This window comes from Gopherus evgoodei, chromosome 1 (genome assembly GCF_007399415.2).
Source record: "Gopherus evgoodei ecotype Sinaloan lineage chromosome 1, rGopEvg1_v1.p, whole genome shotgun sequence".
Lineage (NCBI taxonomy): Eukaryota > Metazoa > Chordata > Testudines > Testudinidae > Gopherus > Gopherus evgoodei.
The window spans coordinates 70,039,560-70,111,648 of NC_044322.1; positions in this window are offsets into that span (position 1 = coordinate 70,039,560).

The window sequence follows — 72,089 nt, forward strand, 5'->3', positions numbered from 1 at the left end:
TTTCTGATGGACATAGGGGGATACATCTTATCTGCATCAAATTCCATATTCAACATGTTACAAAACCTGGATTTTGTGTTTCCCTGCCTCAGGTTTCTCACCACTGCCAAGTATTTTTGGGCTGGTGTTAGAGTTGAGGGAAACCAGGGTTCCTCTGCTTCAATACATGGCTTGTGTTCAGAAATATGGAACTTTCTTTCCCAGCTCACTTTCTCTGACCTTGCTGGTCCATCCCTTCTTGTCTCCAGCTGTGTAGCTCAGTCTTCCCCTTTGAGTCTATGGTAAACAAGCAGGGTCTGAGTAGCTGTCCCCTGACAGCTAGCTGAAGAGAGGGAAAGACTTCAGGAGCAAACTGTATTTACCTGAACACACCTACTCCGCCTCCATATCCAGCAGATAGAACTGTTTTGTTCAAAGTGATCAATTTTGGCTGGTGTTGGGTTACAAATAACTTTAGTACTGAATGCAGGAGTAGTGAAATCTTGTTATCAAGGTTGTTGATTAAAGGGTAAAGGGGAGCAGAACTGTGTTGAGCCTGTCCTGACTGAGGGGGTCATACTCAACTGAAAGGAACTCACTAAACCATGGGCTTGAATGCCAGATCCCTGTGAAAGTAAGAGGGGGTGGGGACAGGTGTGCCTGCCAGGAGGTGTGGACTCTGCCTAAAGTTTCCCAGTTTGGTTTAACCTGTTCCTCCCCTCTGTTCAAAGATAAAGCTAAATAGGCTCTATTAGGAGACTTTTCTTTTGTTGAGAGATGAAATCACTTGTGGTGGTACAACGTTTCTGCCTAGCCTGCTTCAGGTTCCCCCATTAAGAGCTGAAAATCACTAAGAATTGGGTGGAACGTCAAGTGACTGGCTAGAAGAGAGGCAGGTGGCAGCAGAAGGTGATTGGTAGGAGTGGAGAGCCAGAGGGAACAGTAACTAGTGAGATGGCCAGGCAGACCAAGCATTAAAATAGCAGAGCAAGCAAGATGCCCTCTACTCTCACACAGTTGCACCTCTGAACCCTGGGCCCTCACTGACCAAGGACAACCACAGTAAGTGGGGTGGGGTGAGGGAGTAGAGAGGGGCATAGTAAAGGAACTTTTAGTTGTAGAACTCAAGAACATGAGGCAGAAGGCACAATCTGGGGTGGATGTCCTGCTCACATTTTTATGATTATGAATACTGTTTGTGGCATTTTTCCTAATTAATGTCAGATGACTTCCTTCCTTTCACTGAAAGTTTATTTTCTACACCCAGACTCTGTGCTTGTGAGTGGTGAACTATTATTACCTCTTAGAGGCACACAAGAATGGTGTTTAATTTTCCCAGGTTTACTAGCTGAGGACCTATGAGCCAGTTCTGTGTGGCATTGTTGAAAAGAAATCCTGAGATATTAAATCCAGCCCAGGTTGCTGCAGATTCCATCTGGCAGAAAGGTTACACTTTAAATAACCTTATCTGCTTGGTCAAGTGACTCCCAGATCAGCCTCTTCAGTGATCCCAGGCTCTATAGGTAGGGGTCGTCTTCCCTGATAAACCAGTTCTCCTACATAAAAGCCAGTCCACTGTTAAGAGTGATTCCATTTCAAAAGGAGAGCCCTTACGTTAATGACTCTCTCTATTAACAATTTGCCACCACCTTTTGAAATTCCAGTCCGACATAGAATTGGATTTTATTGACTATATTTGACTCTTTCCTTTCTCTTAATTTATTCACCAGGAGATTATTAGCCTCATTTTCTCTCTGCTCATAATATATCTGTTTCAAGCAGCTGGGGACCTTATCAGTTTTCTCAGTAGTTATAGCATATAGTTGCCTTCTCAGGAAGGAGAAGTTTTTATTATATGTCTAGAACCAGTGACCGTTCTCCACCAATGAACATCACAAACATTCCAGTGTTTTTTACTGTAGAATTAAGCTTATTTCTCTAAGGGAGGCTTGGTCCTCTGCTAAATCATTAATAACTTTGTTTACTTAATGAATTGAACTATAACATTAATTATAATTTCATAATCACTTAGAGGACTGTATCCATATGATGTTTCTTGGGTGCTATACAGCCCAGTTCCCATTTAACTATAGCTTTTTATCATTATAACTACCCAGAGTAATATCTATTACTTAGAAAAGTGCCTTAATCCATCATCAAACTGTTCTTCTGTCTCCGGACTAGTTCTTTTACTCTCATATCTGTCCTCTTGTAGAGACGGTGCATTTTTGTAGTTGTCTTTGGTCTCACTGATTTTTTTTGGGGGGGTAGGGGGAGGGCGGGGAGGCTGATCTGTAGATCAAATGTATTTTTTTCCGGGGCAAATTTGCCTAGTCCCATATCCTTACATCTTTCTTTCCTTTGATTTTGATATGAAATAGACACATCTGCCTTTTTATTTAAAGGATATTCTAAAAGGGAGCCCCCATTTCAATTTTTGCATTTTTTCCCCAAGTATTGTCATTACCTGGTGCAGTTCTCTTTGTTTCCTAAAGACTGAGGTTGCCAGACCTGGGAATATTTGTATGGGTTTGTTGAAAATAATCAGTAGTTCAAATCTCTCCCTCATTCTTCTCAGTATTTTCCCCCCACTGCCACATCTCTGGTCTGAAGTCTGCTAGACGCTTTGGAAAAAGGAATCTATGAGGCTTTGGAAAAAGGAATCTGTAGGAGTGCATGCCTATCTGCCCAATTTTAATACATCTTTGAAAGTGCCATTCAGCATTTCCAAAATATTTCTGCCTTCATTTTCCTTGGGAATACCTTTAGTTTTTTTAGTTTTTTTTCTGCATTTTCCATTTCTTCCAATTTTAATTTCTCTCTTTTTTCTTATGTCATTTATTTGGGATTTTTGTATCTAGTTTGGTAATATTTGATTACTGATTTTATCCTGTTCTCATTCTTATTTTCTTAATAATCTCGTTTCACTTTTTGATGTTATTAATATTGGTCTATCACCTTATTCATCTTAGTTTTTACTAGCAGGTTCTTTGGGTCAAATTCAGTTACTTCTCTTTGTGGTGCAGGTGGGTTTACCCTTTTTTATGGCAGTGGTCTTTCTTATGGAAGATTTTCTTCCATTTCCAAGCATCTAGTTTTGGTTATATTTTATTTCCTCAATGCTGTCAGATTGTGTCCTCCTTGCTTTTTGGTCCCCTCTCCAGATGGCCACTACTACTTTGCACCAGCTTCTCTGACTCCTCTAAAGATGACTGTAAATATACTGCTTTATGGCCCCTCAATCTGCCAGCTCTGCTTGTGCTTTCTTTTTCCTCTTTTATGCTTTTCAAAGTCACCTCCACTGGCTGATACTCACATTTAGGGATTTGTTCCATGAAATAAAGTTCCATATGTAAATTAATGCATTTCCGCTATCAGATCAAAGCCTAATTCTAATTTGCTTAGCTTCATTGAGTTTAAGGCCAGAAGAGACCATCAAATCATCTAGTCTGACTTTTTCTATATCACAGGCCATTAAATTTCACCCAGACACTCCTATATTAAGCCCAAGACTTTAGCAGGGCCAAAATATTTCAGTCATTAGGAAACTAAACTGTAGCATGACACAGGCAGAGAGTAGCTGAAACTGAGGTGCCACAAGTTCCCAAAGCCCCTGCAATATCAGGGAACTGCTTAGGTGAGATATGCCCAGATGATCTTAACTGGCAATCTATCAGCATGCTGCAGAGAAAGGTCCCTACCTATTTAACCTGGAGGAAAATTCATTCTCAACCTCAAATCATCTAGCAATCAGCATGACCCTGATCATGTGAGCAAAACATACCAGTCAGGCATTATAGAAGTGATTCTCTTTACTAGCATGTAGTACTGGTCCCCGCATGCAGTGTCTGATCTCCAGCTGTGACCAATCTCTGATTCTTCAAAGGAAACCAGTTTTCTCCTGCTGCAAGAATATATGAAGCCAATTGTGTGTTTGTGCACATGTGTGTGTGTGGAGGGGGTGGGAAATTCCTCCCTGACTCCTTCAGGTGAGGACCCTGAAGCATAAAATTTGATAATAAATATTATCATAGTGTTCAGGGAATCCTATTTTTCCCATCATGGAAAGGGATAAAGAGGAGTACCCATAAATATAAACTCCCCAAGCCTGAAGGCACCACTACAGCCATCCAGTGCCCCTGCGGCATACACATAGGCAATAGATTTTCCTCTCTGATGCTTGAATCAAGCATATCTTTTAGAAAGATATCTAAATATTCTTAGGGCATGTCTACATTGCACTTAAACACTTGTAGTTGGCCCATTTCAAGGGGCACTGGCTGCTGCGCTATAAAACTGCAGTGTAGATGTCCACATATGAACTTGAGCCTGGGCTCTGGAGCCCTTCCCTGTCATGGGATCCAAGAACCCAGTCTCCCACTCAAGCCTGGACATCTGCTCTGCAGTTCTGTAGCCCAGCAGCCTGAGTCATCTGACACGGGCCAGTCATTAGTGTTTAATTGCTGTGTAGACAAACCCTTAAAGACTCCAAGCAAAGGTGAATCTACCACCATCTCCTGTGGTAAACTGTTCCAATGTTTAACCCTCACAGTTAGGAAATTGCATCTTATTTGAAGGGTGATTATATCCAATTTCACCTTCCAGCCATTGGATCTTGTAAAGCCTTTGATAGCAAGATTGAAAAGCCTCCCTCTACCAGATCCTTCTTCCGTGTAGAAGTATCTACACACTGATCAAGTCATTTCTCAACTTTTTTGTTTCTGATAAGCTGAATAATTTGAGCTCCTTAAGCCTCACATCATAAACTTTGTTTTCCAGCCTCTGGATCATTTTTGTGGCCATCCTTTCAACTATCTCCAGTATTTCCACATTCTCCCTGAACTGTGGACACAGTATTCTAGTAATGATCTTATCAGTGTGTAGTGGGGCAACGACTCACCAGTTAGGCATCTCCTGCTGGTTGTCCAAGGAATTAGCTCTTTTCAGCAAGGAGCACCCTCTGCCAGCTCCCATCTTGCCTGTTGCTGGCCCCATGTCCCTCCCAGACCTTGGTGCCCTTCTACATTAGGCTTATGCCCCCTGGCAGTACACCCTTAGTCTGGGTTTCCCCTCCCCAGGGAACCCCCACCCCCTATCCCTCTCTTTCCTCAGTGGCAACTGTCTGTCATCATCTAGCCCCCACTCCTTAGGAAGACTGCAGTCTGTACCACTCATCATCTGCAAGGGAGGTCAGACCAGCTGCCTCTGCCTAGGTCTGGGCTGCCCATCTGCAGCCCTAATACCCTTTCATGGGCCCTCACCTTGGCCTGCGGATCTGTTAGGCTGGAGCTCCCCGGCTCCCTCTACCCTTGCCTAGCTCAGCTCAGCTCAGCTCTGCTCTGCTCTGCTCTGCGCTGCCCTGCCCTGCCCTGCCCTGCTTATCTTCCCAGGCACCCAGGTCCTCCTCTTTCCATGTAGCTAGAGAGAGTATGTCTTAGCTTCTGGCCCCAGCCCTCTTATAAGAGCCAGCTTGGCCCCCATTAAGCCAGCCACAGCTGTGGCTGTTTTCCAAGCAGCCCAGCCTTTCCCCTGCCACAGACCACTCCCGGGGCTGTTTTAAGCCCTTCAGGGCAGGAGCGGGGCAATAACCCTGCTACACAGTGCTAGGTACAGAAGCAAGATAACTTCCTTCCTTTTACTTGATATTCCCCTTTTCATACGTCCAAAGATTGCATTAAGCCCATTTTGCCACTGGATTGCATTGAAAGCTCGTGTTGAGGAACTTTTCTACAAGGACCTCTACTTCCTTCTTTGAGTCATTGCTTTCCAAGACAGAATCTCCCATCTCATAGGTATAACCTGTTTTTGTGGTTCCAAAACAAGTTATACAACATTTGGCTAGGTTTGCTGGATGGTGACAATTTAAACACGTGATTCAGATAACTCTGTAACTGTTTTGATGCATCTAGTGCTTCCTACAAGATCCTACCATTTTTACGAAGTATAACTGAAATTATGAATTATTTAATATATGCAAGTTCTGGTATAGCTGAGTTATATTATTTCATGGAATGTAACTCAGACCAATCTCTGAGCAGGAATCAACACATTTTGTATATCAACACCAATACATGCTTTTCCCCCTTCTGAATATTTCCGTTAGTCTATGGACTCTGGCCTTGTACTGCAATTTAATGTGATCATATTTTATGTTCTTTTTACATGGCATTCACAAGGAAGAAAGAACCATTAATCACTCTAAGCACTATTTTACAGTATCCTTCCTAACAAACTCTCTTTGCGTTTGCACAACATGGCTTTTGAAATGCAAATAAACTGCCACAGTTTCCTAAGAAGTCTTCTCAAGCAATAGAAGTGATTAGATGTTGGCATTCTCAGCGGCAGGCTCTTGACAAGCTGATTATCCCCTCTGTGCTTGCAGCAGTCACAGCCTGTAATAAGTAAGAGGCTGTAAATTGTAGGGACCACTCATTTTCCCATTTCACTGTCTGTAGGAGCTAGTGAAAGTGAGAACCCTTCAATTCTACCCTTTTATGTCAGTTAAAATAATAGCCAAATTCATTTAATCCCAGCAGAATATAATTGAGATTTAGGCAATGATGCCAGGAAAGGAAGAGCATTTGATCAAATGTCAGATTAGCTTCTTACTCCATACACTCATATAATCAAAAGTTCTCCTTTTTGTTACCTGCATGGGAAATTCTAAGCTAACCCTGCCATCTACTAGTGTTGATCAGACCTTTCCCAGTAGTGTTCTGTCACAACATTTCCATTTGCAGCAGTTTCCATGACACTTTTGCTTTATTGTTCTTTGCTCAAGGACACGGACTGTAGAAAGAATCAGAAATACAAACATTTTTCTCACCAATGTTTGATCACTCCATATTGCTAAAGTATTTCAGAAGAGCTGGTCTTTCAAGAGAAAGACAAATGGAAAAAGGAAAATATTTTCATGTAACAGTTGACTTTTCATGTTTATATTTTGTTCTCTACTTTGGCTAATGTACAAAAAAGTCAATCTTGGACCACTTAAATGAAGGTGAAATTGAGTGTGAAAGGTGCATTAGAATAAGCACCAATAAAGGCCAGAGCTCATACTTGATAGGCTCAGACATGCTGTATGTTGGCATCTTGCTCAGTGTTGCTTATCTTGGGACAAAATTCCGTAATCTTTACTCTGGCAAATTTACTATTGCTGTCAAGGGAATTTATGCTTGAATAAACATTTCAGATTTTGATCTTCATTGTTTCATTTAACATTTTTGGCCAAATGTTGCTGTCAGTAAGAGGTGTAAATCTGGAATAAATTCATTGACCATAATTACTGATGTTGCATGGCTGTCCTCTTAGAGGATCTTTTTTTAAAATGCTTTAGAGAAGAAAGAATTGATATAAACTATACAGGCTTGACAATATAGAATTCAGGCTGTGATGGCATATCCTTCTGATCAACTGAAATGATGGATCACCAAATGAAACAAATCCACAAAACGTCTGTTAGTCTATAAGGTGCCACAGGATTCTTTGCTGCTTTTACAGATCCAGACTAACACGGCTACCCTCTGATACTTAAATCCACATGGAGAACATATTGGGAAATTAAAAGTTACATTGGACCACAGGGGGATTAACACGATAATCAAAAGATGGGTAAGGTACTGGTTAAAGCATAGACTATAATGGGTCATACTGAAAGGTGAACTGTCAGGCTGCTAGTGGAGTTCCTCACGGATAGGGCTTGAGACAAAGCTTATTTAACATTTTCTTTAATCATCTTAGTACAAAAAGTGGGAGTGTGCTAATAAAATTTGACGATGACACAAAGTTTTGATGTGTTGCCAGTGTGGGAGAGGCCCGGAATATCATATAGGAAGATTTGGATCATCTTGAAAACTGGATTAATGGAAGTTGGATGATATTTAATTGTGAAAAGTGTAAAGTTCTGCACTTAGGGACTAACAACAAGAAGTTTTGCTATAAATTGGGAACTTGTCAGATGGAAGCAACAGAGGAGGAGAAAGATCTGGGTGTACTGGTTGAACACAGGATGACCGTGAGCCACCAATGTGATATAGACATGAAAAATACTAATTCAATCCTAGGGTGCATCAGGAGAGGTATTTCCAGTAGACATAGAGAAGTGTTATCACCATTATACCAAGCACTGGTGAAACCTCATCTAGAATACCGTGTACAATTCTGAACTCCCATGTTTAAGAAAGATTAATTCAAACTGGAACAAGTACAAAGAAGTGTTACCTGCTCAATTTAAGGCACTCCACCTATACCCTTCCAAGGGCTCAAGGTGATCTGGTCAATTTAAGGCACCCCTCCTATAACCTACAGAGGGCTCAAGGTGTGACACAATCAATTTAGGCACCCCCATTCTTTCCCTTCTGAGGGCTCAGGAGGTGACCCACCTATCCTCACCCACGGGGCTCAGTAAGAAATCTAATTTTAAGTACCTGCCCTTTCCCTTGGGGCTGAGGGCTCTGCTGGTCTGCGAAACTTTTCCCAGTGAAAGAGCCTTACACAGCTGTGCTCTAGACATATATTTATTAGCAACACACACAGAATACATATACCAAGCAAATCTCTTATGCTTGTCACTCCCAATATATGGACAAATTTCACCTGATGGCCAATCAGGATTCATTCATCTGGGGGTTCCTAGCTATGCCTCTGCATGTCACAGTTATGCAGAGGGGTCAGAGTTCCAGCAGCTTCCCAAAGAGCATTGCTTTTTATTTACATTATATAGCTAAAATTAGCTCCCTCCTTCAAATTTACTAAACCTGTCACATTATCCCACAGTCCTAAATAACAAATTTTGTAACTAATTACGCACTGGCACCTATGTGTCCTCCTTGCTGCTCAAGTTCTTTACATTTATCTTTCATGCCCAAACTGTAATTTAATTTTGACCTTCTCTATTTACCCAGATGGTCAGTATAAAATGCTGGTCAGAGCTTATCTTACCATTTGTTTAGTCTCTTTCTGTATCCTCCCTCATTTCCCAGCATCTTTACAACCTATGAGTCTATGAATTTAGACATAGATTTCTAACCATCTAAGGAGCAAGGTTTGGGAAGAGCCTTCCAATTGGAATTGGGGTGAGGGGACCTAATTTGTTTCAGGACTGAGTTTGATATGTTTATGGAGGGGATGGTATGATGAGATTGCAACAATGGTAATGGGCCATTTGTGACTGCTATTAGCAAATATTCCCAGTGGCCAGAGATGAGACACTAGATGATCCGGGCTCTGCATTACTACAGAGGTGTCTGGCTGATAGGTCTCACCTATATGCTCAGGGTCTAACTGATTGCAATATTTGGGGTCAGGAAAGAGTTTTGCCAGACTCTGCAAGTTTTTCATCTTCCGCTGCAGGCTGGGGCATGGGTCACTTGCTGATTTGAAGTAGTGTAAATGGTGGATTGTCTGTAACTTGAAGTCTTTAAATCCTGATTTGAGGACTTCAGTAACTCAGCCAGAAATTATGGTCTATTACAATAGTGGCTTGCAATGTGCACGAAGTTAGATTAGATAATCATGATGGTTCCTTCTGTCCTTAAAGTCTGTAAGTCTAAGAAGCTGTCCATGAAATATTTCATGATCAGTTATTTGCTCAGAATGTAGAGGAATTATACAATGATAAATCTAACCTTAGAAAAGGAAACAGTGAGTAGAATGAATATACTACAAAGCAACACATTGATAAATCACAAATTTATATATTTTAAGCAGATTGGAACCAAAATTAGTCAATTTATAAACAAGATAGAGAAATCAGATAATCCTTCAAAGAAAACTGGCTGAATCATTGGCCAAAGAACAAGGATTTTTCAGGGAAAATATGCCAACCCTTTCTACAGGCTATTCTTCTAACACCCCACATTGTTGACATGAAGATATCTTTGTAGAAGAATGATCACATAGGGTATGTCTACACAACAGCTGGGAGGTGTAATTTCCAGCTCAGGTAGACAGATATGCGCTATCTTTGCTCAAGCTATTGCCTAAAAATAGGAGTGCGGCCCTGGCACCACAGGCAGAAGCTGGGCAAGCCAAGTGAGTATGTACAAAGGGGCTCAGACAGGCTTGCAGGGAGGGATAGCTCAGTGGTTTGAGCATTGCCCTCCTAAACCCAAGATTGTGAGTTCAATCTTTGAGAGGGCTACTTAAGAATCTGGGGAAAAAACAGTACTTGGCCCTGTTAGGGAAGGCAGGGGGCTGGACTCAATAACCTTCTGGGGTGTCCCTTCCAGCTCTATGAGATAGGTGTATATCTCCATATATTGATTGCACTCAGGAAGTTAGCCTGAGTCAAACATGATGCCATGGTCACACTGCTATTTATTGTGCACTAGCTCAAGCAGAGCTAGTGCATGTCTGTTTGATATCGTGCTGGGAATTTCATCACTGGGAATGACCCTAGATGGCTGATAAGAGTTACACTTTTTGGTATGTCTTATTGCAGCTGGAAACATGCCTTCCAACCCTACTAGACAGACACCCACTAGCTCTGCTCAAGCTAATGGGCTAAAAACAGCTGTGTGGATGTTGCAGCATGGACTAGCCACTTGCATTGAAGTCCACCTGATCTCCTAGATCCATACTTGGGTGGCTAGCCTATGCTATCACTCATGTGTCTATTTCTATTGGGAGCCATGATCCCAGTTGAAGTGGTGACATAGCCTAAGGCACTGAGGAATTAAATGTCAGAGTTGTATGGGTTTTTAGTAACAGAACTCCTGCTAGGGTCATATTCTGAAGCCCTTACTCATAAATTTGATGGGAGTTTTTCTTATTGAAGGCTAAAAACAAAAAGAGTAAGGACATCAGGATTTGGCCTAATGACTTTAAAGGGAGCATGTTGCTGTGTTCAAAAAATTGCATTTAAGTTTATGAAGAGTTACCCCAAGCTTACGGTTACCAGACAGCAAATGTGAAAAATCGAGACAGAGGATGGGGGTAATAGGAGCCTATATAAGAAAAAGATCCAAAAATCAGGACTGTCCCTATAAAATCGGGACATCTGGTCACTCTACCCGAGCTCCATCCAGTCACTGTGGGAAAAAGCAATTCAGACTCTTTCTGACATGGTCCCGCCCCAAAACAGCATTACATCCAATAAACCTGAGATCTTGACCACCTCATTTTCCTAAAAGGCAATTTAAAAAAACAAAAACAAAACAAAACACAGTTTTAGTTTGTCTCACCAACAGCAGTTGGTTCAATAAAAGATATTACCTCACTCATCTTGTCTCTCTAATATCCTAGGACTGACATGGCTACAACTTCACATCATTAAACACAGTTAGGGTCTTTATAGATACCACTGATTTTAATTCAGCTAAATAAAGAGAACTAACTAATGCCTACAAAGTGCAGTAACTGAGAATTGGGCAGGAAAAGCCTGTATGTCTGTACAGTGCCTAGCACATTTTGTGTGCTACTTTTATATAAATAATAAACAAGAAAAATATTTAGGAATTGTCTTCAGATAAGCAATTTATCTCAAACATTTTGACTTTTCCAGTGGAATCATGTCTGATACTTCTGTGGGAAAGAAGTAACAAAAAATCTGAAAAAAAAATCAGTAAGACTTTAGCTCTATTTTTGCAGGAATAACTATTATTATATTAATTCTAACAATTTCCTATATGTCCCCACTGCCTTTAGTCCTTTTGCTTATTTGCTGGATGCACTACCTGACATCAGTTATTTCAAGCATGTTATCTGGTAGATATAATAGTTTAAAGGCTGAGATATAAGGAAGATTGCTTTCCCATTTTTTTCAAAGAAAAACATTCTCTCTCTTCTAAGAGTTTTTATAATGGAGATGTGAAAGCTAGGAAAACATGTTTCTATTACAGAAAGATTTACTGAACTCTACCTATATGCATCCACTCCAGAGTTAAAATTTGGTCAAACTGTTTGTTTAAATACAATTTGACAAACATAACAAAGCTACCTAAATTATGGTATTTCACCAATTGTAAACCAGAGTGAGTAAATGGCTGGTTATTTTTCTGAATACTACAAAATTATTAAATTCACTATGATTAATTGATTGCAGAGAGGTCTTTTTGAGTAATTATGTTATTTTCAGTAAAAGTCTTCAATTCAATTCTCTGTTATCTGTCACATCATAGTACATCAAATATTTAGATGCAAAAGCAGAAAGAAATTGATTTTCATAAGAAATACTGATTACAAACTGATTGTTTATCATCTGATTTAATTTCAAGCAAATTAAGTGTGTTATAATTTGATTTATCCATTTGAAAATGAGAGATCTTTCACTGGTTCATTTATTTCTGTTTTATTGCTTATTCACTAAAAGAGAAACAGATGAGACAAATGAGATCACACCTTCTTCTCACATTTCCTAATTTATCTCACGTGCCATTATGTTTCACGCCTTATGTTCAGACAAGGCTTATGTCTTTTGTTTCTTCCTGTAAATCTCATCTATTTCTCATATATTTTTAGGTTTTTCTCACAGTTTTTCAAGAAAAGTTTTGTGGGTACATTTTCGGAGTGGTGCAGTTGTTTATATGCATATTTTATTAATGCTGAACTGCTGTGGCTGGGGAAAGTTTGACAGACAGGCCTTTAATTATAGACACCTCACCAGCATCTACTCCCAATATGTCTTCATCTCTCAAGCGTTTTTATATATCTCACTTTTCATTCTCCTCCTGCTATTACTCATTATTGCTTCTGAATTTCAAGAGGCTCAAAAGTTAGGTTGGCCCAACAGTTTGAGTATGAATCTGAATTTTTTTGGATCTGCCAAGTTGGGATACTCACAGGAGCAAGGATATTTCTTATGAGTCCTTCAGAATTCAGTAGTTGAAAATGAGTCTCTCATCTGCAAATTCTTCACTTTTGTTTCCAGTCTTGACCAGAGCATAACAGTGCACAAAAATGGGGGGGGAAAAAGGGGTGGGGGGTTTCCAAATGTGTAAAAAAAAGTTAACTTCAAGATTCATTTTAATTTTAGACAGAAGATTGGGGCTTCTTCTTGTTTTTTTCTTTACTTCCCCCCACCCCCCGCTTTTTTTTTTTCTTAACAACCAATTGGCCCTCCTCAATTTGCGACACAAAAGACAAAAACTGTGGGAAGGAAGATAAGAAAAGTTTCCAACCTACTCTGAATCTAATTGTTGTTCTTTCTTCAGTTGTGCTCCTTATGTTTGATCTTATGACCATCCTCTTTACATTCAGAACCCCAACTTATATTGCACAATTAATTTTTCAATGGAAACTCACTAAAGATATAGCATTACATATAAAAATAGTAAAAGCTATCAGTACCTCTTTAACACTTCATCCAGATATTTGATGTAGTATGAAGTCTCATTTATAACTTCTTTCCTGATACTACACAGTGAACTCTACCACTTCTCAGTGTCCAGATCCTCCTTTCTCAGGCAAAGCCTGTTTGAGGGCTGGCCCACTCACACCACAGAATTATGAACAGATCAAAGGAGGGAAGCTCCTGTCACACGCTGTTACCACTACTGCAGCTGTTGGGTCCATGGGGGGTGTATTATTACGCATGAGTTTAAAACTAGAGTTGAAAATGGAATTTCCATCCCATGGGAAATTTTGACAATTGTTTTCATGCCAAATGGAGATGAAAAATGAAAATACTGAAACTTTTTGCAGAATGCAAATGTGCACAGTTCATCATGGGAGCTAAAGTTTGGCTGGGGCCACACAGCCCATAGGAGAAAATAGGGGCATGTGGGACCCAGAACTACAACTTTCAAGAACCACTCTGGTGGCTCAGGTGGATAGAGCCATTAATGCTGACTCCACTTGAAATGAGATTTAATTCAGGTTGATCAAATGGTTCATTTTGATTTTCTCAATGGAAAACCCTGCAAAAATTGATCTAGTGTCATGGAAAACTGCAATTTCATCACAACCTGATTTTCCAAAAGAAAAATATTTTGTTTGACATTTTTTGACCAGCCTTTGTTTAAACTGATAATTTATATGACCTCATCTAAAGACAAAAGGTAAAGTTTCTAAAGTACCTAGATGACTATCCATGTTTCAGGATTTCAACCGGCCACTGGCAGGGATCAGCGAGGCTTTTTCATCCAGTGTTTTCTGGGAGCTGTTATTTATGTCCTTCCTCTGAAGCATCATGGATGACAATGGTTGGAAATGAGACATTGAATGGAGTGGGCTGCGGGTTTATTTAGTTGGATGCTTTACTTAGGTATTGGTCCTGCTTTGAGCAGGGAGTTGGACTAGATGACTTCCTGAGGTCCCTTATAACCCTGATATTCTATGATTCTATATTCTATGATTCTAGGGGGTCTGAGGTGACACCAAGCATTATCTCTCTTAGGTGCTTGGCTGGCTGGTTCTTCCTCACATGCTCAGACTCTAACTGATCACCATATCTGGGTTAGGAAGGAAATTTCTCCCAGGTCAGATTGGCAGTGACCTTGTGTTTTTGCTTTTTGCTTTCCTCTGCAGTGTGTGGATGAGGGTCACTTGCCAGGATTATCTGGGCATATTTCACTTAATAATTTCCCTGCCACTGTAGTGACCTCAAGAACAAGACTACCTCAATCCCTCCTATTTTCTATCTGTGGCACATAAGAATCTAGTCTTCTGTGGATATCATTAACTTTGGTCTCATTTCCACTGGTGGGTTTAGTGCATTGGTGCTGGGTAATATAGGTGGCCTGGGATGTACAGAAGGTCAAATTAAATGGTCTGGTGATCTCTTCTGGTCTTAAACTCCATGAGTCTAGGCTTATGAGCCTCAGGCCATGCCTACACTGCAGGCTTCTGCCAAAATAGCTACATTGGTCAGGGTGTGAAGAGCTGTGATCCCAGACTGACATAGTTGTACAGGCACTTTAGATGTATCCATGCTGTCAGAATTGCTCTTTGAGCAATATAACTCATTTTGCTCAAGGGTGGTGGTTTGTAGAATGCACAGCTTTGCTGGTATAGCTGCATCCACACTAGAAGTGTACTCTACCAGTATTCCTACACTTCCTACACAGGTAAAAGACCTCTAATGCAGATATGCCCTTAGTTTCCTTTTCAAAAGTGACTAAGGAAATTGGAACTGATCCATAAAAATACTTGGGCTCCTAACTGCCTCTTTAGGTGCCGAAGTGCAACACTTAGGCACCAATGACATTGTCAAGACCACCACTCAGCTGTTTCCTAACTCTACAGGTAACTGGTGGGTATGTGCAAAGCCACCATGTCCTGATGCTAACTGTAGTAAAGAGTTGCTTGGAGCCCTGTCTCATACCTAAGACCCCTTAGGATTCTCAAACTTGGCATTCCCCTGACTACCTCCCCAATAAGGCCTGAACCAGCATATATTTTCAGAACATTCCTACCAACTTGAGCCTCTCATAAAAGACAAATGGAAATGTTTGGTGCTTCGATGTGCATGTGTATCCCAGAATTTCTAACAGCCTGGTGAATAGGACACTCTTCTGGGAGACTAAGATTCAAATCTCTGCTCTGACTGATTTGAACCCAGAATTCCTATATAATAGCTGAGTGCCCTAACCACTGGGTTATTGGCTACAATGGGATGGGGACTTCTCTGTCCCTCTTTTTTTTTTTTTTTTTTACAAGAAAGGGCTTAGGCGCCTTACTAGGAAAGGATTTGATGACTGATAATCCCATGCAGAGACAGACACTTCCTTCTGACATGTCAATATGGTGCCTAAAGGCCAAGATCAATAGAAGCAAAGCATCTAAGTACCTTTGTGAATCTGAGCCCTAAGCCACATCCCTCTACTTCCTACTAGTTAGCTTAAGCGATGCGCCACTCAGCATGCTGGCTTCTGAGAGTCCTTCTCTTAGTCATCTAAACTCTCCACTGGACACTAATTCAGGAGTGAGGATTCCACTAGACAGCAGAGCACCTAAGAGTTAGGTATTGAAATGCCCAAGTTCTTTTGTGGATCTAACCCTTAGATTTCTAAGTGCTACTGGCTTTCAACTGACTTCCCAAATGTGTTAAGAAATCAAGCTAGAGAAAAGATCTTATTTTAAATGTACTGTATGGAGATCAAAATTTAAAAAAAGAAAAAGATAGTAGGAGGCTTAGCAAATTCGTGGCAGAGATTGGTTCTCTGAGTCTGCATACCAGAGAGCATTCTAAGATTGACTTTTTTTTTCTCTTAGCATGGGACTTTATGCAAGAAATATCTAATTATGACTTAAAAATTGTATGTGATCATGATCATGATGATTGATCATGCCCCAATGATCTTTGTATAGGAACCTGAGTCCAGCTTCTGTTTGTAAGAGATGTGAGGAAAAACTTATTTTCTGTTTTTCAGGCAGTTCAAAACATACTTTCTGACTATCATTTGACCAGTCTGACACATCTAACATGTATACAGCTCAAATCCATTTTCCAACATATTTTCTTTTTTAAGTTCAACAGCCTATTGTATAGCCAGGTACCAAAATTCAGCCAAAGCTTTTGCTAGGGAAGTGTTCCTTTTCTTTTTATATCTTTATTTTATTGCTTGTCTCAAAACATCTTTTTACTCTGTGGAGAGTTTCTGTTATATCTTCAACCACAGACTCACATTTTCCCGCAGGCTGTAAACTCCTTGAATGTCTTACAGACAGTCAGGAACAATGATATGATAATCCTCCATTTTACAGGGCGTACGTATCATAAGACAATGCATTTTTTTTATTTTTACTTTTTAGGAGTTAAATACTCATGAAAACAATTGATCAATAATACTGGCTGGAGCTCAGTGTAATGCAACACTTGTGCTGTGCAAATCTAAACAACTCTATTTTTCCAAAATAGCACCTCAGTCCTCACTATTGGGGCCTCTAACTCTCTTTTATCCATTTGACAATCGTTTGGGGGCAGAACCTTAGCTGGTGTAAAATGGCATAGCTCCATTGACAGAGGATCAGGTTATTTTAATTCCCTGTACTTGTCATTTACGTTGTTTGGCATTTCTAGACGTTTTCATCAAAAGTGTTTTACAGAAGTGGTAAGTTTTATATTAGCCCAATTTTACCTATGGGGAAAGCAAGGCAGAGAAATTTAGATGATTTGCTCAAGATCCAGGTGTCCTGACTCCCATTTTTACTCCTCATCAAGAGCATGGCACTGATATTGTTCTAAGACTTTGCACTGGTTGCTCATGCACAGATCTCAGTCACTATGTAAATTAACAATTCCAGCAATATTGTAAGCTCTTTGGGGGCCAGGATCATGTTTTTATGTGTGTGTATCATTTCTAAAATAATTGAACTCTTGTTCATGGATGGAGCTCCTAGGCACTAACACAATACTACAACTACTAATATTATAATAAAATTTCCCTCTACTACTAAAAAAAAAAAATAGCCCTGACATTACCCTGCCCTTTTTTCCCCCAACAACAGATATCAGATTTCCAAATCTGAGCTATGTTGTGGGAGAGGGCACAGGCCAAGTGGCCTTTTACTCTCTTCTGATTAACATTAGAGTATATCTGGCTGTCCTACACCACCCATCCTTTCTCTTCAGTCGACAGAAGAGCTCAGCTGTGATCTTCAAGAGAGCACGTGACTTGCTCTCCACCTCATTCTGCAATAGCATAATGGAATTTCTGGGTCCCACTGTTACTACTGATATTTATACCGGTAAGGGCCCCAGAGTGCAGCACCATACCATAGTGTTTAGAGAATGGGTCAGTGGTGGTGCTAGGTATAAGCAGACTGAGGAACTGCTTAGGGGGCCAAGCAGCTGAAGGGGCTTCTCATTTAGTATTATCTCAAAATAACTTTCACCTTATTTAACATGAACTTTTTAATAAATATATTTGTCTATGTTGTGTTGGTATATTTTGTTGTGGAAATGATGCAATATTTATAGGGGCTGGGTAAAAATATTCTAGATTAGGGCCCTCAATATGTGCTATCATCACTTCAGGTAAGATAAAGGCAATTTTGATACATTTCCACTCCCTAATGACCTATTACAGGGGTCGGCAACCTCTGGCATGCCAATGGGGGCAGTGGGAAGCAGCAGCCAGTACGTTCCTCAGCTCGCGGCACTTCCCACCGCCCCCATTGGCGTGGGACAGTGAACTACAGCCAGTGGGAGCTGTGATCAGTTGAACCTGCCGATGCGGCAGGTAAACAAACTGGCCTGGCCCTCCAGGGTGCTTACCCTGGCAAGCCGCGTGCCAGAGGTTGCCGACCCCTGACCTATTAGATAATCTTCCTTCAAATTACATAGGAAAAAACCTAATGGTGACCCGTTCCTGCTAGGAAGGAAATATTTCAAAGACACAGCCTAGATAACCAAGACACTGACCTCACCATTTACTGAAGGAATTTGTACTCTCTCTTTCAAAGTAATATGTTACCTCAGGGTTTTATTGAAGTCAACTCTTCTCCTAGATAGCAATATCGGCAACATGCTTTTTACCACCTTCAGTTTGTCAGTAAATTGTGCCCCTCCCTCTCACAGTAAAACCTAGTCACAGGAATTTGTCATCTCTACTGAGGACTAGATGCCATTTACTTCAGAATGCAGGAAAACCACCAAGATATATAAAATTATAAATATCAATGTATCACATCCCTGTACATTTCCAGAACTAATTCAAGGGAGAGTGGGCCTTATACTTAATGCTACCTCCAAGTTTCTTATCACAATAAATCCTATCTTGACTGATTTCAGAGAATGCTGAAAAATTTCCCTCATTTCCAAAACATTAATGTAATGTCTTTCCCATGAGATCAATGAGGTTTGGATGTGGCTCCAATTAAAGAACTTGAACTGTGAACTTCAGTCTAAACCTAATCTGGATGTAGATATAAATACTGTCTCTCTAACTAATCTCTGTTTACCATTTCCATTGACTTTGAAGTATGTATATGTAACCCTTCTGCCCCTCTGAGTTGGCAGCAACAAGGGCCGGGTTCAGTATCCAGGGGTTCCGTTTCAGTAACACAATGCATAACCGGCTCGAGCCCCCACCCAGTGACCTGGGACACTCACATACCACACCCCCCGGGCGCCTCTAGGAGGCAATACTTCCCCTCTCGCAAGCACGGAGTCTGAGTGTAGCAAAATCTTTTTAATAAAGGAAGGAATTAATGCGGCATTCCATTGGAGAAACACCACAAACAGGGTTATAACACAAACCATAAACAAAAACCCACCTCCAAGTACTTTTGGCACTGTCCTTTTTCCCCTTAGGGTTTTAAGTCCAATCACCCCAAAGTCCAACAACCCAAAAGTCTCTGGTCAATGCCACCCCAGAGTTCGAGAGTTTATCTGTAGAAGTCCCTCCCCCCCAGCCTGGATAGAAAGGGGCACCTTACGTGGTCCTGGGCCAACTGCCCTGCCTCTCCGTGGATTCTGCTTCCGCCTTCTCCACGAACTGCTCCGCTTTACCAGCCACTGCACGCTGCTCCTCCAGCCGTCCTCAGAAACTGCTCCGCTCCACCAGCTGCTCTGCTCCATGAGCTGCTCCGGTTCTCTCTGCAACTGCTCGGCTCCGCTCGCTCTGTGGGCCGTTCCACCCGTCCCACAGCTACTCCGCTCTGTCAGCCGCTCTGCTGCTGACAGCCGCTCTGTCAGCCGCTCTGCTCAGCTGGCCCGTGATCCGCTCCAGCCGTCCCCACAAACTGCTCCACTCCGCCAGCAGCTCTGTTCCACAGTATAGCTTTGGGCTCCCCACTAGTTAGCACCATACTCAGTGCTCTCAGCTCAGTGATTTTAGCGATTTTCAGCTCTTATTGATTCCAGCTCATAGTAGGGGAGCCCCAGTGCTAGTGCACCATTAGCCCAAAGTGATTTCAGCTCAGTAACCTGTATTTAAATTCTTGAGGGAATAAAAAAATCATCTCTGACATTCCACAGTGGAGAGAGGAGGGGGTGCTTCTGGCTCCACAAGAAGACTGCACCACCAGGCACAAATACCTGTCCCCAGCCTTTCTCAATTCTCTGGGTTTTGGAACCCATGTCCCATGTCTAGCCAGTACCGCCCAACTGAGGGTGAGCAATTTGTCACCAAGCAGTCCCACAGCTTGGGAGTCTGGGATAGGGTAGGCGTGCCTATGCAAATACACTCTCTGAAATTCTTTCCACCAGATGTCAGTGTAGAGCTTATCCTGACTCTGCTTACATATATGGCTAAATAACTCAGCAAATGACCAATAATCTGATACTGGTGCACTCTCTCTGAATTTTTACAGTACTGTACCTTACATTAGCGAAGCATATTGTACATTGACCTACAGATACCCTGAAACAGGAGTAAGGAGAATGTGCAAAAGTTGGAATACACATACTGCTATTTCATCCAGTGTATAAATATCACCATAAAGAAAGAAGAGAGTGTAAAGGAAACATTAATAGTGAACATAGACAAAATCGATAGAACAGATGCTAAAGTAATGTAAATTATGAGAAAAGCAAAACTAGGATGATAACAAACACTGGCCTAAGGGAAAAAACAACACTGAAATTATGCATTTTAAAAGGATAGTAAAAAATAAGACAAAATGAAGACAAATTCATGTGAAAGCTGAACTGTTCATTGTGGCTATCCAGCCCTATATTTTGACATATTCTGCAAACGCAACAATTACTGTAGGCTTTTTATGAATAGGAATTTAACAATGAATGCAAAGATTTCAATTAAAACTGGATACATTAATACACACATTTCTTCTCATTAAGAAGACCACATGAGTCAATGGTTTACAGCTCAGCTTGACAACGAAAAAAGATAGGTTAGGGAATGTATAAATAAACTTCACTAGAGGGAGAAGATATGTTGCGGTAAAACATCTGTTAAGTGCATCAAAAAGGTAGTTGGAGGAGCCTGTTCAGCGTGATCCCAAGTGTATGATTTTGTTCACTCCCAATGTATGGGTGGGATTACACAAATATTTCTTTAAATTAATTTCCCTTTCTCTTCATATTCCCACATTAATCTCCCTAGCAAAGCAGAGGAAGAGAGACTTCTCTTGGTTTCAAGAGTACACATGATAAGCCAGATGTTGAATTTTAGAAGGAAAAAAAATGTTTTCCAGTTAAAATATTGATGAATCTCAGAGCATGGAGAGAAAACACTGTGTTTTCCTCCACTGGAAAGATGGATGCCCTTGCAAGGTAAATTGTGCATTTCTCATTGCACACTGTAGAAAGAAACCAAAATGTGACTGACTACAGAAAGGCTGAAGCCAAGCTCTGCAAAGGGCATGCTTGGAGGAGGTAATGGACGTTGGTCAGAAGATCTGCCTCAAAACAAACATAGAATCACAGAATATTAGGGTTGGAAGAGACCTCAGGACGTCATCTAGTCCAATCCACTGTTCAAAGCAGGACCAACACAGGGTTGCCCAAAGGATTCAGGGGGCTCGGGGCAAAGCAGGGGAGCTGCAGCGCTTGTACTCACCCTGCGGTGCTCCGGGTCTTCGGCGGCATTTTGGTGATGGGGGGTCCTTCAGTCACTCCGTGTCTTTGGCAGCACTGAAGGGCCCCCAACCACCAAAATGCTGCCGAAGACCCGGACTGCTGCCAGGCCAGGGCTCGCGGGGCCCCTGTGGGGCCCAAGGCCTGGGGCAAATTGCCCCACTTGCGCCTCCCGGGCGGCCCTGGACCAACATCAACTAAATCATCCCAGCCACGGATTTATCAAGCCAGGCCTTAAAAACCTCTAAGGATGGAGATTCTACCACCTCCCTAGGTAACCCATGCGAATACTTCACCATATTCCTACTGACATAGTGTTTCCTAATGTCTGTTACAGCTGTCCTCCTGCTGCATTCCTTTTTCCCCTCTCCTTTCTGTTTGTCCTGTGGGGCCACCCCTCCCGGCCATTGTGCTAACTAAAGTCACAGCCCTATTCATAGGAATGGCTTGTACAAACTAACTGAAGCCATTGCTCTGCCTAGGGAGGGGGCTTCTTGCTTCTTTGTTTGGCTCCTTTGTTCAGACCCAGGCTCGGTGTAGGGGGCGCTGCCCAGAAATACAAGACCTGAAGTGGCCAACTAATTAAGCATATGAGTCATACCTGTGGCTCAGAACATGTCCAGGCATGCCTATGCTTACCTGCAGCCTTTCCCTGCCTTCTCTCCTCCCCTGTATCAAGAGGAGCCAATCAAAAGTACTGGTGGGAAACTGCCTGAGTTTGCCTTTAAAGCCGAACATTTTCTGATCAGACGTCGGAGAAGGTCCTTGCTTTGTCACCTGGTCTGATCAGCTAGGGGTCTTTGGGGGGCTCTGTCCCCACTCTCGTTTGTTTTTGAGCGTACCCCTGTTTTTAAACTCTCCTCCCACGAACAACGAATTTGTGCCTGGAGATCTCCTGATTATTGTAAGCGAATCAAGTCCTCACTCCATCCTCCGATGCTACTGCTGTTCCTGCCTCTGTGCTTGCTGCTGTCCTGGGGATTGGTAAGAACTCCCTCTTGCAGACTCTCCCTGTCCTAGCTGCTGGCCTTGTTTCCCCAGCAGACAGACCCAAGCTAACTCCTTGGTCTGTATCTGTAATCTGTTTCTTGCTCCGCAGCGCCTTTGCTGCTAAAAATAAGCCTATGCCGCTGCTGAAATGTGCCTTCCTGGACTGTATCCTGGGCCGCCGGCTTGCAGCAGCCCCACTGCTGCAGCCACCACCTCCCCCCCCCCCGGGGGGCTGTACCCTGGGCACACACCACTCTGCCCTCTGGAACTGCTCCCCCTCCTGATCAAAGAATCTGCATAGTGTAAGGTGCACCTGTTAGAATCAGGTTCTTAGTCTAGATAAGTTGTAATTTCATTTTGCATAACTGTGGTTGAGTTAGGTTTAAAGAATTGTTTGTATTGCGCTTTGTAAGTTAGGTTTAAAAAAGAATTGTTCCATTGTGTTCTGTTACTTGCTAATTTGTGTAGTCTTGGTTAAGTTAGATCATAAATAAGATTTTGCTGTGTTCTGTATAATTGTGGTTAAGTTTGTCTTCCCGCTGCCCTAACCCCCCCCAAGCTTGCCCGTGTCTCCCCCCGAGCTCTCCAGTCACTCGTTGCAGTCTCTCTGCTGTTTAAACTTGCAGCCTGTCTGCTCTCTGTGTCTCCCTGAGTTTAAATCTCTCTCCGGAGCGCCTCTGCCTTTGGTCTCTGCTCCACCACGTGCTCCTCTTCCCCCATCCCCCAACCTCATTCCTCTACCACTGCCTTTCTCTCTCTTTCTCTCTCTCTCTTTTAATCCCTTCCCCCATGTATTCACCCCGCTCCTACTGCTGCCAAACCTCAATTGTATTACTGAAGTCTAGCATAAAACCTCATTGGTTACCCTTTTTCTCTCTGACACACCTCACATTTTACATTTACACCACTGACACATTTTTACCTAGAGTTGTTGGTTATTTAATACATTTTACCCATAACTGTTAGTTGGTTATATGCTGCTGTGACACACCCTTTACATAGAAATTGTTAGCTACCTGTTACATTTATACTTCAGTGTTAATTGGTTACCAACTGTATTGCACCCCACTGTATCGTACCCCACTATTGAAACCCCCTATACTATTTACTAAAAGAAACCCCTCCCCAATTGTCTACCTTAACAAACCCCATACCCCTCACTATTGAATTTCCCCTGTTGCATTTTCTTAATAAAGTTTATTTTGCACCCCACCAGTGCAGTAGTTGTCCCCCAAGATCCCCTACCTGCTGGCAGGGTCACCTAATACCCAACCTAGACCTCCCCCACTGCAACTTGAGACATTTGCTTCTTGTTCTGTCATCTGCCACTACTGAGAACAGCTTAGCTTCATCCTCTTTGGAATGCCCTTTCAGATAGTTGAAGGCTGTTATGAAATCCCCCCTCACTCTTCTCTTCTGCAGACTAAATAACCCCAGTTCTCTCAGCCTCTCCTCATAAATCACGTGTCCCAGCCCCCTAATCATTTTTGTTGCTCTCCACTGGACTCTCTCCAATTTGTTCACATCCCTTCTGTAGTGGGGGGGAACCAAAACTGGATGCAATACTCCAGATGTGGCCTCACCAATGCTGAATAGAGGAGAATAATCACTTCCCTTAATCTGCTGGCAGTGTTCCTACTAATACAGCCCAATATGTCATTGGCCTTCTTGGCAACAAGGGCACACTGCTGAGTCATATCCAGCTTCTCATCCACTGTAATCGCCAGGTCTTTTTCTGCAGAACTACTGCTTAGCCAGTCGGTCTCCAGCCTGCAACAGTGTATGGGATTCTTCCTTTCTAAGTGCAGAACTCTGCACTTGTCCTTGTTGAACTTCATCAGATTTCTTTTGGCCCAATCCTCCAATTTGTCTAGGTCAATCTGGACCCTATCCATGCCCTCCAGCATATCTACCTCTCCCACTAAACTTGCTGAGGGTGCAATTAATCCCATTATCCAGATCATTAACAGAGATGTTGAACAAAACCAGCCCCAGGACCAACCCCAGGGCATTCCGCTTGATACTGGCTGCCAACTAGACATTGAGCCATTGATCACTACCCATTGAGCTCGACAATCTAGCCAGCTTTTTATCTACCTTATAGTCCATTCATCCAATCCATACTTCTTTAACTTGATGGCAATAATACTGTGGGAGACCGTAACAAAAACTTTGCTAAAGTCAAGATAGAGCACATCCACTACCTGCCTCCATTCCATGACTGCCATAACAACATGACTGCCTCCATTCCTTTCTCTCTCAAGAGTGGATATTTGAGGACTGCACATGCTATTTTAGCCAATGGGTTGGAGTAACATACGCAGAATGTTCAGCTGTGCATTGTGGACTTGGCAGAAGAGGTCAAGAACAACACCAAGAGCTGTATATGGCCTCTATCAATATGACCAAAGCCTTCGACTCTGTCAGCCATGAGCATCTGTGGAAAATTATATCAAAGTTTGACTGTCCAAGCAAATTATCACCATTGTAAAACTTCTCCATGACCAAATGACTGCCTCCATCCTGTGCAATGGCTCTACCTCTGAGCCCTTTGTCTTCTGAACTGGTGTAAAACAAATTTGTGCTCTTGCACCCACCCTTTTCTCCATTTCCTTAGCAGTTATGAAAACATTAATCCAAGACTGTTTACCACAGGGCATTGGCATCCAATACTGGATTGACAGCAACCTCTTCAACCTTTCTTGTCTCCATGCCAGAACTAAAGTAATATCGGCAACAATAACCAAACTTCAGTATATAGGTGATTGTGCTATAGTTGCACACTCAAAGGAGGATCTACAAACAGTCCTTAATTGCTTCTCTGAAGCTTGCAAAAGCCTAGGGCTAACTCTGAACATTGGCAAAACAAAACTTCTCCACGAGCCCAGTCAATCATCAGACCCAGCAAGGAAGATCTACAGTGACAAAGAATAATTGGAAAATGTAGACTACTTTGCCTATCTTGGCAGCCATCTCTCGCAGAGGGCAAACATAGATGTTGAACTTCAGCACAGAATTTGCTGTGCCAGCCTTTCCTTTGCAGACTGTCTCACAGGGTGGTCAATGATCACAACATCAGAACACACACTAGACTTTTAGTTTATAAAGTAGTGGTAATCCCAACTCTCCTATATGGCTGTGAGACTTGAGTGAAAGCACCTGAAAAATCTGGAATGCCAGCACCAGCACTTTCTTTGGAAACTCCTAAACATAAAGTGGGAGGATCATCGCACTAATGTCAGTGTCCTCACAGAGCCCAACATCTGCAGTGTTGAGGCCCTGATTATCCAGTACCAGCTGAGGTGGAATGGGCACTGTGTGCACATGGCTGATGTATGCTTACCAATGTAACTGCTGTATGCCCAACTCACCAAAGGATAAAAGAAACAGGGAGGCCCATAGAAATGTTTTAAAGACATCCACAAGATAAATATCAAGAGATGTTGCATCAACACCACACATTTGGAGGCAGCACCCCAGGATAAGGATAACTGGTGAAGACTTGTCAGAGAGGGAACACCCACATTTGAGGAAATTGCCTTGCCATGGTCACAGAAAAATGCTAGAAAATAATGTAGCAAGCATGGCCCAACCTTGTCTTGCAACACCACCAGCAATATCTGCCAATGAGACTGTGGCTCAAGGATTGGACTCCTCAATCACCAAAGGACTCATGAAAAATAAAACGTGTGAAGGTGATCATCCTAAACCTCAAGGGATTGCTAACGAGAAGAGGTCACCCTCTTCCCATTGAAATACCTGGTGGCCAGCTGAGGTACTCAAGTTGATTACTGGAGACAATATTAGTCCCTAAATGTACTAGTGAATGGCAGTGTGAAGGGAAGATATGTTTTTGGTTGACATAAGTTAGCCTTGCCTGTGCCAAAGGACAACTCTCCTATGCAGGGCCAGATTAAGACCTTTAGAGGCCCTAAGCACTGAAAAGATTACCTCCACCCACCCAATGTAATTCAAAATAAAAACAATACTATACCATAAAATAAAATTTTAGTTTTCAAAACGACACAAAACTTACGTGTATGCTGAAATTAAAATAGCTTCTTTCTAGATTTTCTGATTGCAAAATTCTGGATAAGTTCATCGAAGCTGACTCGATGAAGGATGTCTGCTTCCATACACAATAGGGAAAGTGAATCAAGTCTGTCCTGACACATTGTTGTTCTTTGAGGTTTTTTATTCTTTTCAAGTCAGAAAAAGAGCGTTCTGAAGAGCAGTTAGTAATCATTGTATTCTGTCTTTCAGTATTGCGTTATGAAGATCAATGTGACTGAATTTCATTTTTCCTGTTTCATTAAACCTTGTGCGCATATAACAGTGGAACTGCTGTACTTTTCCACAGAGATTCATGTTCAAGTCAACAGGGTATGAGTGAACTAGCTTTTGGGAACCTTGTGAATATTATTCGGCAGATAAGTCTATATTGTTTAGAAAAGAAAATCTACTTGATACTTCTTTGTACACTTCCCCTCTCCTCTTCATATGACCTTCACGTGTATCAATTATAGCGTAGTAAGTAGATACACAAAATTTGTCTCTAGGATTCAATGCTGTTTCTGTTGCACTGCTATCATTTGCTTGTTTTTTCCTGATTTGCTTGCGGGACTGGGCTCCTTTATAGTTAGTATCAGGCAAGATATCTTTTGATATGTCTTCAAATCTTTTGAAATCATTCTTCAAAGTGTGTAAGTGATGTGCTAATGATCGACAGAGGTCTGCACACGTTTTCAAATCCAATTATTTTTCTTGGAGAGCTTGACTTGTGTGGAAAAAGTGTTGTAAAATTTCATTCCACATGGTCAACATGAATACAAACTCTAGTTCTTGCATCTTGTTTGCAATGTTTTCTGCCTTTTGTATAGTTTCTCCCTTTTGTGATTGGTTTTCAGCTATACTTTCTAACGCATCCACAATCTTTGAGTAGGACTCCAGAATTGCACTTGTTGCCACTGCATGTGCCTCCCAGTGAGTACTAGAAAGAGATTTCAACACATGATCATTGCCCAAATATGTTTTAAGAACTGCCCATCGATGTGTTGAGGCAGAGAAAAATGTATAAAGTAGCTAGACTGTTGAGAAAAACCTTACTGCCATCGGACAACAATCAACAGCACTGCAGCCAACAAGATTGAGAGAGTGTGCAGCGCATGACATGAATATGGCATATTTGTTCTGTTCTAAAAGCTTCTTCTGCATTTCTTGATAATGCCCAGACATGTTGGCAACGTTGTCATAAGATTGACCTCTCCACTTTGAGAAATCTATTTTGCAAACTTGCCACAGATAATGCTGTACTTGATTTGCCATTTCTTCACCCAGGTGGCTTTTCAGATTGAGGAACATTATAAATTGTTCAACTGGTTTTCCATCTGTGGGAGACACATATCTTAGTACAGTATACTATTTTTATCTTATATATATAAGAAAGAAAAAAAACAAATCAAGTATGTATAACTCAGAAGAATATATCAATAATAAAACATAAATATATTGCAATAAATGACAGGATCTGATTTCCTCGCATTATTTTGATCTATGTTAGTAGGACCCTCCCCCCTCAGTTTAGGTGGGGATAAGTAATAAAAACAGAACAGAAAAACAGGGGAAGAGTGTGGAGTGGAGTGTAAGAAAGTCTAACAAAGTTCTGATTTTTTCCATGATGACTACTTCAATGCTTTTTGTAAAATATCAAATATCAATTTAAAAAAAATCTCCTTTTTTTGGTGCCCATTGTTTTGCTGGTGCCCTAAGCACATGCTTAGTCTGCTTATTGAATATTCCAGCCCTGTTCCTATGGCATTCCAAAGCCTGGTTTTAACATCCGTGTGATGATCAGTGAAAGTGGAGTCAGACGGCCAATGTCTGGCTGGAACTTTTAAACTGCGTTCAACTTCACCACTTTGTGAATGAAACGTAGTGGCAGCATCTGAGTCCTCTGCAGCACAGCAGCTGTCAGTATAAACCATATAATTCAGTCTGAAGCACCCCAGAGACCTGGGATTTTGCAGACACAAACCTAGCCCCGTGATGGACTTAGTGGAAGCAGGAGCGTGAGCTTTTCAGAAACCTGACCATGAAGGAGGACAACACCAGCAGAAAAGTAAAACTGTCATTTTAACTCACTGGGGAATAAAGCAGAGAGGTCTGCAGCATGCTGAATCTCACCATTGTCCCAGACCTCATGAATCAAGGGAAATATTGCTCCCCAAAGCAGAATGAAACTGGTATGACACAGGTTTTGCATTATAGATCACTGTGATGATTTGCCCCCCCTTTGGATGCCACCCAATGTGCTGAGACACCACTCAACCTATTGTGCCAGACAGGGTCCCCTTTGCATGTCCTTGGTGGGCTAGGTTCATAAGCCTCTTCCAGTCAAGGACACAGGCAAAGCCACACCCAGCTGCACAGAGAAACAGAGATCCACTCTGGAACGATTCAGTCCTAGGGGCTCACCTCAACATCCTGGTGCCCACTATGTTTATGGGGTACAAACCCAAAAGTTTTTTGAAATTCTCCCACTTTCTCAATATGGAGGGAGGTATGCACAACTTCTCCCCCCCCTCCTCCAATTAGAAAATACAGAAACTGGGCTATATTATACACAAGAAATAAGTTTATTAACTACAAAAGGTGAATTTTAAGTGAATATAAAAGATAGCAGACAGAACAACACAGATTAATGACCAAATAAAACAAAATGTGCAAGCAAATCTCAATATACTTAAGAAACAGGTTACAAAATGTAAATTCTCAACCTAAAATTTATTTTAGGCAAGTTGAAAAGTTTATGTGGTTCAGAGTTCCGAGTATATTTCTCTTCAGACTGGACCCCTGTCTCAATTTGGACTCCCCTCTTGTCTTCCCTTCAGGCAGCTTTAGCAGTCTTTCTTCTTGGGCAGACAGGCCATGGAGAGGAGGAGTCCTGTTTGCCTTCCTCCCCACCCTTAAATAGAATTTACATAAGATGGGAATCCTTTGTTTCCCAAATTTGACCCCCCCCCTTCCCTTTCAGCAGAAAGTTATAAGAAGTCCTAGGTAATGTTTACTATCAGGTGACAAGACCACCTGACTCTGAAGTATCACAGCATCCATGAGTCAGTGGCAGTATGGAGGGTGCACAGGAAGGACACGCTTTTTCACAGTCCATTGTCCTCACTGATGGGCCATCACCCCTGTCTGGCTTTTCCATTGTTGTACCTGAAGTGTTAGCAGTGGGTGTGACCCAAAGTAGCACAGTTGAAATACAGATACATAGTCAATATTCCTAACTTCAGATACAGAAGTGATACCGGCATAAAAATAGGATAATTACATTGAATAAATTATAACCTTTCCAATAATATCTTACAAGACCCATCCTGAATAAAGTACATCTCAGTTATGTCATATTTATATGATTAGCATATTTTCATAATGAATATGGAGTGAAACGTCACAATCGCTCCAAAGGGAGCGGGGGGATAGGTCCCTATGTTACAGCCTTGTGAACACTGGTTGCTATATGCAGTTGTAGGGACTGATTTGGGTCAGGATACTCTGCAACACTGGGCATCACCATGTGTAGGCTGAGCTGCTCCAGGAAGACAATTTCATATTAGATACATACTTAGACATGGGGCATGCAATTGAAGCCTCAAGAGAAAGAATGAAAGCCCTAAGAGACAAAACATCTCAAGGAGAGTAGGTGACCAGGATTCTATACCAATAATCAGATGCATTTTGTGCATCTGCAGGAGACACTATGAACAGGTAAAGGAGAAGTGCCCTGCATTAGGACAGCATTGCATGGATTGTGGCAAATTGAACAATTTTAGCAGTGCAGGAAAACAGAGGAAGATCTCAGGAAGATAAAGTCAGACTTCTTCAAGAGGGTTATGACACATCAGACAGCAGTGATGACATCTTGACACTGTCCTAGAGTTTGAGAGCATAGCAAGCTGTCATGGCAGGAAAGAAACAAGGAACAATAACAACCTCCGTTCATGTAACAATGTTCTTAGGGAAATGCTTTGTGTGATTTCAGCTGGATAGTGGGGCCTCCTGCAGTGTGATTCCTTTAGGTGAATTGGATTCAAACACACTCATAAGAAAGAGTAGTAGCAATCTAATAATGTACAATGAGAGCATAATGCAACCTGTACCAAATGTGACCTCATAATAAGTAATCAAAAAAATAACAAACAGTACCAACTGTGGCAGTGGATGGTAAGGATGACAGACACTTCTTGGGAAATACAATCATGCATCTGATCAGAGTGGAGCACTAGAAATTTGTAACTGCAGTGCAAGGAGCAAAAAGGGGAGTCTGTTGGACAATGGAGAAAATTGTACAAGAATATGGAGATATTTTCGAAGGTGATTGGTTCCTTGAAGGAAAGCTGCAACTGGAAGAAGACCCCACATTGGAACCTGCGTACTTAGCAAACTGGAAAATTCCAGTGGCACTCTATAATTCGCTATGCAAGGAGCTAGAGCAGGGACCGGCAACCTCTGGCACGCGACTTGCCAGGGTAAGCACTCTGGCTGGCCGGGCATGTTTGTTTACCTGCCGCGTCCGCAGGTTCAGCCGACCGCGGCTCCCACTGGCCGCGGTTTGCCGTCATAAGCCAATGGGGGCTGAGGGAAGCGACATGGGTGAGGGATGTGCTGGCCGCGGCTTCCCACCGCCCCCATTGGCCTAGGACGGCTAACCATGGCCAGTGGGAGCCGCGATTGGCTAAACCTGTCGACACGGCAGGTAAACAAACTGGCTCAGCCCACCAAGGTGCTTACCCAGGCGAGCCATGTGCCAGAGGTTGCCGACCCCTGAGTTAGAGAGTCTGCAGAGCAGAGCTATCACAGCAGTTATAGCAGGGCTTCTCAAACAGGGGTCGCTGCTTGTATAGGGAAAGCCCCTGTTTGAGAAACCCTAACTTATAGAAACCAGTACAGCCTGGTAAGCATCGCTGTGGTGGTAAAGAAGCCACCAGGCAAATTATGCATCTTGATAGAATCAAAACCACTGAACTAGACATTGAAAAGGTGCCAGTATCCACTGCCCATAACTGTTGACATATTGCCAGAACTTTCCAAAGTCACAATCTTTAAAGCCTATGATGTAAAGAACATGTTTTGGCACATATGAGGCTTGTGAATACAGATGGGCATAAGCCTAGTACCTGAGGTGTTCCAGAGAAGACTCACTCATGCACTAAAAGGAGTGCCTGGGGTGATATCTTTATTGTAAGTGAATGGAGCAATGATACAGAAGCTGAAGTAGACCATAAGAAAATCTGACAAGCTTTTCAACAGCAATTCAGGGACAAGAACATATAACTCAGCTCAGAAAAAAATGGACTTATACAGCATGAGGTGACCTACATTGGACATCTGTTCACAGCAGAGGGACTGAAAGCAGATCCCAACAAGATCAAACTGATAAGAGAGAGAAGCCAGGTCCAGTGAATGTAAGAGGGATAGAGCGCTTCATAGAAATGATTGTTTTTCTGTCCAAGTTCTCTTCACACTTGGCTGCAATAGCAGAAACCATAAGTCAGCTCACAAGGCAGGATGTTGAGTGGGACTGGGCAAGTCCCCAAGAGCAAATATTCGACACACTGAAATAAATGGTTGTTCATGCCCTGAAGTAGTCTCAGTCAGGAGAGTGACTGGCAGTCCAGTGTAATCTATTGGAAGAAGGACTGGAAGTAGCTTTTTTGCAGAAGCAGCTGGTTGCTTATGCATAAAGTATATCTGATCTCTACCTGGTGGCACTGGAGGATCATTAACATGAACTGCAATCTGGAACATTCAGAAAGGGATTTGCCCTTGTTGTCTCTAGGAGATTGTGGTCTGATTGCGCTGCTATTAGGTGGGCAAAGGTGAATTAATGGAATTGCTCCACTCCAACAAACACAACCAGAAGTTCTTTTCAATTTGGCAGTACCACAGTTCAGTGTCAGATAAGGCTTTGCTGTTGTATGCTGATACCTTGAGCAAGATATATATATTTCACAATAGAAAATTCAAGGAAAAGGATCAGGACATTGAATCCATTAATATTCTGTACTATCTCCCAGTTTCAACAGCAAAACTGATGGAAATTGAAGAGGCTATGGAAAAGGACATCCAAATACAATCAAAATAGTGATACTAGCAGGGTGGCCAGAAGACAAAAGTCAAGTACCAGTCAGAGCAAAATTATATTTTTCAAATACAATATGAGCTGAGTTTGAAGTATGGAATCATATTTTGAAGACAAAGAGCTGTTGTCCCTACTTCATTATGTAAGGTTTTCATGCAACACATATATGCCTTACACGTGGGCATTGACAGCTGCTTTAGATGATCCTAAAAATGCATTTATTGGATGAGAATGAATACACATCTCTGCCTCTTGCTACAAGTGTGTGAAACCTGTTGGTCATGTGATAACTTCCAGCAGAAAAAGACTGTTAACACATGAGCTGTCCACTGTACCATGGGAAAGGGAGGGACTGGCTTATTTACCTTCAAAGAAAAAAGCAATACTTTATTGCTTCGAACTTCTATTAAAATCATTTGAAGAGTGATACTCTGCCTGATACAAGAAGCAAGTGAATGACTGGCAAGTTGCAGACCTACTTTACTAGATATAGCATTTGGGACACAGTATTCACCATCAATGGACCCCAGATTGTCTCAAAAGAATTTAAGGAATTTGCATGCAAATGGAAGTTTGTCCATCACTGTTTTTACTCATCATACCCACAGAGTAATAGTAAGGTGCAATCAGCTGTACAAAACAGCTAAGAAAGTGTTATACAAGGCTGATTCTTTCTGTTCAGATCCCTTGTTAGCATTTTGAGCACACTTGAATACCTCATTACAGGGATGCCCAAAAAGTCAAGAGCAAGCACTGGCGGAAAAAGGAACAAAATCCTGCTATTAATGAGGAGAGAGACCTGCTGGACCCATAAGGATGGAGATGCTGCCAAGAGATAGCCAACAATCAGTAAAATTAGGTATTAGGGTACAACAGGTCAGCCACAGATCTACCATCTCTGGAGACAGGGACTCCTATGAGGAGCCAGTCATTAGAGAGATACCAGAAAGTATGGACTAAAGAAGTTGCGAGTTGTGCAGTGGCACCCACATCATACTAGGTGACTATACAAGAAGGACAAGTGACCTAAAGGAACAGGAGACACAAGCCAGCAGACAATGGGGAGGCCAACCCCACAGGGCAGGAGGAGACTCCATGGAGAGGGAATTTGTTAGAATCTGAGATAGCTGACAGGGAGACAGAAATCACTCACTCCCACTATAGAAGTCTGATCATGTCAACAGACAATCTCAAGGACTTTGTAAACAGTTGAATCTGTGGTGAAGATGAGACTCAAGCTCAGCTATGTGCTGGCAACCCCTGACCAAAAGGACATGGTGTGGTCATCTGGGCATCAATTATTTGGTTTTAATGTTTATATTAAGATGTTTGTAAAACAGAGAAGATATATCATCATCATTGGCACTGGAGTCAGAAGGCCAAAGTTCCCTGAAGGACTGTTACTCAGGGAACACCAGCAAAATGCGGAATGTGGTGAGTTAGACTGGAAGCAACCCAGCCATGTGGACAGAGCAGTCAACATGTTTTAATAAAGTTTAATAAAGTTTCAGTTGTTCAACTTAAACTACATTCAGCTTCACACTTTGTGACTGAAACAATACCATAGCTTAGAAAAAATGTGACACATTTCTTCCTCCACTTATATGCATTCAACAAGATGCTGCAAACTCTTCTTCTCACCATAAGTGTTTGATTATATCTTATCCATAAAATAAAACTAACTTATTTTTGCTCATCCCACACATCTGGAATTTCATAAGATGACAAACTGTCATATACAATTCTCAGTTAATAGACCCATAGAATTATTTCTTTTCACAGTTTAGATGGCTGGTCTGAGGGAAAAAATGTCACAGCTTTTATACTGAAGTGTAAATCACACTTTGACTTAGTGTTCCCACAGCTGATAAAAAAAATCAAAGAAAAAAATGAAAAAAGGAAAGAAAGGTTTTTTTAAAAGGAAAAGAGAAGAATAAGGAGTACTAGAAGAGAAAAAAGAGGATGTGAGTAAACAAACATAAAAATATTAGCTTCAGCTGTTTCAAGGAAGGAATATTAAGCCATTGACTTTTCATGATTTGGGGATTCTCCTCTATGGAGGCACTCAAATTATAGTTATATATGCCATTGTAAGAACCTAGCTGGAATATACTGACTGTAAACACATAGTTTAAAGATGTACAGAAGTTATTCCAGTTAAGGTGATGAGATGCAGAGACAGTTTCTTGACACCATACATGGTTGTTTCTAGGACCAGATAAACCTGAAACCCACAAGAGGAGAGGTAATTCCTAATTTAGTCCTAAGTGGAACACAGGATCTGGTCCAAGAGGTGAATATCATTGAAATACTTGGTAATAGCAACCATAATATAATTAAATTTAATATTATTGTTGGGTGGGAAATACCAAAAAAGTCTATCACATTAGAAGGGGAACTACACAAAAATGAAGAAGCTAGATAAATAGAATTAAAAGACAGAGTCACAAAAGTGAAATGCCTGCAAAGTGTATGGAAACTTTTTTAAAACACTACAACAGAGGCTCAAATTAAATATATACCTCAAATTAAAAAAAAACATAGTAAGAGGGAAAAAAGCCCCTGCCCCCCAATGGCTAAGTAACAAAGTAAAAGAAGCAGTTAGAGGCAAGAATGCATCCTTTAGAAACTGGACGTTAAATCCTACTGAGGAAATAGAAAGAAGCGTAAACTCTGGCATATCAAGTATAAATGTATAATTAGGCAGCCAAAACAGAATTTGTGGAAAAACTATCCAAAGACTCAAAAGCTAACAGCACTTTTTTTATCTACCTCAGAAGCAGAAAGCCTGCCAAATAATCAGTAGGGGCGCTGGACGATTGAGATGCTAACAGAGCTCTCAAGGAAGAAAGGCCATTGCAGAGAAGTTGAATGTATTCTTTGCATCAGTCTTCGCTGCAGAGGATACTGGGAAGATTCCCACATATATATATGTGACAAATATTCTGTTCATTCCCTCTGAAGCAGCTGGCATTGGCCACTGTCCGAAGATAGGTTATTGGCCTAGATGGACCATTGGTCTGACACAGTATGGTGGTTCTTATGTTTTTGTTAGCATTTGCTCCACAGTTTTCCTTCAGAACTCCTTTTTTTCAGATGGCCTAATATATTGTGCTCATTCCAACTAAGTTTGCCCATACTCTCCTTTTTTTAAGGGGATTTTCTGCACAAGTGTGCAGACATATGAAACTGAAGAGGCGTTAGGATGGCATGGTGCCCATGGACATTAAAGGCCAGTTTTGGCATGCTATCCACCTGTGAAATGCTTGTTCACCTCAGTGAGAGTTCTGAGTGTGGGCAGTTTCCAACTGAGCCCTCAAACTTATAAGCTGCTGTTTGCCCTTTAAATGTAATTAGAAGGCCAAAGGTTCAGAGATCCACAGCTAATGCTCTAATATGACTTGCCATGGATATTATCCTATTTTCTTTCATTTTATTCTAAAAATCATATTTTACACTCCAAAATATCTCACCTGAGCTTCTTTGATCGTTTGGCAGCCTTTGATACAAATTTGATAGCCTTGTTGTGAATAGAATTAAGTAACATATACTTAACTATTAAATATAATTCCAATGTGTTCTATTTGTTTCCTTCTTTCCTCTCTTTCATCCTTGGAAAAATGTACACGTACTATTTCACAATCCAAACCAATAAAATTTGGGTCTAATTATATTTCCATGTGATTGATAAAGTGGTAAAACCTCCTGACAACTTTGACAAAGCTTAGCTAATATGAAATCACCATAAGGAAAAAAAATGAAAGTATTTTTATATTTGGACAATTGTTTCCCTGAAATTAAGTAGAAAATCAGAAAAATTGTTACTAGAGAAATAAAATGAAAGAGTCTTTGGTTCTCAAATTTAAAAGACCCTCTAATTTTTTTTTTATTCTGTGTCTCTTACAGGATCCAGTGAAAATGTAGATGGAGGACATGTCAATTACATCTGTTATTAGATTTGTAGTAAAGTAATCTCTCTCTACATTCTCATATTAATATTTTTATCAGAATCTTTTAAACTTGATTTTAAATTATAGTAATTGAAATAAAAATTCCATTGTTTAAGTCAATTCATTTTTCTCCCTATGGTGATCCTCAATGTTTTCAAGGAGAAGTGGGCTTATTTTGGACTCTCAGCAAACTCTATTCTGGGATGTCATTCAGAGCAAAGAAGAATAATGAGACTGATTACTCTAGGAAAGTATTCATTTTCCTTTCACTGGTAGAAGCTGTGCAATCTTTGATGTACACAGCTCAGCTGTGGTTCAGAATTCTTAACCAGTCCCTCTCATATTTAAAGGTTTCTCTGCTCCCAGAAATCTGTGTGAGAGATACCCTGAACACTGCACAAAGCCCAGTTCCCATTTGAGCTGGAAGAAGTGGGCAAGTGCACAATCTATCAGGAGATCCTGGAGATATTGTGCTTGTGGCTCACATAATTACCTTTGGAATGCAGGGAAATGCAACCACTGATCCATCTTTTGACTAGGAGCAGATTGTATTTCTTTCACCATGGGACCAGCTCACACCTGTGATTGTACTGTCTACTCTGTGGCATCAAGTATGTCCCTCGGCCCTCACAGCTTCCAGCAACTCCCATTGGCCTGGAGCAGCGAACCGCGGGCAGGTAAACAAACCAGCCCAGCCCACCTGGGACTTTCTCTACACAAGCAGCATCCCAAGTTTGGGAAACACTGCTCTAAAGAATAGTAACAAGAGTAAAAAAGCTAGAATTTTGCAATTAATGTCTATGGCAGTAAGATGGCTAAAACAGCATGCCATCTTACTGGCTAGATAGGTAATGGAGAAAACCGGGGAAGTAGATGAGGTAACTAAAGCTTTGGAGGTAGCAACCCAGGCAGTCGAGCACTGGAAAGCCCAAGCTCTCTTGACAGGGCAACAGGCAGTCCAAACTCATGATATGCTCAAACAGATAAAGCAGGAAAATAAAAATTTGGAGACAGCTGTGGAAAACCTGCAAAAGAAAAATGTGCCATCCTCTGTTATAAATATTGATGGTAAAAAGCAGGCTTCAGGTAGCTACCCTGTGCCTGAAGAATAGGGACAGAAATGGATAAAGGTCACCCTAGCAAAATTAAAAGATGAAAGGGGGTCCACTGCATTGCAACCAATGCCTTATAATAAAAGCCAGGTTCCAATTAATCTTAAATTGAGACCTAGACTGGTGCCTGTCAAAATGGGAGAAGTAAGTTCACAGAAGGAAAGAGTAGCAAACAATAGTTTCACTGAACCGGTAAATAAGGTGAAGGAAAAAACGGAACAGTTCACAGAGCACATTAGGAGACAGGAGCTGCAACTCGATCTCAAAGGAGTGAATAAAAAAGAATTTCAAAGAAAAAAACAAAATTAAGCAGGTTAACACTTAGAATTGATGCATTAACACACGGAGTTGCCCAAGAATAGTTAACTGCAGCAAAAAAGGGTACTCCCACCATCCATTTGGCATTGCAGACAAAAGCAAGAAACACTGAGGGAATAAATTCAGCTTTTACAATAGCAGGTAACTGTCCGTCCCTAATGCAGGTTCGGTGAATTTTTTAATTGAGGGAGGAAAATTAAGACCAGACAAATGTAAACTTCAAAACACCACGCGGCCGTTTATTAACAGAGAGAAAATCACAACTTGGGCTGGGGAGGAGCACTCTTACTGACTAACAATACTATTGGAACAAGAAACCTTTACACAGCCTGAAGCAATCTATTTACATTCATCAACAAGAAACCAAATGATTCAAAATTAACTGCTCTTTAAAAAAGGTAAACGAATACACCAAATAAAATAAACTGTGTGCACACTAACCAAATACTACTATCAAATACACCAATTAACTTCAATAGAAGTTATTACAACAACTCAGTTCTTACACACTATATACACAACTTTACATCAGATAACAATATATGCAGTTCTGTACCAAATAAGGGAGGGGAAAAGAGAAGAGGCTAAGTAAAGCACAGAAAGAAAAGTTAGAAAGCAAGTAGTGTATTCCAGGCGCAGCTGACCAGCAGAACAGACACCAGAAGCATACCGAATCCGTAGAAGATAAAGTTGAAAAAGCAATAAAACGACACGTCCCGAGCCGGCTATATCCAGAGGAGACCCCTGGCCAAAGGGTTGATCAGGTCCTTCAGTTAGTACGTGGATACTCCTGCAGATCCTGGCACGAGGCATGGTTTTATTTAAAGGCCCCTTTACACTTGCCAAAATCTGATTGGTCCCTAGCTCCTACGCCCTCCAGGTTCCGAGCTGTTGCCCCCTCATAGATAGAATTTGCACACGGCACACTAGAAGCTGCTAGAAGCTGCACCCAGCATACTAGCATGGTTTTGCACACAACCCTAATCTAACCATTTGAACTGAACTACAATTGGTCAGGTTGGATCCCTTTGCCTACAGCACGCTGGTGTTATGCACACAGCACTAACCTGACCCCTGGGTTACTAGGAAGAAGAGCAGGAGACTGCACATGGCACTAGCCTGATCCCTAGGTGACCAGGAAAAAGAGCGGGAAAATGCACACGGCACTCTAATGTTGCACACCGCACCACGGTGTTGCACACAGTACCAGTGTGACCTTTAGATGACTGACAATTGGCCATACAGACTCCATGTTGGAATAAAGACTTTAGGGCTGCGACAGTAACTACCCCCCACTCTCCTCTCAAAGCCAGGATAAAAACCAGGGATGCGGTTCCCAGCTGTGCAGGTTCCCAACTGCTTTGACCCACAGAACCACACTCTGGGCTCATATCTAAAAATATAACCTTCTTTCTCAAATATTTTTACATACCAGTTAAGTTTTTTCCTTTATATGCTTTCTCAGTTTGTGAAACTCGCTGCTGCTGCCCGTACTTTGAAATATTTTTATGGAGTTAATCTCTCTTGGCTCAGGTCTCCCTACCTTCCTAGGTTGCTCCCTTTCCCCCTCCACCTCCCGTTTCCCCCGCCTCTCCTCACTTTGGCTCTCTCTCTTTGTTTTAAAAGTTAGAAGTTATAGTTTTTACAGAAACCTCCAAAAGATAAAGCAATTGAAAACAGAATAAAACAAGAAACAAAAATAAAACAAGGTAAAAACTTTACTTTAAATAAATCCAGTAAATTAATTATTTTAACCCTTCAGGAATGCAACAGCTGGAATTATTCCTAACTTTCTCGAAGATATGGTTGCCGAGCAACTGAAATGCACACTCTGCTTTTAATCTTAAACACTCACTAGTATTTGAAACATGGACTTTTCTTATTTCCATAGAGCAGAGTTTTAAAATAATATTAAATATAAAGTAATGCAAAATTCCTTGTTATCAAATTAATACAGTAAATTTGGCAAATATTAATATATTTTTATCAATTGTTGTTAAAAGTTTTAAATAAGGTAATAACGTGTTTATTCAAATGTTTAACCCTTTCAATTTTTTTGTTTTTGTTTGCCTTATTTTGTATAGTTATGAATAGAATTCTGGTGCCATTTGTTTTTAATTGTATGTTTGTCCTGTATGTCAGTTGTGTTGTCCTGTGTTGTATGTTGTGTGTGTCATGTGACTGTTTTTTATTATTTTTATTTTGTTGCAACAAAAGTCAATTTTATATCCTTTTCAAAATATATGTATATGTAGTACCACATTATTTTAAGATAATGGTTGGGGTATAATCATAATATTATTAACAACAATTTTTTTGTTCAAAGTTCAAAAAGGTTTCAGTTACAAATGTAGCTACATATATTTCTGCCTCCACAAATAATACAATTGCAAACAAAAATAATTCTCTTTTATTAATCACAGTTTTGTTTTGATTTTTAAGGGTTTTTTTTTATTTTGTTATTCAAAGAAAAAATGTACGGAAATATCAGCATTAAGGTAACGATAACATTAACAAAATGTCAATTTCTTGTTTAGGTTTTTATAAACTTGTTTGCACTTTTAAATATAGTTACAAGAATGTGATAGCAAAAATGTTTAAAAATAACAATTTATGCATAAATCCAGCCAAACAATTTCAACAGGTTTCCACCTTTGGCTCCTAGACACAACAAAGCATCAAGTAAATGTAGTCTCTGCAGAAAGTGTTGGATTGACAACCAGGGATACTAATGTTCTTTACCCACAGAATTGGTGCAGCAAGTGAAATAGCAGTACAAGATTCCCTGTGCCAACAAAATCCTCAGCTTATCTAATGAGGCGATCAACTAAGGTGCCAGCTGGTACAAAGGTGATGTGTTTGTGATGTGGCCATGTCTCCATTAGGACTGAGACTGAAATTGCTGACTCATTTAGCACATACCATCGCACAGCCAACAGATGGTAATATCTTGCAGTCATTCTTAATCTGAGCTAGATTTGAACCAGTGACCTCAAGGCAAAAATCCCCTGAGTGATTTAGTTACCTGTAGGATTCACATTTAACAATAACAACTGTACTACTGAATAGATAAGCTAGAGAGGCTTTTTATCTGCTTCTTAAGTAGATCTGTTGCATCCAGCTTTCATATGCATGTTTTAAGGGCCTTGGGCATTGGAATTTGTGTCAGGAAAATCACATTTAGTAAAATAGATTTTTATTTATTTATTTCATGATACAAGAAGCTTTTGGTGAAAGAAAGGATTTTAAGGCATAACATAAAAACTAAAAAGACGTATATGGCCACAAGTTAAGGGTAACAGTGAACAAAGTGAAGTGCTAACAGTTGGGATGCAGCAGGCTTGAGGCTTGTATGATTGTAAATCTGTTTGTTTCCCTTCCACGTTAATTAATTTTTACTGTATAGAGTGTGTTCCTATCACATGAAAATTTTCTATATGACATAAAAGTAGGCAGAGAAATAGCAATCTCGTTGGAACAGACATATAATCTCTACATTATTTTATAGGATATGCTTATGCATAGCGAAGTGCTTCATGAAGTGTCATGTAGCAGAGTGCAAAGAGTCTCTGTTTTACCTGTTTGTATTGTTTTGTGGTACTTCATAGAAAGGATATTAAATAAAGTGCCAGATCTGCAGCAGGTCTAAATGATCACAGCTGCATTGACTTCATTGTTCGTCAGCTGAGGAGACATCTGCCCACACTGCTTTGCATAAACATCATACAGGCCTGTTTCTCCTCTTAAGCTGCTTTTATGTTGGGGGTAATTCTACCAATTTATATGATATATATAAGTGTACACGAGATCAGAATCAGACCCACTACCTAAAAGGGTAAAATTCAGATCTAGATAGCCAAAACAGAGAAGTAAAGAATGAAAGGTACAACATGACCCCCAGCTGGATTCCTTGGCTGTTTAATTCTTCTATATCCCATTATTTCTAAGGGAAAACTTTCATAGAATCATAGAACTGGAAGGGACCTCGAGAGGTCATCTAGTCCAGTCCTCTGCATTCATGGCAGGGCTAAGTATTACCTAGACCATCCCTGACAGGTGTTTATCTAACCTGTTCTTAAAAAATCTCCAGTGATAGAGACTCTACAACCTCCCTAGGCAATTTATTCCAGTGCTTGACCACCCTGACAGTTAGAAAGTTTTTCCTAATGTCCTACCTAAACCTCCCTTGCTGAAATTTAAGTCCCTTGCTTTTTGTCCTACCCTTAGAGTAGGAGTCAGCAACCTCTGACAGGCTGGGCCAGTTTGTTTACCTGCCGCGTCAGCAGGTTCAGCGGACCGCGGCTCCCACTGGCCGTGGTTTGCCATCCTAGGCCAATGGGGGCTGCAGGAAGCGGTGTGGGCCAAGGGATGCGCTGGCTGCGGCTTTCCGCCACCCCCATTGGCCTGGGATGGCGAACCGCAGCCACAGTAGGCCGAATCTGCCAACACGGCAGGTAAACAAACTGGTCCATCCCACCAGGGTGCTTACCCTGGTGAGCCACGTGCCAAAGTTTGCCAACCGGTGATTTAGACTGTTCCTAAAAAGAATATCCTTACTCTATATGGTATTATGGAATCCTACAGCATGATTTGAAATTGGGGGTGGAATTTGGGACATATTTAGAAGTGTCCCAGGGTATAATAGGTCCTTGTTTTCCACACCTTCTTTTCAAAATATGTGCCATTTGCTGTCATTTGGTCCATTCCAAAGACAAAATATTCTCTGTCCATAAACATTGTTAGGAAGCCCAGGCATAAGCCATCATTAGTAGGGATGGTTTATACGAAGCCAGAGACAGGAGAGCTGTTTAAGTGTCAATGTATTTGCTAACTGTTGGTAAAAAAAGTGTAAGCAATCATTCCCAGGCCCTGAAGATTGAGTTCATTTAAATTGAAAACAACCAGGTTTTCCCATTGCCAGATTTCTTTGCAAACCTATCGGCAAGGTTCTGATTTTAAAAGGATTTGGTCGAATCTGAAATGAAACTGGGAAATACCATGAGACTTGCCCATATGACTTCTTCAGTGAACACTATTTAAATGTGAACCTCACAGACAGTTGCAGATAACCAGAAAGAGATGCAAGAATTTAGTAAAAACTTTGGCAAATAGTTTATGGGCACAGAAAGAAATTCTAATGAATCACTGCTGAATTGTAATTCCAGACTTAACTTGAACTGAAACTGACTAAGTAATTCAGTTATTTAAGATGAACATTTCTGTGTGACTCTAGTGGGGACTTCCACCTTGTTAGGGAGAGAATGGAAAATGATGGACAGGAGTTAGCAGGGTCTGCCATAGTCTGTGGTTTGTCCAGCAGGATCAGCACTCTTGTCAATAACACGCTAGCTATATTGAAAGACAGAACGTTATTTATGGGATCTCTATACTCCTCTACTATGTCTAAAAAAGTTAGAATTCTACACTGGAACAATGTACATCAGTCCTCCCCTCGCCATAGAACAGGAAATAATTGTGGTAACTGTGGTAATGGTTTGCTTTTTAATGCCAACACAACGTAAATTTCATCTCCAGTTCTTACATTTAACTTCTGGAGGAATGATTGTTTCCTATATGAACAAGAGCTTGTCAGTCACAGATTTTTGATTTGTGGAACAGATCAAAAAGAATCACAAAGGAGCCCTGGAGTGATGAGTTAAAAAGAGAAGTAGCATTACTAGGGAACAACTAGATTACCCTAATTCAAGTCAGTTAGCAGTAGGGAAGTGAGGTTGTTGTTTGACCCAATTTGACTTGCACTTGACTAACTTATAATGCAGAATTCACATCCAGGCTATTATATTCTGTGAGAGCATATGTTAAGTATATTAAAGTTCCACAGCAAGTTCATTTACAAAAAAATAGGAATACAATATGCAGAAATCAGATAGTGCTGATGTCTGAGAAAATTTAGAAAAAGTAGTAATCTTTTATTATTGCTTTCAAATGTATGGATCACTAAAAATACTTTGAATTAGAAATAGTCTAGTATGTTTATTTTCAAATATCTATCACACTTGGACTGATATCTAGAAGTTCTAATTTTCTGGAGCAGGGACTACAGTCTTCTGCAGCTTGTACAATGTCTGCATAATGGGACTTAGGCTCCAAAGGTTTGGATCCACCAAGAGATTAAGGTGTGGTGATGCTGAACATTGCCATACCTAACTATTGGATGCCCCGAAAATCATTGGGATTTACAAAGCCTGAGGTCTGTGGCTAGATTCCCTATACAACGCCTGGGGAGAGATAGGCACCTGAGAATGGGAGTTATGAAAGCCAGCAAGCTAGCTAGGGAAGCACCTAACTTAGTTAATAGGAGATGCTGAGGAGAGGAGTTTATCCTAAACTCTGTTCTTCTTAAGAAGTTCTGTGCCTAAGTCCAGACTTCAGATGTCGCTGCTTGTGATCCATAGCCAGGATGGCAGCAGGGGCTGAGGGGAAGCCAGCCTTCTTCATAACCTTTATCACAGTGATTAGGGTACTCATCTGGGAAGTGGGAGACCCTGATTCAGTTCAAACCGTCTGCCTGAGGGGGAAAAGGGGTCTGCACAGGGGTTTCTCACATCTCAGGTAAATGCCCTAGCCAATGGATTATAGTATATTCTGATGAGAGTCTCACTCAAACTCTCTTTCTGAAGTTATTTCACTTTAATTACATTATTAAATACTAATTAGGCCAGAGACTGAGTTAGAATCACTCTATAATCCAGTATAAATATGGATAAATAGAATACATGTCCCATGAATCTTATTATAGTATTTCATTAAAGCTGTCTTCATTTGCTTAAATTCTCTTCTCACATTGACTGCTGTGTGCCTGAGTTCCAGATAATTGTCCGCAAACTGGAGAGGATCTAAAGAAGGACAGCAGAGATGATTAAGGGATTACAAGGATTCACAGCTGAGAAAGGCTACAAGACTTAAATATATTTAACTTGGTTAAAATGTGACACAGAGGTGGTATGGTAACCTTCAGAAATACCTGAAGGGTATCAACATTTCAGAGGAAAAATCAACAGTTAAAGTAGTAGAGGAAAGAATAATGAGAAGTAATGGTCTGAAACTAAGCAAGTGAAAATTTAGTTTGAACTTCATGAAAATTATTGATAGAATTAGCTGATCTAGAGCCCATTCAAGTCAGTGGAAAGACACATAGTAATTATTATTACTAACTTACTTCAGTGTTTACAAGTATTAACATATATTTTATGGTGTGTTATTAAAAGAGGCAGCATTGGCTAGAGCTCTGAGCATGGGGCTGGTAATTAAGAGCTCTGAAATTCTAACCCCGGCTATGTCACTGACTCACTGTATCAACTCAAAGCATTTCTCTATCTCAAATTACACATCTGTAAAATGGGGATAATACGATTTATTCCCTTTTTAGGATTGTTAGGAACATAAACATTTGTAAGGTCATTTGAAAATGTGAAGCAACCATATAAATGCAAAGTGTTGTTAAAGCAAATCTATAGGAAATGCTTCTTTCTGGTATTACTGGAGTCCAAAGTAAACAAGTACTGTAAATAATTATTACAATGTCAAAAACACCTCATTGTATGAAAATATCAGATCAGGCCACTGAGATAAAACATAGTTTAGGAAAGGATTATCAGAGGAAGGTCAGTTAGATGAGAGGAAAGAAGGAATGGAGTTAGGGCAATTGTCTGAAAAAGCAATATATAGTACAGCCAGTGGGAGCAGAGATTGGCTGGACCTGCGGACATGGCAGATAAGCAAACCAGCCCGGCCCGCCAAGGGCTTTCCCTGCACAAGCGGCGACCCCAGTTTGAGAAACACTGGTATAGCAGTAAAATCAAGGGAGCAGAATTAGTACAGGACTCCTGTAGAAAATGGCTGGGGCTCATGGATAAACAGAAAACCAAATTCAGAAAACAAATCACTCATTTCTTTGGTTTCCCTAGCTATACTTCTGAACACTTATAAACACTAATCTCACTTAAAGAAAATATGTGCTTTCAGAATTACATTTACAAGCCACCAAATATTTTAGCTAGAGTTTTATGTAAAATGTGTTAACTTCCTTAATACTAAAAACAGGATAAACAATTTAAACCATTAAAAATCTGCATTGTTATCAGCTTTATAACAGCTGAGTTATACATCCCTGAGGAAGAGGAAATGGATTTTCTAGTAGAAGCAACATCAGACCTTTATCTAGGATTTTTCTGCAGGTGCTACTGTAAGTTAATATATTCACCCTGTGTGCAACTTGTTAAGCCTAATAGAGACATGATTATATTTTCCACATTCAGAAGACCGACAACGCAAAAAATATGCTAAATTAAACATTCTAAATTTCTATTATGAAGTTTTCAGTTTTTGTATTGAGAGATGCGTATGTAAAGTCCTTTAAAAAGAAAAAAAACTTTCCCAAACTTTTGCCAGTTGATGACTGTTCATAGATTCATAGAGTTTAAGACCAGAAGGGACCATTAGATCAAGGGTCGGCAACCACTGGCACACGGCTTACCAGGGTAAGTATCCTGGCGGGCCCGACCAGTTTGTTTACCTGCCGCGTCAGCAGGTTTGGCTGACCGCAGCTCCCACTGGCCGGAGTTCGCCATCCCAGGCCAATGAGAGTGGCGGGAAGCGGTGTGGGCGAAGCGATGTGCTGGTCGCAGCTTCCTGCCACCCCCATTGGCCCGGGACGGTGAACCACGGCCAGTGGGAGCTGGGGTCCACTGAACCTGTCGACACGGCAGGTAAACAAACTGGCCGGGCCCTCCAAGGTGCTTACCTTGGTGAGCAGCGTGCCAGAGTTTGCCGACCCCGATCTCTTCTGACATCCTGTATATCAGAGATGATTAAATTTCACCTAGTTACCCCTGAATTGAGCCCAATAATTTATGTTTGACTAAAACATATCTTCCAGGAAGACATCTAGTCATTACATGAAGACATCCAGGGATGGAAACTACATTATTTCCCTTTGTAGTTTGTTTCAATGGTTAATTAACTTCAGCGTTAGAAATTTGAGCCTTATTTTTATGTTGAAGTTATCTGGCTTCAGTTTCCAGCCATTGGATATTGTTATGCATTTTTCTACTACATTAAAGACTGCTTTGGTACCTAGTATTTTCTCCGTGTAATGCTACTTATACTAATCAAGTCAGCTCTCAGTCTTCTTTTTTTGATAAACTGAAGAGTTTGAGCTCTTTAAGGCTCTTACTGGAAGGCATTTTCTCAAATCCTTGATAAGTTTTGTGGCTTTTTCTGCACTGCCTCCATTTTTCAACATTCTTATAAAAATGCAGATGCCAGAACTGGATGCAGTTTTCCAGCGTCGATCTCTCCAATGCCATATACAGAGGTAAAATCTCCCAGCTCCTTCTTCATATTCCCCTTTATATACATCCAAGGATATTTTTGCCAGACATGATGCGAAACTGATGTTGAGTTGCTTGTCCACTATTACCTCTAAACCCTTTACAAACTCACTGCTTTGCAGGATACAGTCCCCCATTTTGTAGATTGGCCATCATTACATGATCTTATATGCATAATTTTGCATTTGGTGGTATTTGTTGGTATTTGGAATGCATTTATTTTCAATAGGCCCAGATTACCAAGCAATCCAGGTCACTCTGTGTAATTACCTTGTCCTCATCACTGTTTACCTAATCATTTTGTTGGCTAATCTTTATGTTATCCACAAATTTTATCTGCGGTGAATGTATATTTACATCCAGATCATTAAGGAAAATGCTAAATAACATTGTATCTAGTACAAATCTCTGTGGGACCCCACTAGAAACAGCTTCACTTAGTGATGATTCCCCAATGATGATGACTTTTTTGTGATCTGTCAGGTAGACATTTTTAATCCATTTTCCATGTGCTTCCATTTTCAAGCCTGACTTCAGTACTGGGCAAACTGGTTGAAACTATAATAAAGAACAATATCATCAGACATATAGATGAACATAATTTGTTGAGGAAGAGTCAACATGGTTTTAGTAAATGGAAATCATGCCTCACCAATCTACCAGAATTCTTTGAGAGTGTCAACAAACATGTGGACCAAGGGGATCCAGTGGATATAGGGTACTTAGATTTTCAGAAAGCCTTTGACAAGATCCCTCACCAAAGGCTCTTATGCAAAGTAAGCTGCCAAGGGATAAGAGGGAAGGTGCTCTCATGGTTTGGTTACTGGTTGAAAGAAAGGAAACAAATGGTAAGTAAAAATGGTCAGTTTCAGAATGGAGAGAGGTAAATAGTGGTGTCCCCCAAATGTCTGTTTTGGGACCAGTCCTATTCAACATGTTCATAAATGGTCTGGAAAAAGGGGTAAACAGTGAGGTGGCAAAATTTGCAGATGATACAAAATTACTAAAAATAGTTAAAACCCAGGCAGATTGTGAGGAGCTACAACAGGATCTCTCAAAACTGGGTGATTGGGCAACGAAATGGCAGATGAAGTTTAATCTTGATAAATGCAAAGTAATGCAGAGTGGGAAGCATAATCCCAACTATACATATAAAATGATGGGATCTAAATTAGTTGTTACCACTCAAGAAAGAGAGCATGGAGTCATTGGGGACAGTTCTCTGAAAACATCCACTCAATGTGCAGTGGCGGACAAAAACGCGAACAGAATGCTGGGAATAATTAAGAACAGGATACACAATGGGACAGAAAATATCATGTTGCCTCTATATAAATCAATGGTGTGCCCACATCTTGAATACTCTGTGCAGATGTAGTCACCCATCTCGAAAAAGATATATTGGAATTGGAAAAGGTTTAGAAAGGGGCCTCTGGCTCACAGCTTAACTTTACTTTATATTAGCAAAGTCTTGACCATTACTTCAGTTCAGGCATCAGTCCTCATACCAGGCTTCTGATACCAAGGGTTCATGTCTCAGGGCCTCATCTTACTACATTCCCCCACTTTTTGTCTTTTTATGGAGAGGATATTTACCCATTGTCCCGGAAAAGCATAATGCTTGGATTACAGATAACCCAGTGAGCTAAACACCATTATGTGGTTACCTCATTTTACCATCCATACACTCATGTCCCATCTGTCTTTTTAGTCTGCACATTCCCTTGTACGACTGATAGACAGATTTTATTCTCCAATTATTTTTTAGTCCCTTATGGTGGGCCTAGGAATGTTAGGCCCGGGACCCTAACTGAGGAATGTAGTATTATGATTGAGCCTTAGAGGCACTTCCAAATAATATGTATGAATAATATGGATATGGAATATATATTTGTAGCGTATATGTGTATATATGTATAGTAAGTGTGTGTACATGTGACATCACCCTATATCCAAGCTTAACCATGTTTTTCCAGTCTGGTGTGTACTCTGGCCCTTTTTCTTTGATGACAGATAGAAACTCACTCCTGTTAGGGCAATTGCAGTTATTGTATCATCATTAGTAGTAGGGTGAGTGTTTTGAAATACTGGGATAGGCATTGTTATAGTATGTTCCACAGCATTATGATATGAAAAGTAAAACAGAAATTTGGAGTAGTGACGCTACAAAGGAGGCCTTTATATATAAACGTCTTGTAATTAATTACTACCGAGTACTGTGCATTCATGTTATGGGTTACCTTTACTGCTGGTTGTCACCTTCTGGTAAGCTTTGATGGGCAGGAAACAGGAATGGCTAGCTTTTCTGTTCCATGGATTGCATTGTCCTGTGATATACCAGTAGTTGATGTAGACCCAGCTGTTTTTATGAATGTTATTTTCCAGATAACTTACTGAATGGACAGTATCCAGTTTATCAAATATTGCTGTGTCAGGATGTAGTATTAGTATCCAGACACTGAGCAAGATTGTTTTGAATAACATGTGTCTTAGTTAGGATGTAGTGTCAGTAAACCAATTTATGATGGGTATTAACACAGAATTTATTTACCCAATTTGTAGTTATTGTGTAACTTTATTTCTTTACCAATTTGTTTTTTCCTTGCCTTCATGTTGTCTGCTGCCATTCATTTTGTTGATTTTTACCTATCTGTTGGTTAAACAGTTTAGCAAGGTTATGCACATTGTCAATGTTGTACAGCAATAATACAATACTGCAATAATACAACAGTACAACCACAATACAGTAGTACAGCAATAATACAGTTGTTTTTACACAATAACCAAATAGAAATTAAATGACACTTTATCCTGGTCCAGCTAGTGTTTTTTCACTGATTGTTAACTTAATTGTAGACAGAGGTGTATTTGACCAGCCTCTTATTTTTAAAGCACTTCATTTTTCTTTTCTTGATGCTTGGGGGTTTCTTCACAATATACTGATATTTTCTGGTGTCTTCAGGGTATGATATTTTATGTGGTTTTGGTATGTGGGATACAACTTAAACAACTTTTGTTAGTTAACATAGTAAAGTTTTTGTTTGTTTTCCTTTTTTGTTTTTGTTTTCAGTAACCCAAACTTAATACAAAGTGTCACTTAGTTTGTTTCCAATGTAATAGGGCAGGGGTTGGCAACCTCTGGCATGCGGCTTGCCAGGGTAAGCACCCTGGTGGGCTGGGCCAGTTTGTTTACCTGCCTCATCGTGAGGTTCCCAGGCCAATGGGGGTGGCGGGAAGTGGCACGGGTGAGAGATGTGCTGGCCGTGGCGGGAAGAGGGTTACATGTTTAGCCAGAGCTGGATGAGCATCCCAGACATTTTGGGCACCTCTTTTTGGTGCCCTCAAATCTTAGCGCCCTAGGCGGCCGCCTAGTTTGCCTAGTGGTTGCACCAGCCCTGGATCCAAGCACCCTGGCGAGCTGGGCCGGTTTGTTTACCTGCCATATCCACAAGTCTGGCCGATTGCAGCTCCCACTGGCCACAGTTTGCCATCCCAGGCCAATGAGAGCAGTGGGAAGTGGTGGCCAGCACATCCCTCAGCCCGTGCCGCTTCCCACCGGCCCCATTGGCCTGGGACAGTGAACCATGGCCAGTGGAAGCTTCGATCGGCTGAACCTGTGGACGCAGCAGGTAAACAAATCATCCTGGCCTACCAGGTTGCAAAGGTTGCTGACCCCTGGCTTAGAGGGAACACTGGTAAGGATGGGGGGGGGGTAAAAATTCAATAGAAAAAATAGTCTTCACTGAGTAAAATTAGCTTTAAAAATCTTGTTTTCATTTGGTCATTGAAAATCAATACCAGGTATGTGCAGTTCATTTTTAATGATAACACTAAGATCATATGTTGCACAGCTAACCAGCACCGTCATATATATGAGTACATACATAGGTAATATGTTTGAAGTATGTACTGTATGAAGCAAGAGTAATGAATTTAATGGATTGTGTGTGTGAGCCAATATTAGAGGTAATGTGGTTTAATGGAGAGACTAGTATACTGGGAGTTGGGAGATCTGGGTTCCTGTGGAGCAAGACAACTCCTTGTAAGATGCACACATGAACCAAGAAAAGCTCTGTATGAGTCCTTGACATGCTCATTGTGCACCATGTCTCATATACTGAACATCATCTTTGCAGTTAATGAGGCGTAGCTTTTCAGGAGCCATTTCAATATTAATTTTGGACATAGCCTAAGATAGGCCCTGACCCTGAAACCTATATGCACATAACCCATAATTATATGTATAATTTTACTCACATTAAAAATCCCATTGAACTCAGTGGACTACTTATGCAAGTAAAATTGCACAAATCCAAAAGAAAATCTTATAAAGAAGTTTTTCAGTGAATTTTGAAATAATATCTTAAATTTGCAGATAAATTCTCACATTTTCTCTTCCTTATTGCATTATTAGTAATATTAATAAATTTTTTATTCTATTATTATTGTGACATTACTAAGCAAACACATTTCTGCTTAATAATCCATGGATCATAGCAAGGTTAGGATTTCAATAAGACTTTAGAAGAGGAAGAAAATGCATTTTTCCTGAGCTTGCTGGAGCCTCTTTTACAGAAGCTCAGTGCCTCCCAAGCTTACACTATGAGACTATTGTTGATGGTGCTTGTGTAGCAGAGGTCTCAAACTCCTGCTCTGCAAGAAACTCCCCACTGTGGGTCTGCGGCCCACAAAGGAGATATACAGACAGACACGCTGTTGTAGGTGCTGCTTCCCCGCCTACCCCCATAGCTCCCATTGGTAGGGGGAGTGGGACAGAGATATAATCATTAGCTGCCAGGCAAAGTCAACTATGGAGGCAGCATCATTAGTTGCCAGGCAGAGTCAGCCACGGAGGCAGCATCACTTTTTTCCACAATGAATATAAACAAGTCAAAATACCAAACACAACTATCCGATGCACAGCTTGCTGCAATCCTGAAGGTTTAACTGCTCAGTCAAGGAGGCCAAACATCAACAAACTGATAGAACTGAAGCATTGCCAGGTGTCTGGCAAACACTAATAACTTTCTGGCAGGCAAAGAATTGTATAAAGTTGTATGGCAGTTTTATTATTTCAAAGAAATTCAAAATAAAATGTACAATATAAACATTTTCTTTTTTGAACACCATCTTCAGTGATATCATTGGCCCACTGAAGAGGTGTAGCAAGTGCCCTCCGTACCCTCCAACCGAAGGGGGTCCCGCAGGGAAGAGGGCCCCTAAAAGTGGCAAAAAAAATGTAAGGTATAACTAGGTAAGTGACATTTATTGAAGCTATTGCACAATCCATGTCGGTTTTACTGACAAAACCGTGAAGTCATTATGATACATCATAATGCTATTGGCTACATCAGTTGTCTGTCGGTCAGTTTCGAATTTTAGTTGGACCCATTCAAAGAATGTGTATTTGCGTTCATAATGGTGGTCAGTGGATAAATGTTATTAATTTAGTTGTTTAGTTTTTTATCGTTTCCAACGCAGAAGCTTGCTTTGTGATGTCTAAGAGAATGTATAAGAGTGGAGCTAGTAAACGAAAGGCAGCAAAAGATGCCGAGAAGGAACTTGAGAAAATTCCAAAGTTGTCAACGTATTTTGCACTGCAATCCAACGTACAGGTACAGGCACATGAAATGGACAGTGCTAGCAGCGACGAATCATATCCAGAAGTATCCAGAAGTGCTTCAAGTGAGGTCGAAGGTGAAGCCAGTTGTTCTACCAAACAAACTGTGGCAGATATTCCAGCTGCTGCCGGGAAAGAAGTATCTGAATCTGAACCACTGACTGATGATCCAGGAGATTGGCCGTCTATAATATCGGACAGGCAAGTGTGTGACATTGTTGCACGTGGCCCACCGCAGCAGAATGAAAGTTACGAATTTCCATTTAACGAGGAAACACGGAGGTTCACAAGTACTCATTTCTATCGAACCATGGCAAATGGCGAGAAAATAAGACGTTCATGGTTAATGTACTCAGTTCAGAAAGATGCCATTTTTTGTTTTTGTTGTAAATTATTTGGCACTGGTGACATACCGCTATGTCATGGAACATCTGCTTGGAAAGCACTGTCAAAAAGACTTCAGCAGCATGAAACAGGCAAAGGTCATCAAGACTGTAGGGTGAAATGGTTTGACCTTCGGTCAGGCATAGTAAACCATACATCTATTGACCAACTCGAATTGCAGGCTTTTCTGAAAGAAAGAGATTTCTGGAGAAATGTTGTCAAATGCATGGTTGATGTCGTTATTTTCTTGTCCGAAAGAAACTTGGCATTTCGAGGAAGTAATGAAAAACTCGGCGATCCTTCGAATGGCAACTTTTTGGGACTGTTTGAATTGCTTGCAAAATATGATACTGTCCTCAGTGAACTTTTACAGAGGATTAAGAAGGCAGAGACACATGTTCAGTACCTCAGTCCACAGATCCAAAATGAGCTGATTCAAGTTGTAACTTTCAAGAGGCCAACATAGCGCAGCTTAAAAAAGCAAAATATTATTCAGTTATTTTGGACTGTACTCCCGACGTGTCACATGAAGAACAGATGTCTGTGGTGTTACGCTTTGTTGAATGCAACGGTGAAGATGGTGTCAATATTCGTGAAGCGTTTGTTGGTTTTCTTCATGTTCATGATACAACTGGCGAGGGCTTATTGGAAGTGTTTCTTGAAAAGGCAAACAACGTAGGAATAGACTTTGCTGACATGAGAGGCCAAGCTTATGATAACGGCGCAAATATGAGAGGAAAGAATAAAGGAGTTCAAGCCCGCATGCTAGAAATAAATGACCGTGCCTTGTATGTACCATGTAGAGCTCACACTTGGAATTTTGTGATCTCAGACGCGGCAAAGTCATCAAAATATGCCATTGACTTTTTTGGTCTGATTAACAGAATATACGTTATCTTTTCTTCTTCACCTTCACGTTGGGATATACTTCAAGAACATATGCCAATATCTGTTAAAGGGTTATCGGACACTCGTTGGGAGTCGAGAATTGATGCTGTGAAGCCATTGCGTTATCACCTTGAAGAATTGTGCAATGCTTTGTCATCTTTGCGAGAATATGCACTCGAAAAGAAAGATGGCAATACAGCAACAGAAGCCGGTGCGCTTTTAGACCATGTTACTATGTGGCCTTTTGTTCTGACTGTGTACACGTGGTACGATATACTATTTCAAGTCAATAAAACCAGGAAATTAATTCAGTCACCAGATGTGTCAATTGACGTACTGTAGGCAGAAGTCAGTGCTACAATGAAGTTTTTGGAAGACTATCGAAATACAGGATATAACTCTGTGGTCACAAATGCACGTGAAATAGCAGAGCATATGGGTATTGAGCAGGTGTTTCCAGAAACCAGGGTGCGACGTAAGAAGAGAATGTTTGATTACTAATGTGCTGATGATTCGAGTAGTCTTTCTGCCGAAGAAAAATTCAAATCGCAGTTCTTTCTTGTTCTCACTGATCAAGCCATATCTTCTGTTTCATCGCGATTTGACCAACTCATGGAGTGGTATAAGTTGTTTGGATTTCTGTACAACGCTAACAGCCTGAAGCAGTGCCACAGAGAAAATGAACTGGAGAATCACAGCAAAAATTTTGAAAGAAAAATGGGAGACATTGATGCCAACGAATTCATAATGGAATTGAATCATTTTATTTATGTCATCGAGAAAGAGAGAGGACTTGTCAGGGCAAACAATTTTTTAATGTACATATACAAGAACAGCCTTCAGGAGATATATCCGAATCTTTGCATTTGCATCAGAATTCTTCTGACCACACCAATTACTGTCGCTGGTGCTGAAAGGAGCTCAGCAGAATGAAACTGATCAAGAATATCCTGCGCTCAACCATGACAGATGACAGGCTTTCTGCGCTTGCAGTTATCTCAATTGAAAAGAAGATTGCCAGATCTCTGGACTATGACGCATTGATTAATCAATTTGCGGAGAACAAGGCTCGAAAGCAGCGCTTTGCGTAAATACGGAATACATGTACACTGTAGGCCTATGTATACATAATATGAACTCTGTATATTGTATAAAATAAATACCGCATTCCAGTTTCTGCATTGTAAGGGGCCCCGGACATATGTTCGGAGGGGGCCACGTTCTTTGTTGCTACAGCCTTGGCCCACTGGGAGGGTTTGAGGACTGGCACTAGCCTTAAGGCAAATTCAGTTTGAAACCCCTGTTATGTAGTTTTCAGAGTGATCCTTTCAGCATTAAGTACAGTAAATTGTTAGGTGAGGCTTGCCAATGCTTCTTGAGGTTCAGAGCATGAGGTTATGTTTTCCTAAGCTTTTTTCTGAGGAAGTGGAGAAGAGACTGAGTTTGAATTTTTTTGGAAATTGTTTTTTAATTTATTTCTTTGTATTTTAACTTCTGAAATGCACGTAAAGTGCAATCAGTAAAAGAAACTAATTAAACATTTTGCAATCCTTTAAAACTGCTCTTGGGTAAATTAAGCTGAAGTATTGATTTGTTAATATCTTATATAAATTGGTATTCTTTTTTAGTCAAATCTGTGTAAACTATGATACATTGTATCTTAATTCCTGAAGATGTTAGCTTTAAAAGATTGCAAGTTCAGGAATTTAGTCAGAATGATCATACATCAACATTTTCAGCATTATAAGTTCTTTTCTATTACTTATGAAGCATCAAGAATAATACTTAATTCCCTGAAGTATAATTATAATAAGGTACAGACCTTCAGTCTTCTAGCAGCAGCTTTGCAGTCACTCTAATGCCAATGTAGTTATGTCTTTGTGGAAGTGTCTGCAAAATCTCTGTTTCAATACTTGTTTACACACTTCTGCTATAGGTAGGGCCCTACCAAATTCACAGCCATGAAAAATGCATCATAGACCATGAAATCTGGTCTCCCCCCATGAAATCTGGTCTTTTGACTGCTTTTACCCTATACCAGTGGTTCTCAAAGCCGGTCCGCTGCTTGTTCAGGAAAAGCCCCTGGTGGGCCGGGCCGGTTTGTTTACCTGCTGCGTCCGCAAGTTAGGCCAATTGCGGTTCCCACTAGCCACGGTTTGCTGCTCCAGGCCAATGGGACTGCGGAAAGGGTGGCCAGCACATCCCTCCGCCTGCACCACTTCCCGCAGCCCCCATTGGCCTGGAGCAGCAAACTACGGCCAGTGGGAGCCACGATCGGCCAAACCTGTGGACGCGACAGGTAAACATACCAGCCCGGCCTGCCAGGGGCTTTCTCTGAACAAGCAGCGTACCAGCTTTGAGAACCACTGCCCTATACTATACAGATTTCACAGAGGAGACCAGTCATGGGCAGCGGCAATCAAAGACCAGAGGAGGCTGTGCCTCCCCAGACAGCTCTGTGTGGTCTTGCTCATGCTCTGACCCCATGCCTCGTACCAGTTTCTGCTGGTGGTGCACTCTGCGGCTCTTCCCTCATTGCCAGAGCCCCAGGCTGGGGCTGGCCTGTGGCCAGGGACTCCCGACAACTGGAGCCAGTACTTGCGTGACCTGCCCTCCTGGTGCTTTGATACTTGAGGGGACTGCTCTGCTCTCCCGCCCAGCGCTCCGGAGCCAGGGGCACTTAGGCAGCCCTGGGCTGGGGAAGGGGGCTGGTGGCTGGTGGGAAGGAGGTGGGAGGGGTGTGGCCTCAGGCAGAAGTAGGGGGCCGGGCTGGGGACTCACTTCATGGAGCCAAGGGTTCAGCCTCCTCCCATAAGACCAACTTTTTTCAAATTAGGGGTCCTGACCCAAAAGAGAGTTGAAGAGAGGTTGCAAAGTTATTTTAGGGGCTCCCAGTATTGCCACCCTTACTTCTGCGCTGCCTTCAGAAGTGGGTAGCTGGAGAGTGGCAGCTGTTGACTGAGTGCCTAGAGCTGCAGGCAGAGCTCTACCAGCAGCAGTGCAGAAGTAAGGGTGGCATAGTATGGTATTGCCTCACTTCTGCACTGCTGCCTTCAGAGCTGGGAAGCCAGAGAGTGGCAGCTGCTGACTGAGGATCCAGCTCTACTGACAATAGCACAGAAATAAGAGTGGTAATATCATACCATATCATCCTTACTTCTGCACTGCTGCTGTCGGTGTCTCTGCCTTCAGAACTGGGCTCCTGCCCAGAAGCCACCATGCTCCAGCTGCCCATTTAAGAAGCCAGTGCCACCGCCAACAGCAGTGCAGAAGTAAGGGTAGCAGTACTGCAATCCCCCCATACAATAACCTTCCAATCCCCCACAACTCCTTTTTGGGTCAGGACCCTTCAGTTACAAAACTATGAAATTTCAGATTTAAATAGCTGAAATAATGAAATTTACTATTTTTAAAATCCTATGACTGAGAAAAGGATCATAATGAATTGTGAATTTGGTAGGGTGACAGTTACAGGGAGAAGTCGATCTCTCTTAATGATCTTTATGAAGATTTGCTTGGGAATGGGGAAGGAGTATGTAGCCATTCTGGTTTTTTACCATTGGTTGGCAGAAGTGCTAACTGCACTAAATGGCTGTTATAAAGTACTAATTTCGACTAAGATTTAAATTCATTAAGATTTTGGAGGAGGGGAAAAGGGCCATTTATACATAAGAAAGTGGCAGATGCTGCTATTGCCTGTAATGTTACAAGGATTCTGTTTGGATTTTCTGCATGTGAGCTAAGCAATAAAGACATTCATCTGCCCCTTTTCTGTGCTTTATAAACAGCATTGTGTAACTGGTTCTTGACTGCTTTCATGACTGAATTCAGCTTACCATTACTCTGTGGGTATGCTGGGGAGAAGGTGTGATGACCAAACTCCCATTTGCTTGCAAATTCCTTGAAATCTTCAGAAGCAAACTGGGGGTCCTTGTTGGTGAATACAGTGAACATAATGCCATATCTCACAAAGTGGGCCTTCAGTTTGCCAATCACGGGCAACTTATATCAGGTAGGGTATCTACCTACCAAAAATTTGAATAGAAGTCAACTGTAATCAAATACTGCTTTTCCTAGAAGATAAATAAGTCTACTCCCACCTTTTTCCTTGGTCAGCTGGGCAGCTTCTGTGATAATATGTCTCATTCCACTGAAACTTATCACACCCAGCAGGAGTCACACCTCTGTAACAAGAAGCAGAATTGTGCATTCATTCTTGTATTTTTTTTATTATTATATTTTTTTGCATAACATCCTTACATAATGAGGTGGTAACAACAGTTCTCTGTCCTTGAAATATGATTCCATCCTTCACACACAGTTAATTTTTAACTTGAAAAGGGTATTTGACTTTTGTCTTCTGGTCATGCTGCTATCTTGACATTCTATAGTTGGTTGAGTTACAGTTGGAAAATTCTAGCCTCTTTGGTTCCCATCAGCTTCACTTTTGAAACTGAGAGATAGTACAGCACATTAATGGATTCAATGTTCTGATCTCCTTCCCCCAAATCACTGATACTGAGTACATATGCCCTTCTCAGTATGTCAGTTAACATCAAGAATCAAACTGGAATATAGCTGATCTATACTTGGTAGCCCTGGAGATGCATCAACATGAGCTGCAATCTCTTTGGAGCGCTAAAAAGGAGCTTTGCCATGATTGTCTCAAGGGGTTTGTGGTCTAATTGCACTATTACTGGATGTTCATAGGGTATTGATGGAATTGCTCCACTCCAAATACTACAGTCAGAAACTCTCTTTCTATTTGGATGTGCCCCTGTTCAGTCCCTGGCAGAGCTCTGCCAGAAAAAGAGCTACATCCAGTCCTTTCTCTGATGCATCAAACTGGACTGTGAGTGGTTCTTGTGGCTGGCAGTACTTCAGGACAGGGAGATTCATTTTCATTTGTTTCAGTGTGTCAAATGCTTGCTATTGGGAATCTGCCCAGACTCACTCAACATCCTGCCTTGTTAGAGGACATATGGGCTCCACTACTGGAGCTCTGTTCTTTGACAGAGAAACTACCATTCCTATGTAGCATTGTGCTCTTTCCACATCCACTGGGGCTAGCTTCTCTCTGACTGCCTTGATCTTGTTGGGATCTGTTTTCAGTCCCTCTGCTGTGAAAAGATGTCCAATATATATTATCTCATGCAGTATGAGTCCATTTTTTTCTGGGTAGAGATTTATGTTCTTGCCACTGCATCACTGTAGAAAAACTTGTAGTTTTCTCTCATGGTCTTGTTCAGCTTCTGTATCACTGCACCCTTCACATACAATGAAGATATCATCTGCAATTATTTTCACCCCAGGCAGTCCTTCCAGTAGCTGGGTGAGTCTACTTTGGAACACCCATGGTGCTGGGCTTATGCCCAACTGCATACAAGGCCTCTTTAATGACCCAAGGGTATTGCAATAGCTGTCAGCATGTTGGACTCTTTGTCCAGGTTATATCCCAAAACCTGTTCTTCCACAGACCCTAAAAAGTATTACTTTGGAAAATTCTGGTAAGATGACATCAAGTGTGGGCGGTGGATAATGTCATCTTTTAAATGCCTGGTTCAGTCGTTTTGGATCTACACAGCGTATAATTTGCATGATGGCTTCTTTACCATCATTATGTTTTCTATCCTAGGTGCACTGGCCTTTGCAGGTCAGGAAAAAAATGGACTCATACTGCATGAGATAATATATATTGGACATCTTTAGTGCACTAGCCTCTGCAGGTGTTATGATACTCCTTCTCTGCAGACGTTCAAGCTCCATGCAGGCTGGATTACATAGTGCCACTGGAATTTTCCTTCATTCTAAGTATACAGTTTCCACTGTGGGGTCTACTTCCAGCTGCAGCTTTCATTTGAGGCACCTTTGAAAACATTTTCATATGATTTTAAAATTGTATTCGTTCTCCATGGGACTTCCCCTTCTGGTTATTGCACTGCAGCTATACATTTCTGATGCTGTTCCCTGGTTAGATCCATAGTTTATGTGACATTATTTCCCAAGACTAGTCTGTAGTGCTTGTCATCCACCACCATAAACTTCAGTAGGTGTTGTCTAATATTTTGGGGGGTTAGTTACTATGAGGTCATATTAGCAACAGGTTGTATTATGATATCATTGTATATTATTAGATTGAATCTGCTCTTTGTAATCCAGTTCAATTCATCAAGAGAAATCACATTGCAGGAGGCTCTTCTATGCATCTGAAATCACACAGGGAAGTTCTCTATTAACATAATTGCATGCCCAGAGGTTGGTATTGTCCCTTCTTGTTTTCCTGTCCTGACAGTCTGATATGGTCTTAGACTCAAGTAGAGATTCAAGATGTCATCAACATTGTCCCCAGGGACGACCCGAGCAGCAGGCCCGGGGCAGTTGGAGAGCAGCTGATGGGAGGCTCTGGGTCCAATTACACCGGTGCTACTGGAATGGCCCCAGGATCAGCTATACTGGCAGGCAGCCCCAGGGATTGCATGAGCAGCCACCAGTGCAGCTGGACCCTGGATCACCTGAGCAGCAGTCCCAAGGGCAGCTGGAGCAGTCACTGCTGGGTTACCCCCAACAGCTGGAGCCACTGTCCCCCCACCATCTCCCAAAGCAGCAGACCCCAGCCTTCCACCCAGAGCAGCGGCCCCCCTCCCAGCTAAGATTTAGTCAGGGAAGTTAGAGATGGAAAAGACCTGTTCAGTCGTCCAATCCATCTTCTTGCCAAGGCATTGTTAGTTACTGGATTTACTAGTGTCAATTGCCCAATTTAGTTTTAAACATCCCAAGCAATGGATCTTCCACCACTTCCCTTTTGTGATTATTCTCATCTTATATCCCATAAGGTCAGGCTTGACGAAGCCCTGGCTGGAATTATTTAGTTGGGTCTTGGTCCTGCTTTGAGCAGGGGGTTGGACTAGATAACCTCCTGAGGTCCCTTCCAACTCTCATATTCCATGATTCTATGATCTTCTCTTTTCTTAATTTCAACCTATTACTTGAGTTATAACTAAGGCTATGATTTAGTCATGGGCTGTAAATTTTTATTTACTGCCCGTGACCTGTCCATGCCTTTTATTAAAAAGTAATAGGTTGAAATTAAGAAAAGAGAAGATGGGAATAATCTCAGAAGGGTAATGGTGGAAGACCCATCTCTTGGGATGTTTATAACTAAATTGGCAATTGACACTAGTAAATGTAGTGACTGGCAATGCCCTGGCAGGAAGATGGATGGGATGACTGATTCTTTGAAAATTGAGATGCCTGGAAGCACAGACTTTTTTGCAGCAATATTATTAATTTAATGCTGCCATTAAAATAATAAAGGAAACTATATATTGATTGTTTATAACTATAATGCGGATGAATTACTGGGATTTTATCCTCTTCCACTGAACCCAATCCCCACCCCATTTGTTTAGTGCAAACATTTGTTTGGTTTTTAAAAAAAATTATGTTCCACATTAACTACTGGCTCCACCATGCCAGACCTCTGCACCCACGTAGAACTCTATTCTCTTAAATATGCCTCTGCACAGTTACAGTGGTACACTCATGCAGAGTCAGCTACAGAATTGAGGCCCTGGATTTTTTTCCCTTTTTGCTTCTGTTTTTATTTAATATATTGATTGTTATTGGATAATATGAACTCAGATCACTAAAAAGATAAACAGTTAAAATCTTCTACTAACTCTTAGTATACAACAACTAAGATTTTTTTTTCTATAGCACTTACCCCCTCATTATATTTATGTATACTTCAGTGTTTTCTGCAGAATAATAATAGTAATCATAATAACAACAACTAATTATATGGAAACTTCGTGATGTACAATAATGTCTGTCCAGATCCGCAGCTGATGTAAATTCGCATAGCTCCAATGGAGCTAAGGAAATTTAAACCAGACGAGAATCTGGCCTGACATCTTTATCTTAACCAATATCTCTTGTGGTAATGCAACTGAGGGTCAGATTCAGTGGTATGCAGCAGCTGGTTTGTGCCATCTAGCAGCACAGCACAGCTATAAACCCATTTTAATGTGGTCCATTAAACCAGCTTCATGAGTACTTTGCATAACTAAAGCAGAACAAAGCAGCTGGAGCAAACCAGTGAACCTGGCCCTCAAGCTTCATTTTTACACAGAGAGGGCCTGATCATGCTTCCATTTAAGTCAATGGGAGTTTTGTCCTTGCCTTCACTTAGAGCAGTATTGGACTTCCTCAGCTATACTAAGGACCTGATTCTCCATTTCCTTCTGTCACAGCCTGTCCCAGGACCACTCTACACAGAGGCACAGGTTGATTGTGAGTGGCCCCAAACTTTGGGTCCATGTGCTTCCAAGCCAGCTGGGTCTGAGTAGATTTCAGTCATTGTTTCTAGTTCTGGGACCTTAGGACACACCCCGAGTCTCAGATCTCTTGTCTGATGCCATTCCTTGGGATATGAAGTGCTAATACCCAGCCACTCCTAGGCCCCACTGTGATTCACTGTATATATTTGCAATTTCTTTTCTAAACTAGATGGATTCAGTTGATTGGCCAGCAGGAGGTGAAATTACAGTGATGATGGAATTATTTATGTCACCTGCAATATATATTTTGAAATTGTACATAGCAATTCCCTTGCATGAAATGAAAAAAAAATGAAGTTTGCCAGTTTTGCTTCTCTTAACTTGGTGGCTGATGTCTTGCGAAAGAGCTCAAGCATCTTCTTATAAGGTATCTAATTATTGTTCACTGCTTGATGCTATCTATCTACCTTTCCATGTAGTCATTTGTATTGCATGTTTCACTGTGGTATCTGATCACCTCTTAGTGTCTGTGATCCTGTCTGTCATTGCAAAAGTTGTCTTAAAGATTTAAATTGATTTTCTGTTCAAATGAATGTATGCCAGTTAATGAATGTATGCCAGTTAACCTACCAGTTAAGTACATTCTGAAAGATCATTCTTGTAAAAATAATGGGTCTGATTCAGCACTGCTTTACTGCAATTTACATTAATGTAATTCCATTGACTTCACTGGATTTACACCACCACAGAAGCGAAGTAACACATCCCTGATTGAAATCCAATAATGTCAACTGAAGATGATGGTACATAAAAATTCTTGTGACAATAAGTATAAGAATGGGAAAGAATATTGAAGAAATGTGAAAATCTTAATATTCTAAACTTGTAGTGCAAATCGAATTTCAAAGTTATTGATGCTGCTGGCTTTTGTTTTTGGAAAATGGAACACTTCCCTAAACCAACTGCATTTTTTACATTTGTGTTGTATAGAACTATATGAACCTTGTACTCTATGTTTATCACATGGAATCATGCAAAAAGATATTAGAGATATCATATTGTTTCCCAAATTTACAGAAATGTTCATATTTTTATCTTGGACTAAAAACTAGCTAGCTTTATTCTCCTATGGAAACAAGAGTATCTAGTCAAAAATTAAAATCTGATACTCAATTCCCAATGAACTTGAGGGACATTCAGCATTTCTCAAGACTGTCTCTGCAGCTCACTAATTTATGGCCTTTATCTTGTGTAGAGTTTTACTGTAGCACTTTTCTCTCCTTCCCACCATCTTGTTAAAATGGGGGAGCTCATATTTTTCTTGAACTTCCCAGTGGGAACAATTAGTTCCCTTTTATGTTCTTATTTCTCTTATTTCCTCTCCATACATTGGAGATGAAAACAAATAATTTAAATTAACAAACTGACAATAAAAAAGGTTTGCTGTGAATGCTGCCCACGGGGTTTTAAAATGATGACAGCACTTCACATTATAGAATAGCACTAGTCTCCTAACATGAATTCCAGTTTGAAAGATTGAAAATCTCCCCTATGTCTGAAGCACTTAAATAATTTAGATTAAATTTAAATTGTGCTACACTTTACAAGCCCAGAACCATAGTCACATATTTACTCGAAAGCTTATAAAAATTTGAAATGCTCCAATAATTTTAAATCTTGTAGAAGCCTGGTACCCACCAAATTAAAGTGCTAATAAAAAAAATTAGAACTGAAATTTAAATCTCTATGTGAACGGTAGAATGATTTAAAATTATTGAAGCTTTTCAATTTTTTATGAGTCCTCTATGTGGAAGTGAATCAAACAGCTTTTTTAGTACAATGGAAGTCTGTTAAAACAGAAAACAAACACAGAAAAATTATCACAAAGATAAGACTGTAGTTCGAAAACCTGTTGCAGAGCTCAAAACCACAAAGCTGTCAAAAGAGCAGTTATATTGTGAAAAGCGAAGAAGATACGGTCTTCTGGTTAAGGTATTGCACTGGGACTCAGGAGGATGATTTAGTTGAGGATTGGTCCTGCTTTGAGCAGTGGGTTGGTTACTAGATGACCTCCTGAGGTCCCTTCCAACCCTGATATTCTGTGATTCTATATTCAGCTTGAGGTTCTGCCACAGGTTTCCAATATGGCCTTGGGCATACCACTTAATATTTCTGTGCTTCAGTTCCATATCTATAAAATAAGGATAATAATACTTCTTTTAAAAGCAGCAAGGAGTCCTGTGGCACCTTGTAGACTAACACACGTATTGGAGCATGAGTTTGCGTGGGTGAATACCCACTTCATTGGATGCATGTAGTGGAAATTTCCAGGGGCAGGTATATATATGCAAGCAAGAAGCAGGCTAGAGATAACAAGGCTACTTCAGTCAGGGAGGATGAGGCCCTCTTCTAGCAGTTGAAGTGTGAACACCAAAGGAAGAGAAACTGCTTTTGTAGTTGGCTAGCCATTCACAGTCTTTGTTTAATCCTGAGCTGATGGTGTCAAATTTTCAGATGATCTGGAGCTCAGCAGTCTCTCTTTGAAGTCTGGTCCTGAAGATTTTTGGCTGCAAGATGGCTACCTTTAAATCTGCTATAGTGTTTCCAGGGAGATTGAAGTGTTCTCCTACAGGTTTTTGTATACTGCCATTCCTAATATCAGATTTGTGTCCATGTATTCTTTTCCGTAGGGACTGTCCCATTTGGCCGATGTACATGATAGAGGGGCATTCCTGGCATATGATGGCATATTACATTGGTGGACGGGCAGGTGAATGAACTGGTGATGGTGTGACTGATCTGGTTAGATCCTGTGATGGTATCACTAGTGTAGATATGTGGGCAGAGTTGGCATCGAGGTTTGTTGCATGGATTGGTTCCTGAGTTAGAGTTACTATAGTGCAGTGTGCAGTTACTGGTGAGAATACGCTTCAGGTTGGTGGGTTGTCTGTGGGCGAGGACTGTCCTGCCACCCAAGGCCTGTGAAAGTGAGGGATCATTATCCAGGATGAGTTGTAGATCCCTGATGTTGCGTTGGAGAGGTTTTAGCTGGGGACTGTATGTGATGGCCAGTGGAGTTCTGTTGGTTTCTTTCTTGGGCTTGTCTTGCAGTAGGAGGCTTCTGGGTATATGTCTGGCTCTGTTGATCTGTTTCCTTATTTTCTCATGTGGGTATTGTAGTTTTGAGAATGTTTGGTGAAGATTTTGTAGGTGTGGTCTCTGTCTGAGGGGTTGGAGCAGATGCGGTTGTACCTTGGTGCTTGGCAGTCGATAATGGATCGTGTGGTGTGCCTGGGATGGAATCTGGAGGCATGAAGGTAGGTATAGCGATCAGAAGGTTTTTGGCATAGGGTGGTGTTAATATGACCATCACTTATTTGCACCGTGGCGTCTAGCAAGTGGACCTCCTATGTAGATTGGTCCAGGCTGAGGTTGATGGTGGGGTGAAAGCCATTGAAATCATGGTGGAATTTTTCCAGAGTCTCTTCTTTTGTCTGCCTTATCTCTCTTGATTGTAAATTCCTCAGGGCAAGGACTTTCTCTTAGAATATGATTCTACAGTACCTAGCACAATGAGGCCTCGTTCTTGGTAGAACATATTGGTGCTGTTGTGATATCAGTTACAAGCAATGAAAAGTTCATAAGAAGATAGCAAGAGGGAGTGTTGTTTACAACTAAGCAGTTCAGTGGACTTGGTTAATCATCAACTCCATGCCATAAGTATCAATGTACATACAAGGAACACAAAGTTCCAAAGAAAATACCCTAAGAAACAATCATTTCTAGGAAAAGAATGATGTGGGTCACCCATGCCTAATTGCTATGATTTTATAGAACCTCGTGTTTATATTGCAGTTCCCATTGTATTTAAGGGAACTGCGGAAATAAATATGATCCCTTGCCCAGAATATGCTTTATTCTTAAACAGAAGTTAATATACCAAAGAACTAGTGATGGGGACATCCTCAAAAACACCTTAAAATAAACATATAAATCAGCTTGGATTTTGGCCTGATTAGGGCTCAGAGGCTGATTAGGGCTCAGATATTTCTTCACTAGATGAAGAGCTCCTTCTAGCAGCTGATATATATTTCAGCAGTCTTGTATGGACCACAAGTTTTTCCTGACTTGACTATAAACACTGGGTTGGGTAAATAGGATTAACCTTGAATATTTCTTTTGTCTTTTCTTAGAAAGCTCCCAGAAGATACTATTGAGCATCTAGATGGTTATTGCAGAGATGGTTTGTAACTCCAGCTAGAATATTTGCCCACCTGTTGTCCAAAAACCTTGTAATTTTGAGTTGCATGTGGATTCCTGATTTCTCCTTGATTCTTTGGTAGTGAGTGTTGAATGCATTTTTTTTTCCAAGTGCCTGTGGCCATTTTAGACAATTTTTCCCTGATGTGAATCTTATCACTGTTATCCATATTTTTTGTTCTCTGTATTGGATTACTGCAAAGCATTCCACAGTTGCAGCTGGTGCAAAAATGCACTTGGCCATCTACTTGATGGTATAATCTGCAAGAAGAACATTACAAAAATTATTTTAAGACTGCATTGGCTTCCTCTTTTTCATTGTTATTCAATGTCCTGACACAGCCTTTGGTTTTGCTCATGGCTACCTTAGTGAACATCTCTCTCTCCCTGTCAACTGCTGCTAACCTTCATTTGCTGGGACACATTTACTGACAGTTGTTAGGTTTTATATTTGAGGGTGCTGCAGGCTGAGAATACTCAGAGCTCCCTAGGTTATGGAATTCACATCCTTCTATCATGTGCTAGAGCTGCTGCAAATGTGTTGACCTGCAGGGAACAGGGTAAGACCGATTTCATCTTTACATCATTTAGGGTGCTGATTCTGAAGCAGGGAATGAATGTTCTTATTCTGGGAAATGCAGCTTTTAATACTTGAGCACCCAGAGTCTTTATAGCAGGCATGTTGTTAAATTACAAATAAATATATACGTTTAAATTAATATAATGTGAACAAAAAAGAATTCAAAGCAGACTTCAGACATTTACATTACCTGTTGCTAATGATTACAAAATCCATGGTCCAAAGGCAAACTGACATATTATGCATATTAACATGGAATTATTCATTAAAAGGGTCATTTCTACAACTTTTAAATAAAACATTACGAAGAAATACTTTTCATATCTTCTAAGGAAAACAAAGAGAGGAAGCACTTGGAGGTTTATATCTTACAGACAACTACTTTTGTGAAGTCCAGAATGTTTACAGGGAAATTGTTAAAGCTGTGATCGTCTGCCTTACAGATTTTAAGAAGAGGACATTAGTTGCTTTATATGTGGCTTATGTATAACAGTGGTTAGGACACTAGCCTGAGACCCTGAAGGTTTGATTCAAAATCCTGTTCACAATAGGTTTTTTATGTGAAACAAGTCACTTAGGGGATGTCTGCACTGAAGCTGAGAGAGATGATTCCTAGCCTGGGTAGACAGACACAAAGTTGTGCTTTAAAAATAGCAATGTGGATGGTACAGCACTTGTGGTAGCTTGGGCTGAATCCAAACTGTTCTGAGCTCAAGTGCCTGGCCTGTGCTGAGCATTCATGCTGCTATTATCAGTGAACTAGCTCAAGCTGAGCTACTGCGAGTCTGTCTACCTGCACTGCAAAATCCATCTCTCATCTGCAGTGTAGACATACTTTTGGGCTACGTCCGTGGTGGATTAGGGATTTGTTGGGCCTCTGGGTCAGAGCCTGTGGGGGCCTCTCCGTGCCTCTTCTGCCTGCAGTCCCTCCCCTTCTTCTGACATTCCTGCAGGGGAAATAGAGTTGGGGTGCAGAGGCAAGTATTTAGAATCATAGAACTGGAAGGGACCTCTTGAAGTCATCTAGGCCAGTCCCATGCGCTCATGGCAGGACTAAGTATTACCTAGACCATCCCTGACAGGTGTTTGTCCAACGTGCTCCTAGAAATCCCCAATGATGGAGATTCCACAAGCTCCCTAGCCAATTTATTCCAGTGCTTAACCACTCTGACAGTTAGGAAGCTTTTCCAAATGTCCAACCTAAACTGCCCTTGCTTGCAATTTAAGCCCATTGCTTTTTGTCTTATCCTCAGAGGTTAAGAAGAAAAAATTTTCTCCCTCTTCCTTGTAACAACCTTTTATGTACTTGAAAACTGTTATCATGTCCCCTCTCAGTCTTCCCTTCTCCAGATTAAACAAACCTAATTTTTGCAATCTTCCCACATAGGTCATGTTTTCTAGACCTTTAATCATTTTTGTTGCTCTTCACTGGACTTTTTCCAGTTTGTCCACATCTTTCCTGAAACGTAGCACCCAGATCTGGAAACAATACTCCAGCTGAGACTGAATCAGCACGGAGTAGAGCAGTAGAATTACTTCTTGTGTCTTGCTTACAATACTCCTGCTAATACATACGAGAATGATGTTTGGTGTTTGCGACAGCGTTACACTGGTGCTCATATTTAGCTTGTGATCCACTATAACCCCCAGCTCCCTTTCCGCAGTACTCCTTCCTAGACAATCATTTCCCATTTTGTATGTGTGCAACTGATTATTCCCTCATAAGTGGCGTACTTTGCATTTGTCCTTTTTGAATTTCATCCTATTTACTTCAGATCATTTTTCCAGTGTGTCCAGATTGTTTTGAATTTTAATCCTATCCTCCAAAGCACTTGCAGCCCCTCCCAGCTTGGTATCATCCACAAAAATTATTAGTGTACTATTTATGCCATTATCTAAATCATTGGTGAACATATTGTACAGAACCCTACCTAGAACCAATCCCTGTTGGATCCCACTCGTCATGCCCTTCCACCATTACTGTGAACCACTGATAACTACTCTCTGGGAATGATTTTCCAACCAGTTATACCCCACCTTATTGTAGCTCCATCTAGGTTATATTTCCCTAGATTGTTTATGAGGTCATTTGAGACAGTATCAAAAAGCCTTACTAAAGTAAAGATATACCACATCTACCGCTTCCCCCTTATCCGCAAGGCTGGTTACCCTGTCAAATAATGGTATCAGGCTGGTTTGACATGATTTGTTCTTGACAAATCCATGCTGACTGTTATTTATCACCTTATTATCTTCTAGATGTAAGCAAATTAATTGCTTAATTATTTTTTCATTATCTTTCTGGGTATAGAAGTTAAACTGTAATTCCCTAGGTTGTCCTTATTTCCCTTTTAATAGATGGGCACTATATTTCCCCTTTTCCAGTCTTCTGGAATGTCTCCCGTTTTCCATGACTTTTCAAAGATAATTGCTAATGGTTCATATATCTCCTCAGTCAGCTCCTTGAGTATTCTAGGATGTATTTAATCAGGCCCTGGTGATCTGAAGGCATCTAATTTGTCTAAATAATTTTTGACTTGTTCTTTCCCTATTTTAGGCTCTGATTCTACCTCATTTTCACTGGCATTCACTATGTTAGACGTCCAATCACCACCAACATTCTTGGTGAAAACCGAAACAAAGAAGACATTAAGCACCTCTGCCATTTCCTCATTTTCTGTTATTGTCTTTCCCCCCCTCATTGAGTAACAGGCCTACTCTGTCTTTGGTCTTCTTCTTGCTTCTAATGTATTTGTAGAACGTTTTCTTGTTTTCTTTTATGTCCCTAGCTCAGAGGTCGGCAACCTCTGGCACACGGCTCACCAGGGTAAGCATCCTGGCGGGCCGGGTCAGTTTGTTTACCTGCCGCATCGGCAGGTTCGGACGATTGCAGCTCCCACTGGGTGCAGTTCGCCGTCCCAAGCCAATAGGGGTGGGCGGAAGCCACGGCCAGCACATCCCTCGCCTGCGCCGCTTCCTGCAGCCCCCATCGGCCTGGGAAGGTGAACCGCAGCGAGTGGAAGCTGTGATCGGCCGAACCTGCCGACGTGGCAGATAAACAAACTGGCCCAGACTGCCAGGATGCTTACCCTGGCAAGCTGTGTGCCAGAGGTTGCTGACCCTTGCCCTAGCTAGTTTGAGCTCGTTTTGTGCCTTCGCTTTTCTAATTTTGTCCCTACACCCTACATACTTGTGTTGTTTGTTTATAATCATCCTTTGTAATTTGACTGAGTTTCCACTTTTTGCTTCCATGCCCCGACCCCACTCCCTGGCTAGAGTTCAGGGTCAGAGGAGTGGGTTAGGGTGTGGGGGTGCTCATTTTTCCCAGGGCACCCCAATTGTCTGGGGCCCCTGGGCACAGGCCCCATTGGCCAAGTGGGAGGTGTGATTCCCAGCTCATGTAGATGTATTTAACTTTTAATAAATTAACCCTTTTAGTCCTCTTTTCATTTGGTATATTAATTTCTTTTACATATTAACTGTTCTCCTAAAATATATATGGTATTAACAAAGACTGTGTTCAAATTCTAAGGCTGATATGTTGGTTTTTAACCTATGAGGGACCTGTGTTCAGGAATTTCATATGACTAAGTGTTGAGCTGTCTCAAATTATTGTCAGCATCTCCCAGTCTCCAGGGAAACAGATGTCTGGGGGTGGAGAGGAATACCCAAACTGTTTTTACAGAAGTATGGTATAAACAAGAATGAATTATTGATAAGAGGTACTTGTTGTAATTGTTTTCTCTGATATTTTAACTCAGTAAGAACTGTTGGTTGTCACAGCTGTCAGTAGTAATGACCAGATTACATTTCCCCTTTATTTATCGATCATATAACCTAAATATACCATAAAGGAAATTCCATAAGTAATTAGGTAAAACAAAAACGTCACAACAGGATACCTGGTGAAATTAACTGTGGGAAAGTTTTCTTTTCCTGCCAAAAAGGGGTTTATTTGTCTCCTACCCTATAAAAAGACAGAGGTTTGGGGAATAAGGTGGGGAGTGCAAACTGCCAGCATCCCCTAAGTTACAGAGGAGAGAGACACAGAGGCCAGCTCTTTTCCTTCCTTACATCAAGTGTAGTAAAGTATCTGTTCTTTCAAAAGTCTGTACTAATCTCTGAATGAGCTAGCACCCAAAAAGGCACTGTGGCCATGATAGCATGGCCCTTAGTCCAGGGGTTCCCAAACTGGTTCACAGCTTGTTCAGAGTAAGCCCCTGGCGGGCTGTGAGACACTCTGTTTACCTGAGCATCCACAGGTACAGCTGCTAGCAGATCCCAGTGGTGGTGAATTGCCATTCCCAGCCAATGGGAGCTGTAGGAAGTGATGGCCTGGCCCACACCGCTTCCCACAGCTCCAATTGGCTGGAAACGGTGAACTGTGGCCACTGGGAGCTGTGAGCAGCTATATCTGCAGACTCTCAGGTAAACAAAGTATCTCGCAGCCCGCCAGGGGCTTACCATGAACCAGCCACAAACCAAGTTTGGGAACCCCTGCCTTAGGCCTGGTCTACACTACGACTTTAGGTCAAATTTAGCAGCATTATCTTGATTTAACCCTGGACATGTCCACACAACGAAGCCCTTTTTTTCGACTTAAAGGACTCTTTAAATCAATTTCCTTACTCCACCTCGGATGAGGAGATTAGCACTGAAATCGGCCTTGCCAGGTCAAATTTGGGGTAGTGTGAATGCAGTTAGATGGTATTGGCCTCCGGAAGCTATCCCAGAGTGCTCCATTGTGACCGCTCTGGACAGCGCTCTCAACTCAGATAAACTGGCCAGGGAGATAGGAAAAAGCCCGCCAA